A 50,523-nucleotide genomic window follows, 5' to 3' on the forward strand; every position below is an offset into this window, starting at 1 on the left:
GGAGGGGGAGAGAGAGAGAGCGAGGGAGGGGGAGAGAGAGAGAGCGAGGGAGGGGGAGAGAGAGAGAGCGAGGGAGGGGGAGAGAGAGAGAGAGCGAGGGAGGGGGAGAGAGAGAGAGCGAGGGAGGGGGAGAGAGAGAGAGCGAGGGAGGGGGAGAGAGAGAGAGCGAGGGAGGGGGGAGAGAGAGAGAGCGAGGGAGGGGGAGAGAGAGAGAGCGAGGGAGGGGGAGAGAGAGAGAGCGAGGGAGGGGGAGAGAGAGAGCGAGGGAGGGGGAGAGAGAGAGAGCGAGGGAGGGGGAGAGAGAGAGAGCGAGGGAGGGGGAGAGAGAGAGAGCGAGGGAGGGGGAGAGAGAGAGCGAGGGAGGGGGAGAGAGAGAGAGCGAGGGAGGGGGAGAGAGAGAGCGAGGGAGGGGGAGAGAGAGAGAGAGCGAGGGAGGGGGAGAGAGAGAGAGAGCGAGGGAGGGGGGAGAGAGAGAGCGAGGGAGGGGGGGAGAGAGAGAGCGAGGGAGGGGGGAGAGAGAGAGCGAGGGAAGGGGAGAGAGAGAGCGAGGGAGGGGGAGAGAGAGAGCGAGGGAGGGGGAGAGAGAGAGCGAGAGGGAGGGGGAGAGAGAGAGCGAGGGAGGGGGAGAGAGAGAGCGAGGGAGGGGGAGAGAGAGAGCGAGGGAGGGGGAGAGAGAGAGCGAGGGAGGGGGAGAGAGAGCGAGGGAGGGGGAGAGAGAGCGAGGGAGGGGAGAGAGAGAGCGAGGGAGGGGGAGAGAGAGAGCGAGGGAGGGGAGAGAGAGAGCGAGGGAGGGGGAGAGAGAGAGCGAGGGAGGGGGAGAGAGAGAGCGAGGGAGGGGGAGAGAGAGAGCGAGGGAGGGGGAGAGAGGGAGCGAGGGAGGGGGAGAGAGGGAGTGGGAGAGAGAGCGAGGGAGAGAGCGCGAGGGAGGGGAGAGAGAGAGAGAGCGAGGGAGGGAGAGGGAGAGGGGAGAGGGGAGAGAGCCAGGGAGGGGCGGAGAGAGAGAGAGCGAGGGAGGGGGAGAGAGAGAGCGAGGGAGGGGGAGAGAGAGAGCGAGGGAGGGGGGAGAGAGAGAGCGAGGGAGGGGGGAGAGAGTGAGGGATGGAGGGGGAGGGAGAGAGAGAGGGATGGAGGGGGAGGGAGGGAGAGAGAGAGGGATGGAGGGGGAGAGGAGAGAGAGCGAGGGAGGGGGAGAGAGAGAGAGAGCGAGGGAGGGGGAGAGAGAGAGAGAGCGAGGGAGGGGGAGAGGGAGAGAGAGCGAGGGAGATGGCGGGGGAGAGGGAGAGAGAGCGAGGGAGGTGGAGAGGGAGAGGGAGAGAGAGCGAGGGAGGGGGAGAGGGAGAGGGAGAGAGAGCGAGGGAGGGGGAGAGAGAGAGAGAGAGACAGAGAGGGAGGGAGGGGGGGAGAGAGAGAGACAGAGAGGGGGGGAGGGGGAGATAGATAGAGAGAGAGAGAGCGAGGGAGGGAGAGAGAGAGAAATAGAGAGAGCGAGGGAGGGACTGGCAGACAGCGGGTGAGGGAGGGGGGGAGAGAGCGTGCGAGGGAGGGAGGGAGGGGGAGAGTGCGTGCGAGGGAGGGAGGAGGAGAGTGCATGCGAGGGAGGGAGGGGACGAGTGGATGCGAGGGAGTGAGGGAGGGGGAGAGAAAGCGTGGGAGGGAGGGAGAAGAGAGAGAGAGAGCGTGCAAAGGAGGGAGGGGGAGAGTGTGTGCGAGGGAGGGTGGGGGAGGGGGCGTGCGAGGGAGGGAGGGGGAGAGAGCTTGCGAGGGAGGGAGGGGGAGAGCGCGTGCGAGGGAGGGAGAGGGAGGGAGAGGGCTTGCGAGTGAGTGAGGGGGAGAGAGAGGGCGTGCGAGGGAGGGAGGGGAGAGCGCGTGCGAGGGAGGGAGAGGGCTTGCGAGTGAGTGAGGGGGAGAGAGAGGGCGTGCGAGGGAGGGAGGGGGAGAGGGCGTGCGAGGGGGGAGGGGAGAGGGCGTGCGAGGGAGGGGGAGAGAGAGGGCGTGCGAGGGAGGGAGGGGGAGCGAGCGTGCGAGGGAGGGAGGGGGAAAGAGCAGCGAGGGAGAGAGAGGGAAAGAGCGGCGAGAGAGAGAGAGAGAGAGAGAGGAGAGCGAGCGTGCGAGGGAGGGAGAGAGAGAGGAGAGCGAGCGTGCGAGGGAGGGAGAGAGAGAGGAGAGCGAGCGTGCGAGGGAGGGGGAGAGAGCGTGCGAGGGAGGGAGGGGGAGAGAGCGTGCGAGGGAGGGAGGGGGCGAGAGCGTGCGAGGGAGGGAGGGGGAGAGGGCGTACGAGGGAGGGAGGGGGAGAGAGCGTGCGAGGGAGGGAGGGGGCGAGAGCGTGCGAGGGAGGGAGGGGGAGAGGGCGTACGAGGGAGGGAGGGGGAGAGAGCGTGCGAGGGAGGGAGGGTTCGAGAGTGTGCGAGGGAGCGAGGGGGAAAGAACGGCGACAGAGGAGAGCGAGCGTGCGAGAGAGGGAGGGGGAGAAAGCGTGGGAGTGAGGGGGCGAGTGCGAGGGAGGGAGGGAGGGGGAGAGTGCGTGCGAGGGAGGGAGGGGGCGAGTGCGTGCGAGGGAGGGAGGGGGAGAGTGCGTGCGAGGGAGGGAGGGGGCGAGTGCGTGCGAGGGAGGGAGGGGGGCGAGTGCGTGCGATGGAGGGAGGGGGAGAGAGCGTGGGAGGGAGGGGGAAAGAGAGAGAGAGCGTTCGAGGGAGGGAGGGGGTGAGAGCGTGCGAGGATGGGGAGAGAGCGTGCGAGGGAGGGAGGGGGAGAGAGCGGCGAGGGAGAGAGAGAGAGAGAGAGAGAGAGACCGTGGGAGGGAGGGGGAGAGCGCGTGCGAGGGAGGGGGAAAGGGTGTGCGAGGGAGGGAGGGGGAGAGGGCGTGCGAGGGAGGGAGGGGGAGGGCGTGCGAGGGAGGGATGGGGAAAGAGCGGCGAGGGAGAGAGAGGGAAAGAGCGGCGAGGGAGAGAGAGAGAGAGAGGAGAGCGAGCGTGTGAGGGAGGGGGGGGAGCGAGCGTGTGAGGGAGGGGGGGGAGCGAGCGTGCGAGGGTGGGGGGGAGCGAGCGTGCGAGGGTGGGGGTGAGCGAGCGTGCGAGGGAGGGGGGGAGCGAGCGTGCGAGGGAGGGGGGGAGCGAGCGTGCGAGGGAGGGGGGGAGCGAGCGTGCGAGGGTGGGGGGAGCGAGCGTGCGAGGGAGGGGGGGGAGCGAGCGTGCGAGGGTGGGGGGGAGCGAGCGTGCGAGGGGGGGAGGAGCGAGCGTGCGAGGGAGGGGGGGAGCGAGCGTGCGAGGGAGGGGGGGAGCGAGCGTGCGAGGGAGGGGGGGGAGCGAGCGTGCGAGGGTGGGGGGGAGCGAGCGTGCGAGGGAGGGGGGGAGCGAGCGTGCGAGGGAGGGGGGAGCAAGCGTGCGAGGGAGGGGGGGAGCGAGCGTGCGAGGGAGGGAGGGGGAGAGAGCGTGCGAGGGAGGGAGGGGGAGAGAGCGTGCGAGGGAGGGAGGGGGAGAGAGCGTGCGAGGGAGGGAGGGGGAGAGAGCGTGCGAGGGAGGGAGGGGGAGAGAGCGGCGAGGGAGAGAGAGAGAGAGAGAGAGAGACCGTGGGAGGGAGGGGGAGAGCGCGTGCGAGGGAGGGGGAAAGGGTGTGCGAGGGAGGGAGGGGGAGAGGGCGTGCGAGGGAGGGAGGGGGAGGGCGTGCGAGGGAGGGATGGGGAAAGAGCGGCGAGGGAGAGAGAGGGAAAGAGCGGCGAGGGAGAGAGAGAGAGAGAGAGAGGAGAGCGAGCGTGTGAGGGAGGGGAGGGAGGGGGGGGAGCGAGCGTGCGAGGGAGGGGGGGGAGCGAGCGTGCGAGGGAGGGGGGGGAGCGAGCGTGCGAGGGTGGGGGGGAGCGAGCGTGCGCGGGTGGGGGGGAGCGAGCGTGCGAGGGAGGGGGGGAGCGAGCGTGCGAGGGTGGGGGGGAGCGAGCGTGCGAGGGTGGGGGGGAGCGAGCGTGCGAGGGAGGGGGGGGAGCGAGCGTGCGAGGGTGGGGGGGAGCGAGCGTGCGAGGGAGGGGGGGGAGCGAGCGTGCGAGGGGTGGGGGGGAGCGAGCGTGCGAGGGAGGGGGGAGAGAGCGAGGGAGGGAGGGAGGGGGAGAGTACGTGCGAGGGAGGGGGGAGAGAGCGTGCGAGGGAGGGAGGGGGAGAGAGCGTGCGAGGGAGGGAGGGGGAGAGAGCGTGCGATGGAGGGGGGGAGAGAGCGTGCGATGGAGGGAGGGGGAGAGAGCGTGGGAGGGAGGGGGAATGAGAGAGAGCGTTCGAGGGAGGGAGGGGGTGAGAGCGTGCGAGGATGGGGAGAGAGCGTGCGAGGGAGGGAGGGAGAGAGAGCGTGCGAGGGAGGGAGGGGGAGAGAGAGAGAGAGAGAGGGAGGGAGGGAGGTAGAGAGCGTGTGAGGGAGGGAGGGGGAGAGAGCGAGGGAGGGAGGGGGAGAGAGCGTGCGAGGGAGGGAGGGGGAGAGAGTGCGCGAGGGAGGGGGCGCGAGGGAGGGAGGGAGGGGGCGAGTGCGTGCGAGGGAGGGAGGGGGCGAGTGCAAGGGAGGGAGAGAGAGAGAGAGTGCGAGGGAGGGAGGGAGGGGGAGAGTGAGTGCGAGGGAGGGAGGGAGGGGGAGAGTGCGTGCGAGGGAGGGAGGGAGGGGGAGAGAGCGTGCGATGGAGGGAGGGGGAGAGAGCGTGCGATGGAGGGAGGGGGAGAGAGCGTGGGAGGGAGGGGGAAAGAGAGAGAGCGTGCGAGGGAGGGAGGGGGTGAGAGCGTGCGAGGATGGGGAGAGAGCGTGCGAGGGAGGGAGGGAGAGAGAGCGTGCGAGGGAGGGAGGGGGAGAGAGAGAGAGAGAGAGGGAGGGAGGGAGGTAGAGAGCGTGTGAGGGAGGGAGGGGGAGAGAGCGTGTGAGGGAGGGAGGGGGAGAGAGCGAGGGAGGGAGGGGGAGAGAGCGTGCGAGGGAGGGAGGGGGAGAGAGTGCGCGAGGGAGGGGGCGCGAGGGAGGGAGGGAGGGGGCGAGTGCGTGCGAGGGAGGGAGGGGGCGAGTGCAAGGGAGGGAGAGAGAGAGAGAGAGAGAGAGAGTGCGAGGGAGGGAGGGAGGGAGGGGAGAGTGAGTGCGAGGGAGGGAGGGAGGGGGAGAGTGCGTGCGAGGGAGGGAGGGGGAGAGAGCGTGCGATGGAGGGAGGGGGAGAGAGCGTGCGATGGAGGGAGGGGGAGAGAGCGTGGGAGGGAGGGGGAAAGAGAGAGAGCGTGCGAGGGAGGGAGGGGGAGAGAGCGGCGAGGGAGGGAGAGTGAGAGCGTGCGAGGGAGGGAGGGGGAGAGAGCGTGCGAGGGAGGGAGGGGGAGAGAGCGGCGAGGGAGGGAGAGTGAGAGCGTGCGAGGGAGGGAGGGAGAGAGAGCGTGCGAGGGAGGGAGGGGGAGAGAGCGTGCGAGGGAGGGAGGTGGAGAGAGCGTGCGTGGGAGGGAGGTGGAGAGAGCGTGCGAGGGAGGGAGGGGAGAGAGCGTGCGAGGGAGGGAGGGGGAGAGAGCGTGCGAGGGAGGGAGGGGGACAGAGCGTGCGAGGGAGGGAGGTGGAGAGAGCGTGCGAGGGAGGGAGGTGGAGAGAGCGTGCGAGGGAGGGAGGGGGAGAGAGCGTGCGAGGGAGGGAGGGGGAGAGAGCGTGCGAGGGAGGGAGGGGGAGAGAGCGTGCGAGGGAGGGAGGGGGAGAGAGCGTGCGAGGGAGGGGGAGAGAGCGTGCGAGGGAGGGAGGGGGAGAGAGCGTGCGAGGGAGGGAGGGGGAGAGGGCGTGCGAGGGAGGGAGGGGGAGAGAGCGTGCGAGGGAGGGAGGGGGAGAGAGCGTGCGAGGGAGGGAGGGGGAGAGAGCGTGCGAGGGAGGGGGAGAGAGCGTGCGAGGGAGGGAGGGGGAGAGGGCGTGCGAGGGAGGGAGGGGGAGAGGGCGTGCGAGGGAGGGAGGGGGAGAGGGCGTGCGAGGGAGGGAGGGGGAGAGAGCGTGCGAGGGAGGGAGGGGGAGAGAGCGTGCGAGGGAGGGAGGGGGAGAGAGCGTGCGAGGGACGGAGGGGGAGAGAGCGGCGAGGGAGGGAGAGAGAGAGAGAGAGAGCGCGAGCGTGCGAGGGAGAGAGAGAGAGAGAGAGAGAGCGCGAGCGTGCGAGGGAGGGAGGGGGAGATAGTGTGCGAGGGAGGGAGGGAGGGGGCGCGAGGGAGGGAGGGAGGGGGCGAGTGCGTGCGAGGGAGGGAGGGGGCGAGTGGGAGGGAGAGAGAGAGAGAGAGTGCGTGCGAGGGAGGGAGGGGGCGAGTGGGAGGGAGAGAGAGAGTGCGTGCGAGGGAGGGAGGGGGAGAGAGCGTGCGATGGAGGGAGGGGGAGAGAGCGTGAGAGGGAGTGGGAAAGAGAGAGAGAGCGTTCGAGGGAGGGAGGGGGTGAGAGCGTGCAAGGATGGGGAGAGAGCGTGCGAGGGAGGGAGGGGGAGGGAGGGGGAGAGAGCGTGCGAGGGAGGGAGGGGGAGAGAGCGTGCGAGGGAGGGAGGGGGAGAGAGCGTGCGAGGGAGGGAGGGGGAGAGAGCGTGCGAGGGAGGGAGGGGGAGAGAGCGGCGAGGGAGGGAGAGTGAGAGCGTGCAAGGATGGGGAGAGAGCGTGCGAGGGAGGGAGGGGGAGAGAGCATGCGAGGGAGGGAGAGTGAGAGCGTGCGAGGGAGGGAGGTAGGGAGGTGGAGAGAGCGTGCGAGGGAGGGAGGTGGAGAGCGTGCGAGGGAGGGAGGTGGAGAGAGCGTGCGAGGGAGGGAGGGGGAGAGAGCGTGCGAGGGAGGGAGGGGGAGAGAGCGTGCGAGGGAGGGAGGGGGAGAGAGCGTGCGAGGGAGGGAGGGGGAGAGAGCGTGCGAGGGAGGGAGAGAGAGAAAGAGCGCGAGCATGCGAGGGAGGGAGGGGGAGAGAGCGTGCAAGGGAGAGAGGGGGAGAGAGCGTGCAAGGGAGGGAGGGGGCGAGTGCGTGCGAGGGAGGGAGGGAGGGGGCGAGTGCGAGGGAGGGAGCGAGGGGGAGAGTGCGTGCGAGGGGGAGAGAGCATGCGATGGAGGGAGGGAGAGAGAACGTGGGAGGGAGGGGGAAAGAGAGAGAGCGTTCGAGGGAGGGAGGGGGTGAGAGCGTGCGAGGATGGGGAGAGAGCGTGCGAGGGAGGGAGGGGGAGAGCATGCGAGGGAGGGAGGGGGAGAGCATGCGAGGGAGGGAGGGAGGGGGAGAGCATGCGAGGGAGGGAGGGGGAGAGCATGCGAGGGAGGGAGGGGGAGAGAGCGTGCGAGGGAGGGAGGGGGAGAGAGCGGCGAGGGAAGGAGAGAGAGAAAGAGAGAGCGTGCGAGGGGGGGAGGAGAGAGCGAGGGAGGGAGGGGGAGAGAGCATGCGAGGGAAGGAGGGAGAGAGAGCGTGCGAGAGAGGGAGGGGGAGAGAGCGGCGAGGGAGGGAGAGAGAGCGGCAAGGGAGGGAGATAGAGCGTGCGAGAGAGGGAGGGGGAGAGAGCGGCGAGGGAGGGGGGGGGAGCGCGCGCGCGAGCGAGAAAGTGGGAGCGAGAGTGCGCGCGAGAGAGAGAGACAGCGTGGGAGAGAGAGAGAGCGCGCGAGAGAGAGAGAGAGCAGGAAGGCGTCCATATTGGGTCGAAAGAGAGCTGAGGTCCTGCAGGCAGAGTTCAGAGCGCTAGGAGAGAGATTAAAAAGCAGGACCTCAAAGACAGTAATCTCTGGATTACTCCGGTGCCACAAGCTAGTGAGTACAGAAACAGGAGGGTAGAGCAGATGAATGTGTGGCTGGACAGATGGTGCAGGAGGGAGGTCTTTAAATTCCTGAGGCACTGAGGCCGTTTCTGGGGGAGTTGGGACCTGCACAAGCCGGACAGGTTGCACCTCAACAGAGCCGGGACCAATCATGGAATCGTAGAAATTTATAGCCCTTCGTGTCCGCGCCGGCCGATCAAGAACTAGCCAGCCTAATCCCACTTTCCAGCTCTTGGTCCACAGGTTACGACACTTCAGGTGCACATCCAAGTATCTTTTAAATGTGGTCAGGGTTTCTGCTTCTACCACGCTTTCAAGCAGTGAGTTCCAGACCCCCAAAGACATTTCCCCTCAAATCCCCTCTAAACCTCCCCCTTCTATGTCCCTTGGTTATTGATCCCTCTGCCAAGGGAAACGGGTCCTTCCTAGTCACTGTATCCAGGCCCCTCATAATTTTATACCCTCAATCAGGTCTCCCCTCAGCCTCCTCTGTTCCAAAGAAAACAGACCCAGCATCTCCAATCTTTCCTCATAGCCAAAATTCTCCAGTCCAGGCAACATTCTTGTAAATCTCCTCTGTACCCTCTCCAGTTCAATCACATATTTCCTGTAATGTGGTGACCAGAATTGTACGCAATACTCCAGCTGTGGCCTAACCAGTGTTTTATACAGTTCAAGCATAATCTCCCGGCTCTTGGGGCGGGGGGGTAAAAAAAGAGGCTGGGGGCAGACCTAATTGAGGTCTTTAAAATGATGAAAGGTTTTGATAGAGTGGATACATAGAAACATAGAAAATAGGTGCAGGAGTAGGCCATTCGGCCCTTCTAGCCTGCACCGCCATTCAATGAGTTCATGGCTGAACATGCAACTTCAGTACCCCATTCCTGCTTTCTCGCCATACCCCTTGATCCCCCTAGTAGTAAGAACTTCATCTAACTCCTTTTTGAATATATTTAGTGAATTGGCCTCAACAACTTTCTGTGGTAGAGAATTCCACAGGTTCATCACTCTCTGGGTGAAGAAATTCCTCCTCATCTCGGTCCTAAATGGCTTACCCCTTATCCTTAGACTGTGTCCCCTGGTTCTGGACTTCCCCAACATTGGGAACATTCTTCCTGCATCTAACCTGTCTAACCCCGTCAGAATTTTAAACGTTTCTATGAGGTCCCCTCTCATTCTTCTGAACTCCAGTGAATACAAGCCCAGTTGATCCAGTCTTTCTTGATAGGTCAGTCCTGCCATCCCGGGAATCAGTTTGGTGAACCTTCGCTGCACTCCCTCAATAGCAAGAATGTCCTTCCTCAGGTTAGGAGACCAAAACTGTACACAATACTCCAGGTGTGGCCTCACCAAGGCCCTGTACAACTGTAGCAACATCTCCCTGCCCCTGTACTCAAATCCCCTCGCTATGAAGGCCAACATGCCAGTTGCTTTCTTAACCGCCTGCTGTACCTGCATGCCAACCTTCAATGACTGATGTACCATGACACCCAGGTCTCTTTGCACCTCCCCTTTTCCTAATCTGTCACCATTCAGATAATAGTCTGTCTCTCTGTTTTACCACCAAAGTGGATAACCTCACATTTATCCACATTATACTTCATCTGCCATGCATTTGCCCACTCACCTAACCTATCCAAGTCGCTCTGCAGCCTCATAGCATCCTCCTCGCAGCTCACACTGCCACCCAACTTAGTGTCATCCGCAAATTTGGAGATACTACATTTAATCCCCTCGTCTAAATCATTAATGTACAGTGTAAACAGCTGGGGCCCCAGCACAGAACCTTGTGGTACCCCACTAGACACTGCCTGCCATTCTGAAAAGTCCCCATTTACTCCTACTCTTTGCTTCCTGTCTGACAACCAGTTCTCAATCCATGTCAGCACACTACCCCCAATCCCATGTGCTTTAACTTTGCACATTAATCTCTTGTGTGGGACCTTGTCGAAAGCCTTCTGAAAGTCCAAGTATACCACATCAACTGGTTCTCCCTTGTCCACTCTACTGGAAACATCCTCAAAAAATTCCAGAAGATTTGTCAAGCATGATTTCCCTTTCACAAATCCATGCTGACTTGGACCTATCATGTCACCTCTTTCCAAATGCACTGCTATGACATCCTTAATAATTGATTCCATCATTTTACCCATTACCGATGTCAGGCTGACCGGTCTATAATTCCCTGTTATCTCTCTCCCTCCTTTTTTACAGAGAGGATATCTCTACTTGTGGGGAAGAGCATAACTAGAGGCCATCAATATAAGATAGTCACCAAGAAATCCAATAGGGAATTCAGAAGAAACTTCTTTACCCAGAGAGCGGTGAGAATGTGGAACTCATTACCACAGGGAGTGGTTGAGGCAAATAGTATCGATGTGTTTAAGGGGAGGCTGGACAAGCATATGAGGGAGAAGGGAATAGAGGGTTATGCTGATAGATTTAGATGAGGAAAGACGGGAAGAAGCTCGAGTGGAGCATAAACACTGGCATGGACTGGTTGGGCCGAATGGGCTGTTCCTGTGCCGTATATCCTGTGTAATCCTGTGTGAATGGCCTGTTCCTCTGCCATATACCCGATGTAATCCTATGAATGCATTCCACAAACTTCTCCGCTGTACTATTACTGCAAATTTGGTTTGCCCAGTCTATATAAAGATTAAAGTCCCTCGTGATTACTGTATTACCCTTGTTGCATGCACCTCTAATTTTCTGATTAATACTGTGTCCGATACTATAACTACTGTTTGGGGCCTATAAACTACTCCCACCAGTGTTTCTTAGCTCCACTCAGTGATTCTACATCTTGTTTTTCTGAGCTAAGATCCTTTCTCTCTACTATTTTTATTGTTGTGTCCTTGGATGCTCTAATAATGACTCCACGAGGCAATGTGTTGTACTTGAACTGTGGTGACCTTAGTCCTTTAATAGTTAACTCCAGAGTGAGGATCACACCTGGTGGCCTGCCTTTTATACTCGGCCAGGCACACCTGTACAGGTAACCTACAAGTCTCCCACTGCTGTGCCCTCTGGTGGCACACCTTGTGATAGCCCCAACAGTAGCCATGTCAGGGTTGCAACCCCCCATCCGCCACTTTTTCATTTTGCCTCTTCCAGAAGTTAAGCATCCTGGAATATTTAGTTCCCAACCTTGGTCACTCTGCAACCACTTCTCCTTAATGGCACTTAGATCAAATCAATTTATTGCTCTCTATGCTTTTAATTAATCTGTTGTGTTGCCAATATGACACACATTCAGATACAGTGCCTTGAGCTTGAACTTTTTTCTATGTTTCCCTGATGTCACCATAATCACTGATGCCCTATTACCTCTGTCACTCTCTCTGTCCCGTCCTAACCCACTCTGCTTACCTTTCCCCAGATCACGACTCTGCTCGATATCCTTGACATATCTCTCACTGTATTTGAATTCACCTTTTCCTGAATCCTCCCAAACACCACCCCCCTGCTTTTAGTTTAAAGCCTTATCTACCGCCCTAGTTATTCAATTTGCCAGGACGCTGATACCAGCCCATGCTAATCAAAAGAACTCCCTCTTTCCTCAGAACTGGTGCCATTGCCCCAAGAACTGAACCCACTCTTTCAGCCATACATTTAACCTTTACTTTTTTCTCTTTTTTTTCTTTTCTTCTTTCTTTTTTCTTTTCTTTACCAGTAAGTAACCTTTAGCATTGTTGCCAAATTAAGTTTATCTAAGGGTTAAATCATGGCAGGACAGCTCGGACACGTGATATGCTCCCCCTGTACTATGTGGGAACTCAGGGACTTTTCCGGTGTCCCTGACGACAACGTGTGCGGGAAGTGTATCCGCCTCCAGCTCCTGATGGACCGCATTGCGGAACTGGAGCTGCGGGTGGATTCACTCTGGAGCATGCACGATGCTGAGAATTATGTGAATAGCACATGTGGTGAGTTGGTCTTACCGCAGGTAAAGGGTCCACAGCCAGATAAGGAATGGAAGACCAACAGGAAGAGCAGTGCAAGGAAGGTTGTGCAGGGATCCCATGCGGTCATCCCCCTGCAAAACAGATACACTGCTTTGGGTACTGTTGAGGGGGATGACTCATCAGGGGAGGGCAGCAGCAGCCAAGTTCATGGCACCGTGGCTGGCTCTGTTGCACAGGAGGGCAGGAAAAAGAGTGGCAGAGCGATAGTGATAGGGGATTCAATTGTAAGGGGAATAGATAGGCGTTTCTGCGGCCGCAACCGAGACTCCAGGATGGTATGTTGCCTCCCTGGTGCAAGGGTCAAGGATGTCTCGGAGCGGGTGCAGGACATTCTGAAAAGGGAGGGTGAACAGCCAGTTGTGGTGCATATAGGTACCAACGATATAGGTAAAAAACTGGATGAGGTCCTACGAGACGAATTTAGGGAGCTAGGAGTTAAATTAAAAAGTAGGACCTCAAAAGTAGTAATCTCAGGATTGCTACCACTGCCACGTGCGAGTCAGAGCAGGAATCGCAGGATAGCTCAGATGCATGCGTGGCTTGAGTAGTGGTGCAGAAGTGAGAGATTCAAATTCCTGGGGCATTGGAACCAGTTCTGGGGGAGGTGGGACCAGTACAAACTGGACAGTCTGCACCTGGGTAGGACCGGAACCAATGTCCTAGGGGGAGTGTTTGCTAGTGCTGTTGAGGAGGACTCAAATTAATATTGCAGGGGGATGGGAACCTATGCAGAGAGACAGAGGGAAATAAAATGGAGTCAGAAGCAAAGGAGAATAGTAAAAGTGGAGAGCGGAGAAACCCAAGGCAAAAAACAAAAAGGGCCACATTACAGCAAAATTCTAAAGGGACAAAGTTTGTTAAAAAGACAAGCCTGAAGGCTCTGTGCCTCAATGCGAGGAGTATTCGGAATAAGGTGGACGAATTAACTGCGCAGACAGCAGTTAACGGATATGATGTAATTGGCATCACGGAGACATGGCTCTAGGGTGACCAAGGCTGGGAACTCAACATCCAGGGGTATTCAATATTTAGAAAGGCGAGACAGAAAGGAAAAGGAGGCGGGGTGGCGTTGCTGGTTAAAGAGGAAATTAATGCAAGAAGGGACATTAGCCTGGATGATGTGGAATCGGTATGGGTGGAGCTGCGAAATTCCAAAGGGCAGAAAACGCTGGTGGGAGTTGTGTACAGACCACCAAACAGTAGTAGTGAGGTTGGGGACAGCATCAAACAAGAAATAAGGGATGTGTGCAATAAAGGTACAGCAGTTATCATGGGCGACTTTAATCTACATATTGATTGGGCTAACTAAACTGGTAGCAATGTGGTGGAGGAGGATTTCCTGGAGTGTAATAGGGATGGTTTTCTAGACCAATAGGTCGAGGAACCAACGAGAGAGCTGGCCATCATAGACTGGGTGATGTGTAATGAGAAGGGACTAATTAGCAATCTTGTTGTGCGAGGCCCCTTGGGGAAGAGTGACCATAATATGATAGAATTCTTTATTAAGATGGAGAGTGACACAGTTAATTCAGAGACTAGGGTCCTGAACTTAAGGAAAGGTAACTTCGACGGTATGAGGCGTGAATTGGCTAGAATAGACTGGCAAAGGATACTTAAAAGGTTGACGGTGGATAAGCAATGGCAAACATTTAAAGATCACATGGATGAACTTCAGCAATTGTCTGGAGTAAAAATAAAACGGGTAAGGTGGCTCAACCATGGCTAACAAGGGAAATTAAGGATCGTGTTAAAGCCAAGGAAAAGGCATATAATTTGGCTTGAAAATGCAACAAACTTGAGGACTGGGAGAAATTTAGAATTCAACAGAAGAAGACTAAGGGTTTAATTAAGAGGGCGAAAATAGAGTACGAGAGGAAGCTTGCAGGGAACATAAAAACTGACTGCAAAAGCTTCTATAAATATGTGAAGAGAAAAAGATCAGTGAAGACAAACGTAGGTCCCTTGCAGTCAGATTCAGGTGAATTTATAATGGGGAACAAAGAAATGGCAGACCAATTGAACAAATACTTCGGTTCTGTCTTCACGAAGGAAGTTACAAATAACCTTCCGATTGTACTAGGGGACAGTAGGTCCAGTGAGAAGGAGGAACTGAAGGATATCCTTATTAGGCGGGAAATTGTGTTAGGGAAATTGATGCGATTGAAGGCTGATAAATCCCCGGGGCCTGATAGTCTGCATCCCAGAGTACTTAAGGAAGTGGCCCTAGAAATAGTGGATGCATTGATGATCATTTTCCAACAGTCTATTGATTGGAGGGTAGCTAATGTAACACCACTTTTTTAAAAAGGAGGGAGAGAAAACGAGTAATTATAGGCCGGATCCTGACATCAGTAGTGGGGAAAATGTTGGAATCAATCATTAAGGATGAAATAGCAGCACATTTGGAAAGCAGTGACAGGATCAGACCAAGTCAGCATGGATTTATGAAAGGGAAATCATGCTTGACGAATCTTCTGGAATTTTTTGAGGATGTAACTAGCAGAGTGGACAAGGGAGAACCAGTGGATGTGGTGTATTTGGACTTTCAAAAGGCTTTTGACAAGGTCCCGCACAAGGGATTGGTGTGCAAAATCAAAGTGCATGGTATTGGGGGTAATGTACTGACTTGGATAGAGAACTGGTTGGCAGACAGGAAGCAGAGAGTCGGGATAAACGGGTCCTTTTCAGAATGGCAGGCAGTGACTAGTGGAGTGCCACAGGGCTCAGTGCTGGGACCCCAACTCTTTACAATATACGTTAACAATTTAGATGAAGGAATTGAGTGTAATATCTCCAAGTTTGCAGATGACAATAAACTGGGTGGCGGTGTGAGCTGTGAGGAGGACGCAAAGAGGTTACAGGGTGACTTGGACAGGTTAGGTGAGTGGGCAAATGCATGGCAGATGCAGTATAATGTGGATAAATGTGAGGTTATCCATTTTGGGGGCAAAAACATGAAGGCAGAATATTATCTGAATGGCGGCAGATTAGGAAAAGGGGAGGTGCAACGAGACCTGGGTGTCATGGTTCATCAGTCACTGAAAGTGGGCATGCAGGTACAGCAGGCGGTGAAGAAGGCAAATGGTATGTTGGCCTTCATAGCTAGGGGATTTGAGTATCGGAGCAGGGAGGTCTTACAACAGTTGTACAGGGCCTTAGTGAGGCCCCACCTGGAATATTGTGTTCAGTTTTGGTCTCCTAATCTGAGGAAGGACGTTCTTGCTATTGAGGGAGTGCAGCAAAGGTTCACCAGACTGATTCCAGAGATGGCTGGACTGTCATATGAGGAGAGACTGGATCAACTGGGCCTTTATTCACTGGAGTTTAGAAGGATGAGAGGAGATCTCATAGAAAAGTATAAGATTCTGACGGGAGTGGGCAGGACAGGTTAGATGCAGGAAGAATGTTCCCGATGTTGGGGAAGCCCAGAACCAGGGGACATAGTTTTAGGATAAGGGGTAGGCCATTTAGGACTGAGATGAGGAGGAACTTCTTCACTGAGAGAGTTGTTAACCAATGGAATTCCCTGTCGCAGAGAGTTGTTGATGCCAGTTCATTGGATCTATTCAAGAGGAAGTTAGATATGGCCCCTACGGCTAAGGAGATCAAGGGGTACAGAGAGAAAGCAGGAAAGGGGTACTGAGGGAATGATCAGCCATGATCTTATTGAATGGCGGTGCAGGCTCGAAGGGCCGAATGGCCTTCTCCTGCGCCTACTTTCTGTTTCTATGTTTCTAATCTGTGTGCTCCTATGCCACGGAGGTGAGGGTGGAGGAGGCAGGGGCGAAGGGTAAGAGGAGATGGTTGGTAATGGAGAAAAGAAGACGAGGCTTTTCACTCACTGACACCCCGGGTGGCTCGTGGCTTTGTCCCAACACGAGCCTTTCTCAGGATCAATGTTCCACTTCATTTATTTTGGGTGTGCGGCTCCCTTAAAACACCACGCATGCACAGTTTTCCCTGTTGAAAAGGTGGCAAGCGCCGCGATGTCCAGATGCCGCACTTCTTCCCCCAGGCTGCTTCACCAGCGGCCCTGCAGCTGTCAAACATTACCATGGCCCCATGTCCCAGCCCCAGCACTGCGCCGCCTCATTGTACGGGTCGGATGGGAATCGAATCTCACTGACACCGGACCGTGAGCTGGAAGGACCCCGTTGTGGGTGGTCCAGTCTGTGGGGCCGGATTTGAGAGATACCATGGTCAATCCCCTGCCCCAACACCCTGACACCGGGCCCCGTGCCCCAACACCCTGAGACCGGGCCCCGTGCCCCAACACCCTGAGACCGGGCCCCGTGCCCCAACACCCTGAGACCGGGCCCCGTGCCCCAACACCCTGACACCGGGCCCCGTGCCCCAACACCCTGACACCGGGCCCCGTGCCCCAACACCCTGACACCGGGCCCCGTGCCCCAACACCCTGACACCGGGCCCCGTGCCCCAACACCCTGAGACCGGGCCCCGTGCCCCAACACCCTGAGACCGGGCCCCGTGCCCCAACACCCTGACACCGGGCCCCGTGCCCCAACACCCTGAGACCGGGCCCCGTGCCCCAACACCCTGAGACCGGGCCCCGTGCCCCCACACCCTGAGACCGGGCCCCCTGCCCCCACACCCTGAGACCGGGCCCCGTGCCCCAACACCCTGAGACCGGGCCCCGTGCCCCAACACCCTGAGACCGGGCCCCGTGCCCCAACACCCTGAGACCGGGCCCCGTGCCCCAACACCCTGAGACCGTGCCCCAACACCCTGAGACCGGGCCCCGTGCCCCAACACCCTGAGACCGGGCCCCGTGCCCCAACACCCTGAGACCGGGCCCCGTGCCCCAACACCCTGAGACCGGGCCCCGTGCCCCAACACCCTGAGACCGGGCCCCGTGCCCCCACACCCTGAGACCGGGCCCCGTGCCCCCACACCCTGAGACCGGGCCCCGTGCCCCAACACCCTGAGACCGGGCCCCGTGCCCCAACACCCTGAGACCGGGCCCCGTGCCCCAACACCCTGAGACCGGGCCCCGTGCCCCAACACCCTGAGACCGGGCCCCGTGCCCCAACACCCTGAGACCGGGCCCCGTGCCCCAACACCCTGAGACCGGGCCCCGTGCCCCAACACCCTGAGACCGGGCCCCGTGCCCCAACACCCTGAGACCGGGCCCCGTGCCCCAACACCCTGAGACCGGGCCCCGTGCCCCAACACACCCTGAGACCGGGCCCCGTGCCCCCACACACCCTGAGACCGGGCCCCCTGCCCCCACACACCCTGAGACCGGGCCCCGTGCCCCCACACACCCTGAGACCGGGCCCCGTGCCCCCACACACCCTGAGACCGGGCCCCGTGCCCCAACACACCCTGAGACCGGGCCCCCTGCCCCCACACACCCTGAGACCGGGCCCCGTGCCCCCACACACCCTGAGACCGGGCCCCCTGCCCCCACACACCCTGAGACCGGGCCCCGTGCCCCCACACACCCTGAGACCGGGCCCCGTGCCCCCACACACCCTGAGACCGGGCCCCGTGCCCCCACACACCCTGAGACCGGGCCCCGTGCCCCAACACACCCTGAGACCGGGCCCCGTGCCCCCACACACCCTGAGACCGGGCCCCGTGCCCCCACACACCCTGAGACCGGGCCCCCTGCCCCCACACACCCTGAGACCGGGCCCCGTGCCCCCACACACCCTGAGACCGGGCCCCCTGCCCCCACACACCCTGAGACCGGGCCCCGTGCCCCCACACACCCTGAGACCGGGCCCCGTGCCCCCACACACCCTGAGACCGGGCCCCGTGCCCCCACACACCCTGAGACCGGGCCCCGTGCCCCAACACCCTGAGACCGGGCCCCGTGCCCCCACACACCCTGAGACCGGGCCCCGTGCCCCGTGCCCCCACACACCCTGAGACCGGGCCCCGTGCCCTCACACACCCTGAGACCGGGCCCCGTGCCCCAACACCCTGAGACCGGGCCCTGTGCCCCCACACACCCTGAGACCGGGCCCCGTGCCCCGTGCCCCCACACACCCTGAGACCGGGCCCCGTGCCCCCACACACCCTGAGACCGGGCCCCGTGCCCCGTGCCCCCACACACCCTGAGACCGGGCCCCGTGCCCCGTGCCCCCACACACCCTGAGACCGGGCCCCGTGCCCCATGCCCCCACACACCCTGAGACCGTGCCCCCTGCCCTCACACACCCTGAGACCGGGCCCCCTGCCCCCACACACCCTGAGACCGGGCCCCCTGCCCCCACACACCCTGAGACCGGGCCCCCTGCCCCCACACACCCTGAGACCGGGCCCCCTGCCCTCACACACCCTGAGACCGGGCCCCCCTGCCCCCTGAGACCGGGCCCCCCCTGCCCCCACACCCCCTGAGACCGGGGCCTCCCTGCCCCCACACCCTGCCCTGGCTTCCTGCCTCCAAACCCTGCCCTGCCCTCCCTGGCTCCCGGGGAGGTAGCTGAGTGTTGAGGTGCTGATGCCCTGGGATTGGAGTTGGGGTTAGGGTTAGGGTTGTATCTCTGAGTCCAGTTCCCCGGGCCACACGGTCACTGCCCCCCAGCTGTGCGCCGGATGTGCCATGATGCAAATAGCAGCAGCAACAGACGGAGAAACAGCAAAGGCAGCGACTGTTGAGCAAGGAGCGAAATGCAATGAAGAGCCGCCAGAAAGTGTGTGCTGCCTGCAGTGCAGAGCCTGGCGGAGCGGCTGTGTCCCGATCCGAACAAAGGGCTCGCAGCATTCACTCGGCGAGTCTGGGAAGCCCTGTCGGACTGCGGCATATTGTGGAATAGTGTGTGAAGGAGGTGTGTTATGCTGGCTCACTGCACGTTAGCTCTCCTCTCAGCCCCTGGGCTTGACAGACATCGCCGGCTCCTCCTCTCTGGGCTCTCCTCACTCAGTCCCAGCCAGCACATTTACATCGTGTCAGCTCCACTCAATAACAAGCCAGGAAACACCATCTGTGGAAACAGGAAACTCCTTATATGGAGCAGGAATCTCCAGATAAGGGCCTTCCGCTTGGACTCGATGGATAACCGAGTCAGATGACAGTAACTATTTTAAAAACAGGGGCGTGTTGTGTGAGCTGACACACCTAGCCCCTCCGGGCAAGTTAACAATTCTCCGAAATACACAGAGCAAGCAACTCAGAGAGACAGCGAGAGAGAACACAGACAGACAGCCAAACATAGCGGGAGACAGAGAGAGACACACACACATAGAGAGAGACACACACAGCGAGAGACAGAGAGACACGCACACACGCACAGACAGCGAGAGAGAGGGTGACAAACACACAGACATAGAGGGAGGCAAAGACAGATACAGCGAGAGAGAGAGACATACACAGAGGGAGACAAACACACAGACAGAGAGAAAGACAGACACAGAGGGAGACAGACAGAGAGAGAGAGACACAGACAGACATAGAAGGAGATGGAGAGAGAGACACACACAGCAGAAGAAAGCTAATGTAGAGTGGAGATGAAGGCAGTTGCTGGTGAGGCTGGGGCAGGGCCAAGTGATGATGTCAGTGGTTGCAGCATTTATAGGGCCGCAGGGGCAGTCAGCAGCTTGTTTCTAGAGCCAGCAGCTCATCGCGGAGACTGCCTCACACACTTAACTCCTTCGCCTCCAGCATGGTTCGCAGAAAGAACAAACTTGCATTTAATCAGCACCTTTCACATGCTCGCCACTGCTTTACTGCCAATGAAGTATTTCTGAAGTATAGTCAGTGTTGCAGGAAATGCACAGCAAGCTCCCACAAACAGTAAGCCGACAGCAAGAGAGCTAATTTGAGTGAGACGAAGAATCACAACTCCGTCTGTCACACCGCCCATTGTTCCACCTCCCACAGCAACATCACACACCACCGAACTACACACTACCCACCTTCAAACTCCCTCACTACCGCCCCTCCGACAGTGCAGTGCTCCCTCAGTACTGCCCCTCTGACACTGCGGAACTCCCTCAGTATTGCTCCTCCGACAGTGCGGTAATCCCTCAGTATTGCCCTCCGACAGTGCGGTGCTCCCTCAGTACTGCCCTCTGAGAGTGCGGCGCTCCCTCAGTACTGCCCCTCCGACAGTGCTGCGCTCCCTCAGTGCTGCCCCTCTGACAGTGCAGTGCTCCCTCAATACTGTGCCTCTGACAGTGCGGCACTCCCTCAGTACTGCCCCTCCGACAGTGCTGCGCTCCCTCAGTGCTGCCCCTCTGACAGTGCAGTGCTCCCTCAATACTGTGCCTCTGACAGTGCGGCACTCCCTCAGTACTGCCCCTCCGACAGTGCGGTGCGCCTTCCACTGGCGGTGCGAGAGCGGACGGTATGCATGTGTCGGTTTGTGGAGCGAGTGTGTCGGTTTGTGGAGCGAGTGTGTCGGTTTGAATGTGGAGAAATTACAACATGCTGAGGTGCAGAGGGACCTGGGGGTCCTTGTGCATGAATCCCAAAAAGTTAGTTTGCAGGTGCAGCAGGTAATCAGGAAGGTGAATGGAATGTTGGCCTTCATTGCGAGAGGGATGGAGTACAAAAGCAGGGAGGTCCTGCTGCAACTGTACAGGGTATTGGTGAGGCCGCACCTGGAGTACTGCGTGCAGTTTTGGTCACCTTACTTAAGGAAGGATATACTAGCTTTGGACGGGGTACAGAGACGATTCACGAGGCTGATTCCGGAGATGAGGGGGTTATGATGATGGATTGAGTAGACTGGGTCTTTATTCATTGGAGTTCAGAAGGATGAGGGGTGATCTTATAGAAACATTTAAAATAATGAAAGGGATAGACAAGATAGAGGCAGAGAGGTTGTTTCCACTGGTCGGGGAGACTAGAAATAGGGGGGAGCCAATTTAAAACCGAGTTGAGAAGGAATTTCTTCTCCCAGAGGGTTGTGAATCTGTGGAATTCTCTGCCCAAGGAAGCAGTTGAGGCTAGCTCATTGAATGTATTCAAATCACAGATAGATATATTTTTAACCAATAAGGGAATTAAGGGTTATGGGGAGCGGGCGGGTAAGTGGAGCTGAGTCCACGGCCAGATCAGCCATGATCTTGTTGAATGGCGAGCAGGCTCGAGGGGCTAGATGGCCTACTCCTGTTCCTAATTCTTATGTTCTTATGTTCTTAGGGGAGCTAGTGTGTCACTTTGGGGAGAGCTTGTGTCGGTTTGTGGAGTGAGTGTGTCGGTTTGTGGAGTGAGTGTGTCAGTTAGGGGAGCGAGTGTGTCAGTTTGGGGAGCGATTGTGTCGGTTTGGGGAGAGTGTTGTGTATCTGTAAAGCATGTACTCCCATGTTCCGCCACTAGGGAGCTCATCCCTTGAAGTCCCAAGGAATCTCAGCATCCCTTGGGAGCAATGTATATATGCTGGCCCCTAAGGCCTGTTCCTCACTCTGGAGTGTCTTATGGAGTGACTGAGGTCACTGTTACTTTAACCTCGCTGTGTGCAGCCTCATCAGTGTTAGGAACACAATAACTGGCGATGAGAATACCATTCCAACGCAAAGATGCAGGAAACTGTGGGCATCCTGGAGAAGTTCTCGGAGGGTGAGGACTGGAAGCCTATGTCAAACGGCTAGACCAGTACTTTGTAGCCAACAAGCTGGATGGAGAAGGAAGCGCTGCAAAAAGGAGAGTGGTCCTCCTCACGGTCTGCGGGGCACCGACCTACAGCCTCATGAGGAATCTTCTGGCTCCAGTGAAACCCACAGATAAGTCGTATGAGGAGCTGTGTACACTGGTTCGGGAGCATCTTAACCCGAGGGAGAGCATGCTGATGACGAGATATCGGTCCTACACGTGCCAGCGATCTGAAGGTCAGGAAGTGGTGAGCTACCTTGCCGCGCTAAGGCGACTTGTAGGACAATGTGAGTTTGATGGCTACCTGGAGCAAATGCTCAGAGACTTTTTTGTACTGGGCATTGGCCATGAGACCATCCTACGAAAGCTTTTGACTGTAGAGACACCGACCCTCAGTAAGGCCATTGTGATAGCACAGGCGTTTATGTCCACCAGTGGTAACACCAAACAATTTTTCTTTTTTTTTGAAATTCGTAGCCAATCGTTCCAATTCTTTGTCAAATCACAAACGCCAGAGGTCACCTTGCACACATCAAGGATCACTCTGCGCCAATGCTCTTAGCCAAAAGGCCTAGAGCCACTGCACCGTTCCTGGAAGTACTGCAATACCAGGTTCGTGCCATGGAGGTGGATGGGTCAGGCCCCCCACCCACCTCCGTGGAGGTGGATGGGTCAAGCCACCCCACCCACCTCCTATTTCCAAAAAAGCAAGCATATACCTTCCTGATCCAGGGAGAACCACCTTGGGGTTATGGTGGTTACTCCCCTGTCAGGTCAGTTACGCATGATCTTAGCCAAAAGGTCGAGAAGCGATATAACACCAAACAAATCTCTCAGCACATAAGTGCCAGCAATGTTCATAAATTAAATGGAACTGTGTTTGCGAGCAGAAATGTACAGGGCAGAACCTACAAGTCAGCAGGCCTCAGGTGACCCAGATGACTCAGAGTCCGCAACAAAGGATGAATGCCAGGCAATTCACACCTTGTTGGCGTTGTGGAGGCTTCCATTCTGCCTATTCATGCTGCTTCAAAGGGTATGTTTGCAAGAGTTGTGGATCAATGGGGCACCTCCAATGAGCTGCAAGCTCTGCAAAACCTGCTAACCACCATGTGGCAGAGGAAGATCGGTCCATGGTGGATCAAAACAATTTCGAGCCTCAGAGAGAGGAGGCAGATGCTGAAGTACATGGAGTGCACACATTTTCAATAAAACGTCCACCTATAATGATAAACGTAAAATTGAACGGCTTACCCGTAGCCATGGAACTGGACACTGGCGCTACCAATCCATCATGAGTAAAAAGATGTTTGAGAGACTGGTGCAACAAGACATTCAGACCAGTCCTGAGCCCCATCCACATGAAACTGAGAATGCATACCAAAGAGCTTATCACTGTCCTGGGCAGCGCCATGGTCAAGGTCACCTATGAGGGCACGGTGCACGAACTGCCACTCTGGATTGTCCCGGGCGATGGTCCCACACTGCTTGGAAGGAGCTGGCTGAGCAAAATCCGCTGGAACTGGGATGACATCCAAGTGCTATCACATGTCGATGAGGCCTCATGTACCCAGGTTCTTAACAAATTTCTTTCCCTTTTTGAGCCAGGCATTGGAAACTTTTCGGGAGCGAAGGTGCAGATCCACTTGGTCCCAGAGGCACGACCCATTCAACACAAGGCATGAGCGGTACCTCACATGATGAGGGAGAGAGTGGAAATCGAGCTGGACAGGCTGCAACGCGAGGGCATCATCTCCCCAGTGGAATTCAGCGAGTGGGCCAGCCCGATTGTTCCAGTACTCAAAAGTGATGGCGTGGTCAGGATTTGCGGCGATTATAAAGTAACTATGAATCGTTTCTCGCTACAGGACCAATACCCGATACCTAAGGCAGACGACCTATTTGCGACGCTGGCAGGCGGCAAGACGTTCACCACGCTCGACCTGACTTCGGCCTACATGATGCAGGAGCTGGAGGAGTCTTCTAAGGGCCTCACCTTCATCAACACGCACAAGGGACTGTTCATCTACAACAGATGGCCGGTTGGAATTCGGTCGGCTGCAGCGATCTTCCAGAGAAACATGGAGAGCCTACTCAAGTCGGTACCACACACGGTGGTCTTTCAGGACGACATATTGGTCACGGGTCGGGACACTGCCGAGCACCTACAAAACCTGGAGGAGGTCCTCCAGCGACTGGATCGCGTAGGGCTGCGGCTGAAGAGGTCGAAATGCGTCTTCATGGCAACAAAAGTGGAGTTTTTGGGGAGAAAGATCGCGGCGGACGGCATTCGGCCCACAGACGCCAAGACAGAGGCTATCAGGAATGTGCCCAGGCCACAGAACATCACGGAGCTGCGGTCGTTTCTGGGACTCCTCAACTATTTTGGTAACTTCCTACAGGGGTTAAGCACCTTTTTAGAGCCCCTACATGTGTTATTGCGCAAAGGTGAGAACTGGGTATGGGGAAAAAACAAAGTAATTGCTTTTGAGAAAGCCAGAAATATGTTATGCTCCAACAAGCTGCTTGTATTGAAAGACTTGTGTTAGCATGTGACGTGTCATCGTACGGAGTCAGGTGTGTATTACAACAAGCTAACGTTGCGGGGAAGTTGCAACCTGTCGCCTATGCTTCCAGGAGCTTGTCTAAGGCCGAGAGGGCCTACAGCATGATTGAGAAAGAGGCATTAGCATGTGTGTTCAGGGTAAAGAAAATGCATCAGTACCTAATTGGCCTCAAATTTGAGCTAGAAACCGATCACAAGCCCCTCACATCCCTGTTCGCTGAAAACAAGGGGATAAATACTAATGCCTCAGCCGCATACAAAGGTGGGCACTCGCGCTATCAGCGTACAATTTAACCATCCGCCACAGACCAGGCACCGAGAACTGTGCAGATGCACTCAGTCGGCTACCATTGCCCAACACGGGGGTGGAAATGGCACAGCCTGCAAACTTGTTGATGGTGGCGCAGCCCGCAGACTTGTTGATGATCATGGAAGTGTTTGAAAATGATAAATCATCTGTCACAGCCCACCAGATTAGGACTTGGACCAGCCAAGATCTTCTGCTGTCCCTAGTGAAAAACTGTGTACTGCATGGGAGCTGGGCCAGCATCCCTGTTGAAATGCAAGAGCCAATCAAGCCGTTCCAGTGGTGAAAGGATGAGCTGTCCATTCAGGCAGACTGCCTGTTGTGGGGTAACCACGTAGTGCTACCAAAAAAGGGCAGGGAGACGTTCATCTCGGATCTCCACAGCACACACCCGGGTTTCGTAATGATGAAAGCGATAGCCAGATCCCACGTGTGGTGGCCCGGTATCGACTCTGACTTAGAGTCCTGTGTACGGCAATGCAGCGTATGTGCTCAGTTGAGCAACGCACTCAGAGAGGCACCACTAAGTTTGTGGTCCTGGCCCTCCAGACCATGGTCGAGGATCCATGTTGACGATGCAGGCCCATTTCTCGGTAAAATGTTCCTGGTGGTGGTGGATGCTTTTTCAAAATGGATTGAATGTGAAATAATGTCGGGAAGCATCGCCACCATTGAAAGCCTGAGGGCCATGTTTGCCACCCACAGCCTGCCTGACATACTGGTCAGTGACAACGGGCCATGTTTCACCAGTGCCGAATTTAAAGAATTCATGACCCGCAATGGGATCAAACATGTCACCTCGGCCCCGTTTAAACCAGCCTCCAATGGGCAGGCAGAGCAGGCAGTACAAACCATCAAACAGAGCCTTAAACGAGTCATAGAAGGCTCACTCCAAACCCGCCTGTCCCGAGTACTGCTCAGCTACTACACGAGACCCCTCGCTCACAGGGGTGCCCCCGGCTGAGCTACTCATGAAAAGGACACTTAAAACCAGACTCTCGCTGATTCACCCCAACCTGCATGATCAGGTAGAGAGCAGGCGGCAGCAAGAAAATGTAAATGATGGTCGCGCCACTGTGTCACGGGAAATTGATCAGAATGACCCTGTGTATGTGCTAAACTATTGACATGATCCCAAGTGGATCGAGGGCACGGTGATAGCTAAAGAAGGGAATAGGGTGTTTTTAGTCAAACTAGACAATGGACAAATTTGCAGAAAGCACCTGGACCAAACGAGGCTGCGGTTCACAGACTGCCCTGAACAACCCACAGCACACACCACCTTTTTCAAGCCCACAACACACACCCAAAGAATCAACGACACCACCCCGGACCAGGAAATCGAACCCATCATGCCCAACAGCCCAGCAAGGCCAGGCTCACCTAGCAGCCCTGCAGGGCCAACAACACGCCAGAATAGACATTTGTACCGAGGCGGTCCACCAGGAAAAGAAAGGCTCCCGACCACCTCACTTTGTAAATAGTTTTCACTTTGACTTTGGCGGGGGAGTGATGTTGTGTATCTGTAAAGCATGCACTCCCATGTTCTGCCACCAGGGAGCTCATCCCCTGAAGTCCCAAGGGATCCCAGCATCCCTTGGGAGCACTGTATATAAGCTGGCCCCGAAGGCCTGTTTCTCACTCTGGAGTGTCTTAATAAAGACTGAGGTCACTGTTACTTTAACCTCCCTGTGTCAGTTTGTGGAGAGAGTGTGTCAGTTTGTGGAGAGAGTGTGTCAGTTTGTGGAGCGAGTGTGTCGGTTTGTGGAGCGAGTGTGTCGGTTTGGGGAGCGAGTGTGTCGGTTTGGGGAGCGAGTGTGTCGGTTTGGGGAGCGAGTGTGTCAGTTTAGGGTGCGAGTGTGTCGGTTTGGGGAGTGAGTGTGTCAGTTTGGGGAGCGAGTGTGTCAGTTTAGGGTGCGAGTGTGTCAGTTTGGGGAGTGAGTGTGTCAGTTTGGGGAGCGAGTGTGTCAGTTTAGGGTGCGAGTGTGTCGGTTTGGGGAGTGAGTGTGTCAGTTTGGGGAGCGAGTGTGTCAGTTTAGGGTGCGAGTGTGTCAGTTTGTGGAGCGAGTGTGTCAGTTTGGGGAGCGAGTGTGTCAGTTTAGGGTGCGAGTGTGTCGGTTTGGGGAGTGAGTGTGTCAGTTTGGGGAGCGAGTGTGTCAGTTTAGGGTGCGAGTGTGTCGGTTTGGGGAGCGAGTGTGTCAGTTTGTGGAGCGAGTGTGTCGGTTTGTGGAGCGAGTGTGTCGGTTTGTGGAGCGAGTGTGTCGGTTTGTGGAGCGAGTGTGTCGGTTTGTGGAGCGAGTGTGTCGGTTTGTGGAGCGAGTGTGTCGGTTTGGGGAGCGAGTGTGTTGGTTTGGGGAGCGAGTGTGTCGGTTTGTGGAGCGAGTGTGTCGGTTTGGGGAGCGAGTGTGTCAGTTTGGGGTGCGAGTGTGTCGGTTTGGGGAGTGAGTGTGTCAGTTTGGGGAGCGAGTGTGTCAGTTTGGGGAGCGAGTGTGTCAGTTTAGGGTGCGAGTGTGTCAGTTTGTGGAGCGAGTGTGTCGGTTTGGGGTGCGAGTGTGTCGGTTTGGGGAGTGAGTGTGTCAGTTTGGGGAGCGAGTGTGTCAGTTTAGGGTGCGAGTGTGTCAGTTTGTGGAGCGAGTGTGTCAGTTTGGGGAGCGAGTGTGTCAGTTTAGGGTGCGAGTGTGTCGGTTTGGGGAGTGAGTGTGTCAGTTTGGGGAGCGAGTGTGTCAGTTTAGGGTGCGAGTGTGTCGGTTTGGGGAGCGAGTGTGTCAGTTTAGGGTGCGAGTGTGTCGGTTTGGGGAGTGAGTGTGTCAGTTTGTGGAGCGAGTGTGTCGGTTTGTGGAGCGAGTGTGTCGGTTTGTGGAGCGAGTGTGTCGGTTTGTGGAGCGAGTGTGTCGGTTTGTGGAGCGAGTGTGTCGGTTTGGGGAGCGAGTGTGTCGGTTTGTGGAGCGAGTGTGTCGGTTTGGGGTGCGAGTGTGTCGGTTTGGGGAGTGAGTGTGTCAGTTTGGGGAGCGAGTGTGTCAGTTTAGGGTGCGAGTGTGTCAGTTTGTGGAGCGAGTGTGTCAGTTTGGGGAGCGAGTGTGTCAGTTTAGGGTGCGAGTGTGTCGGTTTGGGGAGTGAGTGTGTCAGTTTGGGGAGCGAGTGTGTCAGTTTAGGGTGCGAGTGTGTCGGTTTGGGGAGCGAGTGTGTCAGTTTAGGGTGCGAGTGTGTCGGTTTGGGGAGTGAGTGTGTCAGTTTGTGGAGCGAGTGTGTCGGTTTGTGGAGCGAGTGTGTCGGTTTGTGGAGCGAGTGTGTCGGTTTGTGGAGCGAGTGTGTCGGTTTGTGGAGCGAGTGTGTCGGTTTGTGGAGCGAGTGTGTCGGTTTGTGGAGCGAGTGTGTCGGTTTGGGGAGCGAGTGTGTCGGTTTGGGGAGCGAGTGTGTCGGTTTGGGGAGCGAGTGTGTCGGTTTGGGGAGCGAGTGTGTCGGTTTAGGGTGCGAGTGTGTCGGTTTGGGGAGCGAGTGTGTCGGTTTGGGGAGCGAGTGTGTCGGTTTGGGGAGCGAGTGTGTCGGTTTGTGGAGCGAGTGTGTCGGTTTGTGGAGCGAGTGTGTCGGTTTGGGGAGCGAGTGTGTCGGTTTGGGGAGCGAGTGTGTCGGTTTGGGGAGCGAGTGTGTCGGTTTGTGGAGCGAGTGTGTCGGTTTGGGGTGCGAGTGTGTCGGTTTGGGGAGCGAGTGTGTCAGTTTGGGGAGCGAGTGTGTCAGTTTGGGGAGCGAGTGTGTCAGTTTAGGGTGCGAGTGTGTCAGTTTGTGGAGCGAGTGTGTCAGTTTGGGGAGCGAGTGTGTCAGTTTAGGGTGCGAGTGTGTCGGTTTGGGGAGTGAGTGTGTCAGTTTGGGGAGCGAGTGTGTCAGTTTAGGGTGCGAGTGTGTCGGTTTGGGGAGCGAGTGTGTCGGTTTAGGGTGCGAGTGTGTCGGTTTGGGGAGCGAGTGTGTCAGTTTGGGGAGCGAGTGTGTCGGTTTGGGGAGCGAGTGTGTCGGTTTGGGGAGCGAGTGTGTCGGTTTGGGGAGCGAGTGTGTCGGTTTGGGGAGCGAGTGTGTCGGTTTGGGGAGCGAGTGTGTCGGTTTGGGGAGCGAGTGTGTCGGTTTGGGGAGCGAGTGTGTCGGTTTGGGGAGCGAGTGTGTCGGTTTAGGGTGCGAGTGTGTCGGTTTGGGGAGCGAGTGTGTCAGTTTGGGGAGCGAGTGTGTCGGTTTGGGGAGCGAGTGTGTCGGTTTGGGGAGCGAGTGTGTCGGTTTGGGGAGTGAGTGTGTCAGTTTGGGGAGCGAGTGTGTCAGTTTAGGGTGCGAGTGTGTCAGTTTGTGGAGCGAGTGTGTCAGTTTGGGGAGCGAGTGTGTCAGTTTAGGGTGCGAGTGTGTCGGTTTGGGGAGTGAGTGTGTCAGTTTGGGGAGCGAGTGTGTCAGTTTAGGGTGCGAGTGTGTCGGTTTGGGGAGCGAGTGTGTCAGTTTAGGGTGCGAGTGTGTCGGTTTGTGGAGCGAGTGTGTCGGTTTGTGGAGCGAGTGTGTCAGTTTGTGGAGCGAGTGTGTTGGTTTGGGGAGCGAGTGTGTCGGTTTAGGGTGCGAGTGTGTCGGTTTGGGGAGCGAGTGTGTCAGTTTGGGGAGCGAGTGTGTCGGTTTGTGGAGCGAGTGTGTCGGTTTGGGGAGCGAGTGTGTCGGTTTGTGGAGCGAGTGTGTCGGTTTGGGGAGCGAGTGTGTCGGTTTAGGGTGCGAGTGTGTCGGTTTGTGGAGCGAGTGTGTCGGTTTGTGGAGCGAGTGTGTCGGTTTGTGGAGCGAGTGTGTCGGTTTGTGGAGCGAGTGTGTCGGTTTGTGGAGCGAGTGTGTCGGTTTGTGGAGCGAGTGTGTCGGTTTGTGGAGCGAGTGTGTCGGTTTGGGGAGCGAGTGTGTCGGTTTGTGGAGCGAGTGTGTCGGTTTGGGGAGCGAGTGTGTCGGTTTGTGGAGCGAGTGTGTCGATTTGTGGAGCGAGTGTGTCGGTTTAGGGTGCGAGTGTGTCGGTTTGGGGAGCGAGTGTGTCAGTTTGGGGAGCGAGTGTGTCGGTTTGGGGAGCGAGTGTGTCGGTTTGGGGAGCGAGTGTGTCGGTTTGGGGAGCGAGTGTGTCGGTTTGGGGAGCGAGTGTGTCGGTTTGTGGAGCGAGTGTGTCGGTTTGTGGAGCGAGTGTGTCGGTTTGGGGAGCGAGTGTGTCGGTTTGGGGAGCGAGTGTGTCGGTTTGTGGAGCGAGTGTGTCGGTTTGTGGAGCGAGTGTGTCGGTTTGTGGAGCGAGTGTGTCGGTTTGTGGAGCGAGTGTGTCGGTTTGTGGAGCGAGTGTGTCGGTTTGGGGAGCGAGTGTGTCGGTTTGGGGAGCGAGTGTGTCGGTTTGGGGAGCGAGTGTGTCGGTTTGGGGTTTGTGGAGTGAGTGTGTCAGTTTAGGGTGCGAGTGTGTCGGTTTGTGGAGCGAGTGTGTCGGTTTGGGGTTTGGGGAGCGAGTGTGTCAGTTTAGGGTGCGAGTGTGTCGGTTTGTGGAGCGAGTGTGTCGGTTTGGGGAGCGAGTGTGTCGGTTTGGGGAGCGAGTGTGTCGGTTTGGGGAGCGAGTGTGTCGGTTTGTGGAGTGAGTGTGTCAGTTTGGGGAGCGAGTGTGTCGGTTTGGGGTTTGTGGAGTGAGTGTGTCAGTTTGGGGAGCGAGTGTGTCGGTTTGGGGTTTGTGGAGTGAGTGTGTCAGTTTGGGGAGCGAGTGTGTCGGTTTGTGGAGCGAGTGTGTTGGTTTGCGGAGTGAGTGTGTCAGTTTGGGGTTTGGGGAGTGAGTGTGTCAGTTTGGGGAGTAAGTGTTTCAGTTGGTGGAGTATCAATCGGGAGTCATTGTAATAGTTTCAGGAGTTAATATTTTGCTGAGCTCGTATCAAGTTGGGCAGCGAATGTATCCAATTGTGGAGTGAGTTTGTCAGTTTGAGTAGTAAATATAATTTTGAAGCATGTGGGGAGCGAGTATCAGATCCAGGGTCGAATGTATCCGTTTCAGGAGTCAATGTATCAGTTTGCAGAGTGAGTGTTGGTTTCGGGATTGTTTCTGTTTGTGAGTGAGTGTGGCATTTTGGGGCGTGTGAGTGCCTCAGTTTAGGGCACGAGGGTGTCATTTTGGGAAGCGAGTGCATCATTTGCAGGAGTTAATATTTTGCAGAGCGAGTATCAATTTGGAGAATTAACATCATTTTGGGAGTGAATATCAGTTTCAGCAGTTAATACTTTGTGTAGTGCCTATTAGTCTGGGAAGTGAATGTATCGCATTGTGGAGTGCCATTCAGATGGGGAGTCAGTCTATCAGTTTTAGGAATTGATATAATTTTGGGAGCACGTGCATGTGTTTGTGGAGTGTGTGTGTCAGTTTCTGGAATGAATATTATTGTGGGGAGCGAGTGTATCAGTTTGGGAATGAATGTATTATTTTGGTGTACGAATGTATGTGGAAAGCTCATTTTCAGGCACTGATTTGCACTATTAACCAGGAGCAGAGTAGATAATCAGACAAAATTAAGATAAATCTTTGAGATTTATTGTCCTTTTTCTCGAGGATATATTGTACACCAAATATCCGATTGGCAGTAAAGCGCATTCCAATGTGTAAGAAGCGAGAACAGGCAGGCGCTCCGTTTACAAACACTGTACGTTGAAATGTATCCACCAGCTGAAACGCATGTCGAGAACATACAAAAAATACACGCCTACTTGGTAGGTAATGGCAACATCCGGGCTCAGAATCTATTTACACTTAGATTACAAAAATATACTTTAGATATTTTTTGCTTACATTCGAAAGAAATGTTGTTGGCATTTCTTCCCTTCTTCCCTTCCCTCTGACATTCCTCCATCTGCAAAGTGCCTTTAATGACCATCTCTCCCCTTTCACCTTTAAGGCTTTGATGCAGCGCATCCACTAACAGAGACACATGTCAGCAAGCTGCACATACAAGGCACACAGACTTCTCATAACTTTAAAACCAACTAAAAGACAAAGCAAAATGTTGCCACATGGCGAGTACCGAGGTGATGTCCACAGAATGAAGAACATCTCCTACACGTGCTGCCACCACACTGCATTCAAAGTGCATTTTGTTTTATTTAAAGGGACCGATGATAGCATTGTACGATAAAAACATTCACCAAATGCCAACTCCAAATGATACAGGATGGAATATGCAGAGGCTTCCCCGCCCCCCCCCCCACCCCCTCATTAAACAATCTTCACATCAATAGTACCTGCAGTATGGTGAGAGGGAGAGTGCTTGGCACGAATACACAATAGCGAGGCAAAATTTATTTATATAAAAACAAGTCCATTATTGGAAACCTGAACAACTTCAGATCTCAATTGTCCTTAGTGTTAGGGTCGACGACATCTCTGAGGGGGGCGAGGTCACTGATGGGTAAGTGTTGGTCATCACTGAATATGTGCTGGTGACTGGGGACGGGAAGGAGGTGACTGGGGACGGGAAGGAGGTGACTGAGGACGGGAAGGAGGTGCTCACTGCTGTGGAGGGGTAGGAGGTGACTGGGGACGGGAAGGAGGTGACTGGGGATGGGAAGGAGGTGACTGGGGACGGGAAGGAGGTGCTCACTGCTGTGGAGGGGTAGGAGGTGACTGGGGACGGGAAGGAGGTGACTGGGGATGGGAAGGAGGTGACTGGGGATGGGAAGGAGGTGCTCACTGCTGTGGAGGGGTAGGAGGTGACTGGGGATGGGAAGGAGGTGACTGGGGACGGGAAGGAGATTGTGGGCAGAGTGGAGCTGGAGATACACATGGCCTTTTCTGCTTTCTTCTCCTTCTGCCTCAGGTGGATCTTAGTGTGCCTTTTCCTCTCGTCACTCCTGGCAAACTTCCTCCCGCAGATGTCGCAGGCGAACGGCTTTTCGCCAGTGTGAGTGCGGATGTGAGTGGTGAGATGGTCGCTCCTGCTGAAGTTCCTCATGCAGATGCGGCACTGGAAGGGTTTCTGCCCAGTGTGGATGCGGATATGGCGAGTAAGTTCATCAGACCGAGAGAAGCGGCGGTCGCAAGTCTCCATGGGGCAGGCGTAAGGTCGCTCGTGAGGAGGGGTCTTGCTGGGCCGATTGGGGTACTTCCGCAGTCTGGAGGGTTTGACCAACTGAGAGTGGTACGTGTTGATGCTCTTGAGTTCAGAACAGCTGGTCTGGTTGCCAATAGCTTTGATGGTGGACAGTGGGATGAGAGAAGGTTGAGTTCTGGGCTCGAGTGTTTGGAAAGGTTTCTGCTCAGGGCTGTCCATGGTTATGTCTTCCTGCTGGGGAAACATATAGTCCGGGATCATTGGCACCTGGAAATTTGTGCTGCAGTTCTTTGTGTTGGAGTAACCCACAGGAGGGTACTGGATGGAGGCACCCGGGCTTGGGAAGCCCTGGGACTGGGCATCTGTGAAGATGTCGGAGTTAGTGAAGGTTGAAGGGGCAGAGTAAATGGTGTTGGATTCACTTTGCTGGACAGAGCAGCTCATGGGCTGGCTGGAGGATGCCGAGTTTGTGCAAGGAGCGCTCATGCTCACGATGCCACTGACCAGGCTGAAGAGAGGCTCGGGCCATAGGCTGTTGTTGCTTGAAGCGGGCTCCAGTGAGAAGCGGCCGGTGTAGGTGACCGATGGCAGTCGGCAGTTCTGGCCCGAGTAAGACTCAATGAGGGATTTATCACCGCCGGGTGAAATATCTGTAAACGTGTCTGGAGAGAGAAAGGGAAATCATTGGAACAGATGCTATCAAACAACCGTTAGTGAGACTTCAACATTTTGCAGACACCATCTCAGTCTGCCTGACATTGTGTGTTGTGTATTAATGTGCGTGCATTTCTCTCCGTGTGTATCTTTGTTTATATCTGTGTATATTTCACTGTGTCCTTGTTTATATCTGTGTATATTTCAGTGTGTCCTTGTTTATATCTGTGTATATTTCACTGTGTCCTTGTTTATATCTGTGTATATTGCATTGTCCCTTATTTATATCTGTGTATATTTCACTTTGTCCTTGTTTATATCTGTGTATATTTCAGTGTGTCCTTGTTTATATCTGTGTATATTGCATTGTTTTTTGTTTATATCTGTGTATATTTCACTTTGTCCTTGTTTATATCTGTGTATATTTCAGTGTGTCCTTGTTTATATCTGTGTATATTGCATTGTTTTTTGTTTATATCTGTGTATATTTCACTGTGTCCTTGTTTATATCTGTGTATATTTCAGTGTGTCCTTGTTTATATCTGTGTATATTGCATTGTTTTTTGTTTATATCTGTGTATATTTCACTGTGTCCTTGTTTATATCTGTGTATATTTCAGTGTGTCCTTGTTTATATCTGTGTATATTGCATTGTCCCTTGTTTATATCTGTGTGTGTATGGATTCTCTTGTATATCAGCGCGATCCTCCCTGCAGGGATTCCCTGCCCTCTCACTCTCGCTGCGCGGTGTTCCCTGACACTGCACACTAATACATGATGCAGATCGCAAGCTTTTCAATGTGTAGCATCCAAACATTTCTATCAGATCAGAAAGCTTCTAAAATCGTCAGCGTCCCCGCCGTCCTGATCAGTGTCTCCCGTATACAGTACCACAATGTCATCTTAAATGATAGCGAATGTTAGCGCAGGAGCTAGCGGCAGAGCCGAGCGGAGTCAGTGCCGGAGGGGCTCCGCAGTCGGAGCGGAGCTGTGTGCAGGGTGCAGTGTGTGATGCCCGGGGGCAGGCGGACACTCACCTGCTGACAGATGCTCGAACTGTTCCAGGGGTTCCCCGTAGAACGGCTGGTCGGTGGAGGCGGTGACAAAGGTGCCCGTCATCATCCCATCTTCCAGCTTGGGGTAAGTGTCCAGAGAATGGTAGAGCGGGTCCGAGAGCAGGGGGGACATGATCTCCGCCTTGGTCACCATCGTGGCTCGATCTCAGCGTCCCCCTCACAGAAAGAGAGGGGTGGGGGGCGGGGGGGCGGTGCTGGGGGCAAGGCAGGGGGCTGATTTGTGTTGGTGGCAGTCCTGTCCTGTCCCGGGCCGGGCAGTCCCGGGCCGCTGTCCTCGCTGCTGTACGCTCGGCTCGCTGGCTGCCCGGGCTGGGCTGGCTCCGTGCGCCGCGCCGCGCCGTGTCCTGTCCTGTCCTCCCGCGGTGATTAAGTGCTTTCCTCGCCAGCACTGGGAGCCGCCGCTATTTATCCGGGTCCGCCGCAGCCCAGGCCGTGACGTAGCTGCCCATATAAGGACAGCAGGAAGCCCATGTTTGGGCAGCACCCCCTCGCTTCCAGTGCGGCCCCGGCACTCCGTGACGTGTGAGTGCGCGCGGCGGCGGGGGAGCCCCCCGGGCCAGGGACAGCGGGGTAACCCCCCCACCCCGGGGTACCCCTCCTCTACCCCGGCCCGGGCACCCATGGCCTCTCCTGACTCCCCGGAACTCCCCGGGCACCGCCTCTCCATATTTGGGCAGTCGCGCTTCCCCGCGCCCATATTTGGGCATCCGGCGGGTCCCGGGCAAGACCCAAATATGGAGCTTCCGCCTCACACACTCACGCACAGAGAGACACACACACACACAGACTCACACACAGAGACACACACACACACAGAAACAGAGACACACAGACTCACACACAGAGACACACACACACAGAAACAGAGACACACAGACTCACACACAGAGACACACACACACAGAAACAGAGAGACACACACACACAGACTCACACACAGAGACACACACACACACACAGAAACAGAGAGACACACACACACAGAAACAGAGACACACACACACAGACTCACACACAGAGACACACACACACACAGACTCACACACAGGCACACACACACAGAAACAGAGAGAGAAAGTGCTGAGCAGCAGCACTGGGAGCGGCCCGGCCCTGCCCCCGCCCCACTCGCACTTTCAACCCCGCAACACTCAGAACTTTCCCACTCCAGCCTCTAACCCGAGGGGAGGGCGATCGCTTCGTGCAGTTCACCCCACGCGTCGCCCCCCACTCCCCACCACCCGCCCGCCACCACGCCGGCTCACCACACAGACACAGCAGGGCAACACCGCAGGGAACTCCAGCTACCGCCCCCCCCCCCCCCGCCTCTCCCAGCACAGCCCCAACCCCACAGCACAGCTCCCCCCTCAGCACAGCACCCCCGCCCCCAGCATAGCTCCCCCTCCCACTCAGCACAGCCCCGCCTCAGCACAGCTCCCCCCTCCCCAGCACAGCTCCCCACTCCCCCAGCAAAGCTCTCCCTCCTCCTCCAGCGCAGCTCCCCCGTACCCCCTCCTCCTCCAGCGCAGCTCTCCCCTCCCCCAGCACAGCTCCGCCAGCACAGCTCCCCCAGCAGAGCTCCCCCGCCTCTCCCAGCACAGCTCCACACCCCCCTCCCCTAGCACAGCTCCCCCCTCCCCCAGCACCGCTCCACCCCGCCTTCCCCAGCACAGCTCCACCCACCCTCCCCCAGCACAGCTCCACCCACCCTCCCCCAGCACTGCTCCACCCACTTCCCACAGCACAGCTCCACCCACCCTTCCCCAGCACAGCTCCACCCACCCTCCCCCAGCACAGCTCCACCCACCCTTCCCCAGCACAGCTCCACCCACCCTTCCCCAGCACAGCTCCACCCACCCTCCCCCAGCACAGCTCCACCCACCCTCCCCCAGCACAGCTCCACCCACCCTTCCCCAGCACAGCTCCACCCACCCTCCCACAGCACAGCTCCACCCACCCTTCCCCAGCACAGCTCCACCCACCCTCCCCCAGCACAGCTCCACCCACTTCCCACAGCACAGCTCCACCCACCCTCCCACAGCACAGCTCCACCCACCCTTCCCCAGCACAGCTCCACCCACCCTCCCACAGCACAGCTCCACCCACCCTCCCACAGCACAGCTCCACCCACCCTTCCCCAGCACAGCTCCACCCACCCTCCCCCAGCACTGCTCCACCCACTTCCCACAGCACAGCTCCACCCACCCTCCCCCAGCACAGCTCCACCCACCCTTCCCCAGCACAGCTCCACCCACCCTCCCCCAGCACAGCTCCACCCACCCTCCCCCAGCACAGCTCCACCCACCCTTCCCCAGCACAGCTCCCCACTCCCTCCCAGCACAGCTCCACCCTCTCCCTCCCCCATGCACAGCGCCCCCCCAGCACAGCGCCCCCTCCGCCCAGCACAGCTCCCCCCTCGCCAGAGCAGAGCTCCCCCTCCCCCCAGCACAGTGCCCCCCTCCCCCCAGCACAGCGCCCCCTCCCCCCAGCACAGCTCCTCCCTCGCCCACAACAGAGCTCCCCCAGCACAGCTCCCCCATCCCCCCCAGCACAGCTCCCCATCCCCCCAGCACAGCTCCCCCATCCCCCCAGCACAGCTCCCACATCCCCCCCAGCACAGCTCCCACATCCCCCCCCAGCACAGCTCCCACATCCCCCCCAACACAGCTCCCACATCCCCCCCAACACAGCTCCCACACCCCCCCAACACAACTCCCCCCTCCCCCAGCACAGCCCCACCCCTCCCCCCCACCACAGCGCCTCCTTCCCTCAGCACAGCTCCCCCTCCCACCAGCACAGCTCCCACATCCCCCCAGCACAGCTCCCCCATCCCCCCCAGCACAGCTCCCCCATCCCCCCAGCACAGCACCCCCTCCCCCCCAGCACAACTCCCCCTCCCCCTCCCCCCCAGCACAGCTCCCCCTCCCACCCAGCACAGCTTCCCACCCTCCAGCACAGCTCTCCCTCCCCCCCAGCACAGCTCCCCTCTCCCCAGCACAGCTCCCCTCTCCCCCCAGCAGAGCTCCCCCACCACAGCTCCCCCCTCCCCCAGCACAACTCCTACCCCCCTCCCCCAGCACAGCTCCCCCACTCCGCCAACACAGCTCCTACCCCCCTCCCCCCAGCACAGCTTCCCCCTCTCTCCTCCAGCAGAGTTCCAACCACAGCAAAGCTCCAACCCCCTCCCTCAGCACATCTCCACACCCCTCCCTCAGCACAGCTCCAACACCGCCCTCCATCAGCACAGCTCCACCACCGCCCTCCCCCAGCACAGCTCCACCACCCCCTCCCCCAGCACAGCTCCACCCCCCCTCCACCAGCACAGCTCCCACCCTCCCCCAGCACAGCTTACTCCCTCCCCCAGCACAGCTCCCCCCCTCCCCCCGGCACAGCTCCCCCCTCCCTCCCTCAGGCACAGCTTCCACCTCCCTCCCCCCGGCACAGCTCCCCCCTGACTCCACCCGGCACAGCTCCCCCCTCCCTCCCCCCGGCACAGCTCCACCCCTCACTCTCCCCGGCACAGCTCCACCCCTCCCCCAGCACAATTCCTCCATCTCCCACCGCAAAGCTCCCACCCTCCTCCCCCTGCACAGCCCCCACCCCCTCCCCCCGCACAGCCCCCAACCATCTCCCCCAACACAGCTCCACCACTCCCCCAGCACAGCTCCCCCCCTCCCCCCTAGCACAGCTTCCCCCTCCCCCCTAGCACAGCTTCCCCCTCCCCCAGCACAGCTCCACCCACCCCCCCCAGCACAGCACCACCCACCCCCCCAGCACAGCTCCACCCACCCCCCCCAGCACAGCTCCACCCACCACCCCCCCAGCACAGCTCCACCCACCACCCCCCCCAGCACAGCTCCACCACCCAGCACAGCTCCCCCCTTCCCAGCTCCACCCCCCCCCAGCACAGCTCCACCCACAACCCCCCCCAGCACAGCTCCACCACCCAGCACAGCTCCCCCCTTCCCAGCTCCAACCCCCCCAGCACAGTTCCACCCACAACCCCCCCCCCAAGCATTGCTCCACAGGTGCCCGGGGGTGGGGGAACAAGCGAGCTGTGTGTGGCGGGCGGGGGGCTGTGAGAGACCTCCATGTTGTGCAGGAACTGGTATTCGTCTTCTATTTTCAAACTGACGGCCCACGCTGACTTACTGCCTGGGTGAGTTGCTGTTAGGTTTAATGTACACCACTTATTATTATTTGAAAGCTGAGTTTGTGCCATCGCCACAGAGATGTGTCCACTGCTGCAGTATGGGACACGAGTGTGACATGGAGCAGGGCTTATGTAACACTTCCTCTTTCTGTTGGCTGCTGATCAGTGCAATGTCTGTGTCTTTACTGTGTGTCTCAATCCGTCTCTCCCCCTCTGTGGCTGACTGCCCGTCTCCACCGCCCCCTCCGCCCCCGGGCTCACTTCCCCACCGCTCCCTCCTCTCTCCCCCCGGGCTTATTTCCCCACCCGGGCTCACTCCCCCCGGGGCTCACGGCCCGCCCCCCCCCCTTCCAGGGCTCACTATCTCTCCCCTTCCCTCACCCCCCCCCGGGCTCACTCACTCCCCCCCCCCCCCCGGGGCTCACTCTCCCCCCTCCCCCCGGGCTCACTCCCCGCCCCCCCCCCCGGGGCTCACTCGCTCACTCCCCCCCCCCCCCGAGCTCACTCTCCCCCCCCCCCCCCCCGAGCTCACTCTCTCCCCACCCCCCCGAGCTCACTCTCCCCCCCCCCCCCCGAGCTCACTCTCTCCCCCCCCCCCCGAGCTCACTCTCTCCCCCCCCCCGAGCTCACTCTCTCCCCCCCCCCCCGAGCTCACTCTCTCCCCCCCCCCGAGCTCACTCTCTCCCCTCCCCCCCCGAGTTCACTCTCCCCCCCCCCCCCGAGCTCACTCTCTCCCCCCCCCCCCCGAGCTCACTCTCTCCCCCCCCCCCCGAGCTCACTCTCTCCCCCCCCCCGAGCTCACTCTCTCCCCCCCCCCGAGCTCACTCTCTCCCCTCCCCCCCCGAGTTCACTCTCTCCCCCCCCCCCGAGCTCACTCTCTCCCCTCCCCCCCCGAGTTCACTCTCTCCCCCCCCCCGAGCTCACTCTCTCCCCCCCCCCCCGAGCTCACTCTCTCCCCTCCCCCCCCGAGTTCACTCTCTCCCCCCCCCCCGAGCTCACTCTCTCCCCCCCCCCGAGCTCACTCTCTCCCCCCCCCCCCCGAGTTCACTCTCTCCCCCCCCCCCGAGCTCACTCTCTCGCCCCCCCCCGAGCTCACTCTCTCCCCCCCCCCCCCGAGCTCACTCTCTCCCCCCCCCCCCGAGCTCACTCTCTCCCCCCCCCCCCCGAGCTCACTCTCTCCCCCCCCCCCCCGAGCTCACTCTCTCCCCCCCCCCCCCCCCCGAGCTCACTCTCTCCCCCCCCCCCCCCCCGAGCTCACTCTCTCCCCCCCCCCCCCCCCCCCGAGCTCACTCTCTCCCCCCCCCTGGGCTCACTCTCCCCCCTCCCCCCTCCCCCCCCCCCCCCGAGCTCACTCTCTCCCCCCCCCCTGGGCTCACTCTCTCCCCCCCCCCCCCGGACTCACTCTCCCCCCTCCCCCCCCCCGGACTCACTCTCCCCCCTCCCCCCCCCCCCCGGACTCACTCTCCCCCCTCCCCCCCCCCCGGACTCACTCTCCACTCTCCCCCCTCCCCCCCCCGGACTCACTCTCCCCCCCCCCTGGGCTCACTCTCCCCCCTCCCCCCCCCCCCCGGACTCACTCTCCCCCCTCCCCCCCCGGACTCACTCTCCCCCCCCCCTGGGCTCACTCTCCCCCCTCCCCCCCCCGGACTCACTCTCCCCCTCCCCCCCCCCCTCCTGGGCTCACTCTCCCCCCCTCCCCCCCCCCCCTCCTGGGCTCACTCTCCCCCCTACCCCCCCCCCCTGGGCTCACTCTCTCCCCCCTCCCCCCCCCCCCTGGGCTCACTCTCTCCCCCCCCCTGGGCTCACTCTCCCCCCCGAGCTCACTCTCCCCCCTCCCCCCCCCCCGGACTCACTCACCCCCCCCCCCCTGGGCTCACTCTCTTCCCCCCCCGGGCTCACTCTCCCCCCTCCCCCCCCCCGGACTCACTCTCCCCCCTCCCCCCCCCCCCCCCCCGGACTCACTCTCCCCCCTCCCCCCCACCCGGACTCACTCTCCCCCCTCCCCCCCACCCGGACTCACTCTCCCCCCCCCTGGGCTCACTCTCCCCCCTCCCCCCCCCCGGACTCACTCTCCCCCCTCCCCCGGACTCACTCTCCCCCCTCCCCCCCCCCGGACTCACTCTCCTCCCCCCTGGGCTCACTCTCTTCCCCCCCCCCCCTGGGCTCACTCTCCCCCCTCCCCCCCCCCCCGGATTCACTCTCCCCCCTCCCCCCCCCCCGGACTCACTCTCCCCCCTCCCCCCCCCCCGGACTCACTCTCCCCCCTCCCCCCCCCCGGACTCACTCTCCCCCCCCCTGGGCTCACTCTCTTCCCCCCCCCCTGGGCTCACTCTCCCCCCTCCCCCCCCTCCGGACTCACTCTCCCCCCTCCCCACCCCCCCCGGACTCACTCTCCCCCCCCGGACTCACTCTCCCCCCCCTGGGCTCACTCTCCCCCCCCCTGGGCTCACTCTCCCCCCTCCCCCCCCCCGGACTCACTCTCCCCCCTCCCCCCCCCCCCCGGACTCACTCTCCCCCCCCGGACTCACTCTCCCCCCCCCTGGGCTCACTCTCCCCCCCCCTGGGCTCACTCTCCCCCCTCCCCCCCCCCCCGGACTCACTCTCCCCCCTCCCCCCCCCCCCCGGACTCACTCTCCCCCCCGCCCCCCCCCCCGGACTCACTCTCCCCCCCCCGGACTCACTCCCCCCCCCCTGGGCTCACTCTCCCCCCCCCCTGGGCTCACTCTCCCCCTCCCCCCCCCCGGACTCACTCTCCCCCCTCCCCCCCCCCCCGGACTCACTCTCCCCCCCCGGACTCACTCTCCCCCCCCCTGGGCTCACTCTCCCCCCCCCTGGGCTCACTCTCCCCCCTCCCCCCCCCCCGGACTCACTCTCCCCCCTCCCCCCCCCCCCGGACTCACTCTCCCCCCCGCCCCCCCCCCCCGGACTCACTCTCCCCCCGCCCCCGGGGTGGGGGTGCCCCACACGGAGTGGCCGCTCTGCGCTCTGTGAGACGGGGCTGTCCCAGAACAGCAGCAGCACCGCACAGGTTGAATATTGAACACAGAGCCCCGCTGCGCCGTGTCAGCCGGCATTCCTGGTGTGCGGGGGCGGCTTTACTGCAGATAACAACAGCAACCATCTTACTGCTGGCAGCGACTTCCCCCATCTTATCACCAGCTCTGCTGCTCACTATGTGTGGCAGGCAGACAGGCAGCTATACACAAGCCAGCTATAAACTAGCGAAAGAAAGGGCGTGCTGTGAGAAAGGGATACACAGATATATTAGCCACACCGAGAGTCAGAGAGAGAGAGAGAGAGAAATGGAGAAAGCGAGATCGTGAGAGAAGGAGAGAGGAGTGAGAGACAGAGAGAGAGAGAGAGGAGGACAGAGCGGGGTAGCCGAGGGCGGGGAGCCCGGGGCGGTGACAGAGGGTTACCCCAGTTACTGAGCTGTCAGCTCCTGGTCCCGCTCGCTCGCTCGCTCACTCCGGCAGCCCCCGCCTTTCCCATTCGTTCTGCAAACACCAGTCACTCGGCAGCCCACTCAGCCTGCCGAACGGCAGCGCTACACCCGTGAGCAGGCTGGGGAAAGCACTGTTGGATGGGGGAGCAGCTCCCGGTATACACACAGACTGATCCCGGTATACTTAAAAAATTGGTGCAGGAGTAGGCCATTCGGCCCTTCGAGCCTGCACCACCATTCAATATGATCATGGCTGATCATTCACCTCAGTACCCCTTTCCTACTTTCTCTCCATCCCTTAAGCCGTAAGGGCCATATCTAACTCCCTCTTGAATATAGCCAATGAACTGGCCTCAACAACTCTCTGCGGCAAGGAATTCCACAGGTTAACAACTCTCTGAGTGAAGAAGTTTCTCCTCATCTCAGTCCTAAATGGCTTACCCCTAATCATTAGACTGTGTCCCCTGGTTCTGGACTTCTCCAACATCGGGAACATTCTTCCTGCATCTAACCTGTCCAGTCCTGTCAGAATTTTATATGTTTCTATGAGATCCCCTCTCATCCTTCTAAACTCCAGTGAATACAGATCCAGTCGATCCAGTCTCTCCTCATATGTCAGTCTCGCCATCCCGGGAATCAGTCTGGTGAACCTTCGCTGCACTCCCTCAATAGCAAGAACGTCCTTCCTCAGATTAGAAGACCAAAACTGAACACAATATTCCAGGTGAGGCCTCACCAAGGCCCTGTACAACTGCTCCTATACTCAAATCCCTAGCTATGAAGGCCAACATACCATTTGCCTTCTTCACTGCCTGCTGTACCTGCATGCCCACTTTCAATGATTGATGTACCATGACACCCAGGTCTCGTTGCAACTCCCCTTTTCCTAATCTGCCGCCATTCAGATAATATTCTGCCTTCGTGTTTTTGCCACCAAAGTGGATAACCTCACATTTATCCACATTATACTGCATCTCCATGCATTTGCCCACTCACCTAACCTGTCCAAGTCACCCTGCAGCCTCTAAGCGCCCTTCTCACAGCTCACATCGCCACCCAGCTTAGTGTCATCTGCAAACTTGGAGATATTACACTCAATTCCTTCATCTAAATCATTATTGTATATTGTAAATAGCTAGGGTCCCAGCACTGAGCCCTGCGGCACCCCACTAGTCACTGCCTGCCATTCTGAAAAGGACACGTTTATCGCGACTATCTACTTCCTGTCTGCCAACCAGTTCTCTATCTATGTCAATTCATTACCCCCAATACTATGTGCTTTAATTTTGCACACCGATCTCTTGTGTGGGACCTTGTCAAAAGCCTTTTGAAAGTCCAAATACACCACATCCACTGGTTCTCCCTTGTCCACTCTACCAGTTACATCCTCAAAAAATTCTAGTAGATTTGTCAAGCATGATTTCCCTTTTATAAATCCATGCTGACTTGGACCGATCCTGTCACTGCTTTCCAAATACGCTGCTATTTCATCTTTAATAATTGATTCCAACATTTTCCCCACTACTGATGTCAGGCTAACCGGTCTATAATTGCCTGTTTTCTCTCTCCCTCCTTTTTTAAACAGTGGTGCTACATTAGCTACCCTCCAGTCCATAGGAACTAATCCATAGTCGATAGACTGTTGGAAAATGATCACCAATGCATCCACTATTTCTAGGGCCACTTCCTTAAGTACTCTGGGATGCAGACTATCAGGCCCCATGGATTTATTGGCCTTCAATCCCATCAATTTCTCTAACACAATTTCTCACCTAATAAGGATTTCCTTCAGTTCCTCCTTCTCACTAGGCCCTCGGTCCCCTAGTATTTCTGGAAGGTTACTTTTGTCTTCCTTCGTGAAGACAGAACCAAAGTATTTGTTCAACTGGTCTGTCATTTCTTTGTTCCCCATTATAAATTCACCTGAATCTGACTGCAAGGGACCTACGTTTGTCTTCACTGATCTTTTTTTCTTCACATATCTATAGAAGGTTTTGCAGTCAGTTTTTATGTTCCCAGCAAGCTTCCTCTCGTACTCTATTTTCCCCCTCCTAATTAAACCCTTTGTCCGCCTTTACTGAATTATAAAATTCTCCCAGTCCTCAGGTTTGCTGCTTTTTCTGGCCAATTTATATGTCTCTTCCTTGTATTTAACACTATCTATAATTTCCCTTGTTAGCCACGGTTGAGCCACCTTCCCCATTTCATTTTTACACCAGACAGGGATGTACAATTGTTGAAGTTCATCCATGTGATCTTTAAATGGTTGCCATTGCCTATCCACCGTCAACCCTTTAAGTATCATTTGCCAGTCTATCCTAGCCAATTCACGTCTCATACCATCGAAGTTATCTTTCCTTAAGTTCAGGACCCTAGTCTCTGAATTAACTTTGTCACTCTCCATCTTAATAAAGAATTCTACCATATTATGGTCACTCTTCCCCAAGGGGCCTCGCACAACAAGATTAATAATTAGTCCTTTCTCATTACACATCACCCAGTCTAGGATGACCAGCCCTCTAGTTGGTTCCTCGACATATTGGTCTAGAAAACCATCCCTAATACACTCCAGGAAATCCTCCTCCACCGCATTGCTACCAGTTTGGTTAGCCCAATCAATATGTAGATTAAAGTCATGCATGATAACTGCTGTACCTTTGTTGCACGCATCCCTAATTTCTTGTTTGATGCTGTCCCCAACCTCACTACTACTGTTTGGTGGTCTGTACACAACTCCCACTAGCGTTTTCTGCCCTTTGGTATTCTGTAGCTCCACCCATATCGATTCCACATCATCCAAGCCAATGTCCTTCCTTACTATTGCATTAATTTCCTCATTAACCAGCAATGCCACCCCGCCTCCTTTTCCTCTCTGTCTATCCTTCCTGAATGTTGAATACCCCTGGATGATGGTCACCCTGGAACCATGTCTCCGTGATGCCAATTATATCATATTCGTTACTTGCTGTCTGCGCAGTTAATTTGTCTAGCTTATTACGAATACTCCTCGTATTGCAGCACAGAGCCTTCAGGCTTGTCTTTTTAACACCCTTTGCCCCTTTAGAATTTTGCTGTAATGTGGCCCTTTTTCCTTTTTGCCTTGGGTTTCTCTGCCCTCCACTTTTACGATTCTCCTTTCTATATTTTGCTTCTGCCCCCGTTCTACTTCCCTCTGTCCCCCTGCATACACACAGACTGGTCCCGGTATACACACAGACTGGTCCCAGTGTACACACAGACTGGTCCCGGTATACACACAGACTGGTCCCGGTGTACACACAGACTGGTCCCGGTATACACACAGACTGGTCCCGGTATCATCATCCATCATAGGCAGTCCCTCGGAATCGAGGAAGACTTGCTTCCACTCCCAAAGTGAGTTGTTTGATGGCTGAACATTCTGATACGTGAGCCACAGACCCTGTTACAGGTGGGACAGACATTCGTCAGGGGAGGGATCGGTGGGGCTGGTTTGCCGCGCGCTCCTTCTGCTGCCTGTGCCTGATTTCTTCATGCTCTTTGCAGTGAGAGTCAAAGAGCTCAACGCCCTCAAGGATGGACTTTCTCCACCTCGGGCGGTCTGCGGCCAGGGTCTCCCAGGTGTCAGTGGTGATGTCGCACTTTACCAGGGAGGCTTTGAGGTTGTCCTTATAATGTTTCCGCTGTCCACCTTTGGCTCGTTTACCATGAAGGAGCTCCGCATAAAGCATTTGCTTAGGGAGTCTCGTATCTGGCATGCGAACTATGTGGCCTGCCCAGCGAAGCTGATCGAGTGTCCTGGTACACACACAGACTGGTCCCAGTATATACACAGACAGCCCCCAGTACAGACAGACAGACAGCCCCTAGTACAGACAGACAGACAGCCCCCAGTACAGAGACAGACAGCCCCCAGTACAGACAGACAGACAGCCCCCAGTACAGACAGACATCCCCCAGCACAGACAGACAGCCCCCAGTACAGACAGACAGACAGCCCCCAGTACAGACAGACAGACAGCCCCCAGTACAGACAGCCCCCAGTACAGACGGACAGACAGCCCCCAGTACAGACAGACAGACTGCCCCCAGTACAGACAGCCCCCAGTACAGACAGACAGACTGCTCCTAGTACAGACAGACAGCCCCTAGTACAGACAGACAGCCCCCAGTACAGACAGACAGCCCCCAGTACAGACAGACAGACAGCCCCCAGTACAGACGGACAGACAGCCCCCAGTACAGACAGACAGACAGCCCCCAGTACAGACAGACAGACAGCCCCCAGTACAGACAGACAGACTGCTCCCAGTACAGACAGACAGACTACTCCCAGTAGACAGACAGCCCCGAGTACAGACAGACAGACTGCTCCCAGTACAGACAGACAGCCCCCAGTACAGACAGACAGACTGCTCCCAGTACAGACAGACAGCCCCCAGTACAGACAGACAGGCAGCCCCAAGTACAGACAGACAGACAGCCCCCAGTACAGTCAGACAGCCCCCAGTGCAGACAGACATACTGCTCCCAGTACAGACAGACAGCCCCCAGTACAGACAGACAGCCCCCAGTACAGATAAACAGACAGCCCCCAGTACAGACAGACAGACAGCCCCCAGTACAGACAGACAGACAGCCCCCAGTATAGACAGCCCCCAGTACAGACGGACAGACAGCCCCCAGTACAGACAGACAGACTGCTCCCAGTACAGACAGACAGCCCCCAGTACAGACAGACAGACTGCTCCCAGTAGACAGACAGCCCCGAGTACAGACAGACTGCTCCCAGTACAGACAGACAGCCCCCAGTACAGACAGACAGACTGCTCCCAGTACAGACAGACAGCCCCCAGTACAGACAGACAGCCCCCAGTACAGACAGACAGACAGCCCCCAGTACAGATGAACAGGCAGCCCCAAGTACAGACAGACAGCCCCCAGTACAGTCAGACAGCCCCCAGTGCAGACAGACATACTGCTCCCAGTACAGACAGACAGCCCCCAGTACAGACAGACAGCCCCCAGTACAGATGAACAGGCAGCCCCCAGTACAGACAGACAACAGCCACCAGTACAGACAGACAGCCCCCAGGACAGGCAGACATACTGCTCCCAGTACAGACAGACAGACAGTTCCCAAATCTGGTTCATCATCATCATCATAGGTACTGAGGGAGTGCCGCACTGTCGGAGGGGCAGTGCTGAGGGAGTGCTGCACTGTCGGAGGGGCAGTGCTGAGGGAGCGCTGCACTGTCGGGGGGCTGTACTGAGGGAGTGCCGCACTGTCGGAGGGGCAGTACTGAGGGAGTGCCGCACTGTCGGAGGAGCAGTGCTGAGGGAGCGCTGCACTGTCGGAGGGGCAGTGCTGAGGGAGCGCCACACTGTCGGGGGGCTGTACTGAGGGAGTGCTGCACTGTCGGCGGTTCAAGCTTTCAGAAAAGACGTTAAACTAAGGCCCCGTCTGCTCTCTCAAATTGATGTTAAAGATCCCGTTGCACTAATTTGAAGAGGAGCTGGGGAGTTATCCCTAGTGTCCTGGCCAATATGTATCACTCAATCAATGTAACAAAAAAACAGTTTATTTGGTCATTATCACATTGCTGTGTGTGGGAGCTTGCTGTGCACAAATTGCCTGCCGCATTTCCCACATTACAACAGTGACTACACTCCAAAAGTACTTCATTGGCTGTAAAGCGATTTGAGACATCCGGTGGTCGTGAAAGGCGCTATATAATTCAAGTCTTTTTTTCTTTTTTTAATGTGACTCCACAGCAATGTGATTGACTCGGAAGTGCCCGGTGAAATGACGGCCCACCCCACCTTCTCACGGGCAAGGAGTGATGGGCAATCAATGCTGGATCTGTCAGCGATGGTCACAACCCATGAATAAACAAGAAAACACATCTTCCCCCTTCCTCCTGCTCTCCCCCACCGCCGGACCGGACCCTCCGCCAGTGCCGGGCCGGACGCTCCCCGGGCTCGGTTCTGTTTTTAACCCTGGCCCATTGCCCATTGCTGGAGATTTAGACGCAGTCAGATTGCAGTGCGGCTGCGCAGCACATCCCCAGGCTTGGGTGATCTTTGCAGTTTGTGCGTCACTGTGTCTAACCAGGGTGTCCCAAACAGGCAGCGCACTCCGCACCAGCATCCCTGCTTCCAGCTGCATCTATAATTGATGAACACACAGGGACAGGCTGTCAGTGCACCAGGATAAGGGCTTCCCCCTTCACAGATAATCCTCGGAAAAACACAGCCCGAGGATCAGTGTCTATCACCGGCACAATACCAGAGACAAAACTCTACCCCCGTACACTCCCCAGTATCTGATCCCCCCCACCCCAGTATCTGATCCCCCCCAGTATCTGATCCCCCCCACCCCAGTATCTGTTCCCCCCCCACCCCAGTATCTGATCCCCCCCAGTATCTGATCCCCCCCAGTATCTGTTCCCCCCCCACCCCAGTATCTGATCCCCCCCCAGTATCTGATCCCCCCCAGTATCTGTTCCCCCCCCACCCCAGTATCTGTTCCCCCCCACCCCAGTATCTGTTCCCCCCCCACCCCAGTATCTGTTCCCCCCCCACCCCAGTATCTGTTCCCCCCCCACCCCAGTATCTGTTCCCCCCCCACCCCAGTATCTGATCCCCCCCAGTATCTGTTCCCCCCCACCCCAGTATCTGATCCCCCCCCAGTATCTGATCCCCCCCAGTATCTCATCCCCCCCCACCCCAGTATCTGATTCCCCCCAGTGTCTGTTCCCCCCCACCCCAGTATCTGATCCCCCCCAGTATCTGTTCCCCCCCACCCCAGTATCTGATCCCCCCCCAGTATCTGTTCCCCCCAGTATCTGATCCCCCCCCAGTATCTGATTCCCCCCAGTATCTGATCCCCCCCCAGTATCTGATTCCCCCCAGTATCTGTTCCCCCCCAGTATCTGATTCCCCCCAGTATCTGATCCCCCCCCAGTATCTGATCCCCCCCAGTATCTGATCCCCCCCAGTATCTGATCCCCCCCCAGTATCTGATCCCCCCCCAGTATCTGTTCCCCCCCAGTATCTGATTCCCCCCAGTATCTGTTCCCCCCCAGTATCTGATCCCCCCCCAGTATCTGTTCCCCCCCAGTATCTGATTCCCCCCAGTATCTGTTCCCCCCCAGTATCTGATCCCCCCCCCAGTATCTGTTCCCCCCCAGTATCTGATTCCCCCCAGTATCTGATCCCCCCCCACCCCAGTATCTGTCCCCCCCCCACCCCAGTATCTGTTCCCCCCCCACCCCAGTATCTGATCCCCCCCAGTATCTGATCCCCCCCCAGTATCTGATCCCCCCCCACCCCAGTATCTGATTCCCCCCAGTATCTGATCCCCCCCAGTATCTGATCCCCCCCCACCCCAGTATCTGATCCCCCCCCAGTATCTGTTCCCCCCCCACCCCAGTATCTGTTCCCCCCCCACCCCAGTATCTGATCCCCCCCAGTATCTGATCCCCCCCCAGTATCTGATCCCCCCCCAGTATCTGATCCCCCCCCAGTATCTGATCCCCCCCCACCCCAGTATCTGATCCCCCCCCAGTATCTGTTCCCCCCCACCCCAGTATCTGATCCCCCCCCACCCCAGTATCTGATTCCCCCCAGTATCTGATCCCCCCCAGTATCTGATCCCCCCCAGTATCTGATCCCCCCCCACCCCAGTATCTGTTCCCCCCCAGTATCTGATCCCCCCCAGTATCTGATCCCCCCCAACCCAGTATCTGTTCCCCCCCCAGTATCTGATCCCCCCCAGTATCTGATCCCCCCCAGTATCTGATCCCCCCCCACCCCAGTATCTGATCCCCCCCAGTATCTGATCCCCCCCCACCCCAGTATCTGTTCCCCCCCAGTATCTGATCCCCCCCAGTATCTGATCCCCCCCACCCCAGTATCTGTTCCCCCCCAGTATCTGATCCCCCCCAGTATCTGATCCCCCCCAGTATCTGATCCCCCCCCACCCCAGTATCTGTTCCCCCCCAGTATCTGATCCCCCCCAGTATCTGATCCCCCCCACCCCAGTATCTGTTCCCCCCCAGTATCTGATCCCCCCCAGTATCTGATCCTCCCCAGTATCTGATCCCCCCCACCCCAGTATCTGATTCCCCCCAGTATCTGATTCCCCCCAGTATCTGATTCCCCCCAGTATCTGATCCCCCCCCCAGTATCTGTTCCCCCCCCACCCCAGTATCTGATCCCCCCCCACCCCAGTATCTGTTCCCCCCCCACCCCAGTATCTGTTCCCCCCCAGTATCTGATCCCCCCCAGTATCTGATCCCCCCCAGTATCTGATCCCCCCCCACCCCAGTATCTGATTCCCCCCAGTATCTGATCCCCCCCACCCCAGTATCTGTTCCCCCCCAGTATCTGTTCCCCCCCAGTATCTGATCCCCCCCAGTATCTGATCCCCCCCCCAGTATCTGATCCCCCCCCACCCCAGTATCTGATCCCCCCCCAGTATCTGTTCCCCCCCCACCCCAGTATCTGTTCCCCCCCACCCCCCAGTATCTGATCCCCCCCAGTATCTGATCCCCCCCAGTATCTGATCCCCCCCCACCCCAGTATCTGATTCCCCCCCAGTATCTGATCCCCCCCACCCCAGTATCTGATTCCCCCCCAGTATCTGATCCCCCCCCACCCCAGTATCTGATCCCCCCCCAGTATCTGATCCCCCCCCAGTATCTGATCCCCCCCCAGTATCTGATCCCCCCCAGTATCTGATCCCCCCCCACCCCAGTATCTGATCCCCCCCAGTATCTGATCCCCCCCCAGTATCTGATTCCCCCCAGTATCTGATCCCCCCCAGTATCTGATCCCCCCCCAGTATCTGTTCCCCCCCCACCCCAGTATCTGATCCCCCCCCAGTATCTGATCCCCCCCCCACCCCAGTATCTGATTCCCCCCAGTATCTGATCCCCCCCCCACCCCAGTATCTGATTCCCCCCAGTATCTGATCCCCCCCCAGTATCTGATCCCCCCCACCCCAGTATCTGTTCCCCCCCAGTATCTG

The 50,523-nt window shown here is 57.9% G+C and overlaps 1 protein-coding gene and 1 pseudogene across 1 annotated transcript; both read right to left on the bottom strand.

Annotated features, from left to right (window-relative positions):
• Positions 1-21,830: 21,830 nt before the first annotated feature.
• LOC139242094 (U2 spliceosomal RNA) lies at positions 21,831-22,069 on the bottom strand (annotated as a pseudogene).
• Positions 22,070-30,650: 8,581 nt separating this feature from the next.
• On the bottom strand, positions 30,651-34,307 carry LOC139242093 (early growth response protein 1-B-like). The gene is made up of 2 exons (XM_070870239.1): positions 33,877-34,307; positions 30,651-32,847 (listed from the first exon to the last, which is right to left on the bottom strand). Exons 1-2 carry the CDS (start codon positions 34,046-34,048, stop codon positions 31,478-31,480), a joined length of 1,542 nt encoding a protein of 513 aa, XP_070726340.1. The 5' UTR covers positions 34,049-34,307; the 3' UTR covers positions 30,651-31,477.
• Between the last annotated feature and the right edge of the window lie 16,216 nt (positions 34,308-50,523).

The sequence above is a fragment of the Pristiophorus japonicus genome, unplaced genomic scaffold (assembly GCF_044704955.1).
Source record: "Pristiophorus japonicus isolate sPriJap1 unplaced genomic scaffold, sPriJap1.hap1 HAP1_SCAFFOLD_1218, whole genome shotgun sequence".
Classification (NCBI taxonomy): Eukaryota; Metazoa; Chordata; class Chondrichthyes; family Pristiophoridae; genus Pristiophorus; species Pristiophorus japonicus.

Coding starts and splice junctions, on each gene's coding strand:
- LOC139242093 (XM_070870239.1), bottom strand. CDS start 34,048: ATGGTGACCAAGGCGGAGATCATGTCCCCCCTGCTCTCGGACCCGCTC. Junction 32,848..33,876: donor GTTCGAGCATCTGTCAGCAG/GTGAGTGTCCGC, acceptor TTCTCTCTCCAG/ACACGTTTACAGATATTTCA.